Raw genomic sequence first — 72,089 nt, 5'->3', positions numbered from 1 at the left:
GTGGGTGTTAGGTCTCAGAGGAGCTCCCTGAAACCAGAAAGAGCCTATTACCACTGCCAAGTCTCTTTGACATCCTCCGTTTCTTGCCTTCAGAATCTCACATAGTTAAAACCATCTCTTTCAATCTCTATATTTTATACATCCTTTATACCTACATATGCATATACTGTAAGAATTCTATCGATCTAATCAACACTGAGAGAACAAAACAAATGTAGGCCCTGTATAGTCATGTAACGGATGATTCTTTGCATGTAACTTAAATCTAATTAATTATCAGTTTGTTTAGGAGTGATGACATCTGCCTCTGTCTTTTTATGGAGCCTTGCCCGACCTGAATTTCTAGACACAGGAGTTTGAATGATAGAAACATCTTATCTATGTCTTATTATCCAGTTTCTTATCTTTTACCTCCATCTCCTTATTTCATTGATTCCCGTAACCCTTCTTTCAACATTATTCTCCTTCCCCTTCCCTACAAGCTACCTTAATCTATCTACTTCCATTACTGTGTCTATCTCCACTGCTTTGTCGTTGCTTTTTTTTTTTTTGTCATGCATAGCCTCCCTTTCTCTGTATTCAGCGCTTGGCTTTTTTTTTTTTTTTTTTTTTTTTTTTTGGAAGAGACACAATTGTTCATTGAAGTCTTCATCAAACAGCAGTCAGAGGTGATTTATCCCGGCAGAAGTGATCTGTTTATGTGCTCTGTTTGCGTGTGTGTCTGCAGAATAGAGTGTTTTCGACTGAACTAGAAATGTGAAATGCAAAATAAATCGGAGCGAATGATGAATCCGCAGTATATGACGCCTCTCTGTTTATGGAGTCTTCCTCTAAACTTTGTTGTCTGGTTTCCTTTTCTGAGAGGTCTCCCCAGTCACATGTAAATCGAACGTCCTGAAGAAAACAGCAACGCAGCATGAATATGATAAAATGCTGCTACCTTAAAGTATTAGGCTGTAAAATCACACAGAGTGGACAGAAGGTGCAGATAATCAGGAATCCTGATTCGCGTCACGTCTGGGGTTTCTGCTCTCATGGCAGGCCGTCTGTGTCTAGTGCCTGATTAAACACAGAGAGCTGGGATTGGCTCCCCCTACCTCTGTTCTGGAGAGAGAGCGGGCAGCAAATGCATACAGGAAATACTGTATATGCACGCAATGCAGCGGAGGCTCTGACATACTAACCACAAGCCAATAAAGGGTTTGCAATGCAAATGCAAAACTACAACTACAACGTGCTTTAATTTAGCAAACTCTTCCTATTTCTGTCTGCAAGGGCTTCAAGTAAACAGGAGGAGGGCAGGGTATAGTGCCCTACCCAAACAGCTGCAACAAAACTCGCCTCCATTCAAGCGCAGTATTTACTAGAAATGAAATGATGAGTCGGTTAGTTGATCGATTGCTATTTTAGATCATTTCTAATCAACACAAAAAACACTGGTTGCAATGTGAATATTTGCTGTTTCTCTTTCGATATAGGAGTATAGTATATATGATAGTAAACTGAATATTCAAGGATTTTGGGAAGTTAATTGGACAAAACAATGTAGAGTTAGCTTAGTTTTTGAGGAATCACAATTCATCACTGTTTTCTAACAATGGGTAGGCCAAACTATTAATCTTTTTATCAGTGTGACGGATTCAGGGTAATCTATTGGTAGAAATGGAATTGGATATTAATAATCATGTTTTAACTTGAATATAATCAGCTGAAACTAAGAACCTTTTATGGGTTTTTTTTGTGTTTTTTTTTTTTAACTTAGAATGAGCCCTTCATATATTAAGCTTGGTCCTCTTCCGAGGAGCGTTTTTCTACAGTAGCCCAGAAGGGACAAACTAAACACTGACACGAGAGGGCCTTTTGCACTTTTTGCCAGCTTCGCAGCCACCATATATTCACTAACACACTTGGAAGGGGACGAGCAGTGTTCAGTTAGTTGCGGTCTCCAGCCTCACCACTAGATGCCATTGAGTCGTAAACGCTGCTCCTTTGAAAAGGAAAATCAGTTGCAGATTCATTAACAATACTTTTTAGTTGCAGGTCTAGTTAAAGCCTTCGCGTGGGTGGACCATGAGGATGTCGTGTCTTTGATAAATATATGGCATTTTAGGCCTGGTTTCCATGTATTAATGAATGAATGTATTCCATGGTTAATCCATGTATCTAAATTCACTAAAAAGAAGATGCTAGTTCGGAAAACACTATCAGCAAATTATACAGAATACTGCTGCAGAAAAAACAATAAGACATTCTTGCAGTTTTACTCTTACAGGCAGAGCATTAGAAGAGGAGGTCAGATAACAAAAAAAAAAACACGTGCAGCAGGGGAACTCGCAGTGCAAACAAGCACCTGGTATGAGAACAAACACTAAAGATTTACTGAATTCTACTTTTAGTGTGTTTTATGTCTGTGCCTTTTTGATTCCATTTATATGCATATAAATCTAACAGAGAGATACAGCTGGTGTCAAACAGTCTGGCATCAAGTGTATTTTGACACCAACCCACGCTGGCTTGCGGTTTCTCTAATATCATCCACATCTGCTATAAATAGCCCTGAGCAAGAGTCTAGTGTAGAAAAGCAAAGTCTGACGTAAACGATGTATTTTTCTTTTTTTTCGCTGATGTTTCTTATACTGTTCCAGTTTCTCCTTCTCTTCCTCTCTCCTTGTTTTTCCGTCCGTCGTTCTCCGCTGCAGGCCAATTAAATCTGAAAGCTTGATACTCTGGGGTCAAATGTTAGTTTTTGCTGAGCCTGTTTGAGACTCAAGTTGAAAACACCCAACCCTCACATCACTTAGCGGCATCATCTGTATGACCTTGGGTTGATGCACCAAGTCGAGCCGGTATATATTAATAATGGTTGAGCTGACAAAACCTTTGTGGGTCATTCTGTCTGACTGATAATGTTGGTGCTGCTTTTTACTTTGCAGCTTTACAGTAGTAGCCTTTTCTCTGTTTATATGGTGACATTTTTAAGTTAATTTATTTCTTCCTGCACGTGTTTTATAAATATTCCCCTCTTCATGTATGTTCTCTCTCCCCAGGATGACTTTCTCTTCAGTGTGTCCATAGTGAGTGGGCTCACATGTGCTGTGCTGGCTGTGGCCAAGTTCACTGGGAAGAGTGCTGACTAGTCGGGCTCTTATCACTGATGGTAGGAAATACACACACACACACACACACACACACACACACACACACACACACACACACACACACTTAGATAAATATAAATAAATGAATGACACACAATAGTCAATACACAGCATCAGTATTTGCCCTTAAATGGCTGAGAAAATGTTGTTGCTTTTGCATCTTTGGGAGTTTAGTGAGGTAAAATGAGGGTTAAAAGTTGGCCCAAAATATGTAAATGAATTTTCTTTGTCACCAACACCAGTTTCTTAATATTCATACTAACTTCATAATATTCATTAATCTGTTTTGCTTAAAATATTTCCATGTAATGTTGACATTTTCTTTACAAATAGATGTTTTTAGATACTGGTAGTAGAACTGTGTAGGATTTAGTGACATCTTGTGGTGAGGAAGAAGATTGTAACCAAGTGAACACCCCTCTGTGCCCCCTCCCCATCCAAGCATGTAAGAGACACTACAGTGGCCATACAAAACACAAAAGCCTCTCTCTAGATCCAGTGTTTGGTTCATTCCCTTCTGGGCTAATGTAGAAACATGGCGGTGCAACGTGGCAGGCTCCATGGTAGAGGACCCGCTCCCAGTGTAGATATGAAGGGCTCAATGTAAAGATCGATTCCAAGAACAACTGTTAGTATCAGGTGATTATACGCTAATGAAAATGTAAATATTGATTTTATTCCGTGTAAGCCAATATATTCCCCCTCCATCCTACACACTGAACCTTTAAGTATGAATAATATCACAATGTAAAAGCTCAGAAGTAAAATGACCTTTAAGTATCAGAAGTGAACATTTTAATTTGGCAAAATGGCCTGTCAAACTCATATTATCATACATTATGATTGGATTATTATTAATGATGCATTAACTTGCCTGAGACGTTCCGGAAAGAGCTAATATTTATTATTTTATAAGCTGCTGGGCGGTTTAATTTAGTGTGTAGCACTATTTTACCTTTTATATGCTCATTTACAGTTTTTAAAATACTAAACAATTATAAGATATAAATGTGAAGTTAAGTGAAATATTTCCATCATAAATGTTGCAGAAAAAGAAAAAAAAAAAAATCACATACAGTCAAACATAAAGGGGACGGAGCCAAAAGCAAACAGAAACTAACACCACAGAGCATTAGTATTTCTGCGTGTGTTTCAGTCTGTGAGAGTTGCTCACGCCTGAATTCAGAGGAGTTGTAGGTAATGACCCACAGCTCATAGACACATGCACAGTTGAACAGAAGTACAACACAAGCACACGCTACACACTGCTCTATCCCCAGGTCTCACGACGCACAAGGCATCAATCCAATAAACCTGAGGTTGCTGTTTTCCGAGCCCAGATTTATTTCCCATAAGACTACACTTACTGCAGGCAAGACAATAACCCACGGCGCTGGCTTTCACACAAGGAGAAATGTAATTATAAAAAAGACATCAGCAACTGTACAGGGTAACTCAAACATAGTAGATTTGGCAGTTACTTAGTCCAGAGTTGGTTACGTCTGAGCGTTTCAAGCCTTAAAAACAGTAAAGGTCTGCTCAAAGGAATGACAAGAGTTCCATCATGAACACCACCCGCATGTCTGTACAGCAGCCGCTAAGCATAGCTTAGCTTCTGATAAATGCTGAAAGGGGACAGCAGCAACCCTGACTCTTTGATTTACCTACCAGTACCTCTGAAGCTGAAGGCCTTTCAAATTTATTTGGTAAACTTTGGTAAATATTACATTTGTATGCATTTGAACACATTTCTATCCTCACACCTGACGGAGTTGCGTGGATTGCAGTAACTGGAGGCTTTTCTGGGTGCAGCCAGATAACTCGTATCTATTGATAGCATGTGAGGCATTTAGGGGATATCTACTAATTGTGACTACAAAAAGCAACTTGCGTTACACTCTCCCCCTCTAAAGTGCATGAAAACTGAACAGAAACTCTTTTTACCGTAATATGCAATATAATTTTCTGGTAATTACAATGGATTTAATGAAATTGGAATCAAAAAAAGTATTGTTCAGGAACCGGTATCGAAGGCAAGGTATTGATATCAGTATTGGAAATGTTTGAATGATACCTGGCCCTGTTTACATAAGTTCTAATGGTTGAGCTTTAGAGATGCAGGTATGTGGATTTGGTTTATTTAGAGTGTGTCTGTCTGTGGTCCCTTGCTTTTATATTTATGCTAAGGTATTTGGTAGATGTATCTACATTTTTACCCTGCGGACATGAGAGTGGAATCAACTTTCTCATAAAATGTCAAACTATCTCTTTAATGCCAAAGAACAATGTGCTCAGATAAACATTTTACTGTTAAATTTCAAATCTATGTACCATTTTTCATATCATCCATGTAAATCCTTGATGGGTCATTATTAGGGTTTGTAAAGCACATTTCCCAAAAGTTTGGGCATCTAAAAATGCTTGAATAAGGTTAATAAAAGATCATGATCACGGCTAAAACGAACACATCTCTCTTTTTTTCTTGACTTGTTTTGACCTGTTTGTTTTTCAGGGTTTAACTCTCTGGTCGGAGCTGTCATGGGGTTTTCAATTCTGATCAGCGCCGAAGTCTTCAAGCACGATACTGACGTGTGGTTTCTGGATGGCACCATGGGAGTTCTGATTGGACTCATCATTTTGGCATACGGGGTCAAGTAAGACATAAACCAGCAGCAGTCTCCGATTTGAAACATTTCATCTTTTCTTGTAGGGAATTTAGGCACTCTCTATATTCTACCAATGCCAGATTCACATGTCAACCTGACAGCTCTGTGTCGGCCGTGTTGAGACGCCCAGCAGAAGCCGTGAATTTCTGCACATCTACATATTTTCCAATAAATGCCATGCTTGTGTTCCCGCAGGCTCCTGAAGGACATGGTGCCCCGTGTGAGACAGACGAGGAACTACGAGCGCTTTGAGTGAGACGTGTGTGTTGACCAGACAAGCAGGTTCAGACACACACTCCGACACCCACACACACCTGGGTGCCTCCTGCCCTCTTCTCTCTCGTCTTTCATCCACATCTTGAACATTCACAGGGATGGTGCACACTCATGTTCCCATACGTACATATATGTGAATATATACACATATATATATACACATATGCTGCATACTGTAACTTAGTGCATTCATATGTGCGACATGTATCACGCACATACACACACACACACACACACACACACACACACACACACACACACACACGCACACGCACACACGAGAGACTTTGAGAGAAAAGGACATGACTGAAGACCATCTCCTGGAAAGAAAGCAGTTCAGTTAAAGTTTTTCTTTCTTCTCTTCTTCATGTTTTGCCCAATAAGGTACCAATTTAAAAAGTACATCCAGAATGAGGATGAGATGCGAAGGAAATGCTCGAGAACTGCTTTGGATTTGTTCAAACTGGACACACATTAATTGCTGCTAAGATGACATCGCTCACGCCATCGCAGTATTTTTCGACTCAAATTCAAAATCTGTCAAACAGTGTAGGTTTTACTGAAGTGAGGCCTCTTCAAAAAACTAAAGTATTTTTACCCCATGTCATTTAGTAATGAGGAAAATATAAAAGGAGCTTTTTAACAGGGTTGGGGTTTTTTTTCCAGACTGAACACCGAAACTGAGGTCTGCCCACTAATTTATTTACTTATTTATTTTTATCTCTAGTTATTATAAACACGTGTTTCAGAGGAGTTCCCATGAAAACCTCAGCAGCCTCCTCACATCAGTGCAGCCTCTACCTCTTCGTTTGTATCTGACAGGGAGAGAGGAAGTAGAAAGCAGTGAGATAAAAGAGACCCGGACAGGGAGCATATGAGCAGCGCTGAGTCAGCAAACGCTGCTTCTTCGGAAACAGCATCAGCGAACTCAGTGAGGCTAGTCCTGATCTAGAAACTCTAGTGAACCAGAAATAAAGAGGACAAGAGGCCCTGAGATCAAGTTTAGACACATAATGGTTCTAAACCTAAGTGCACAAATCTGAACTGATTTGCTCGATTTGTGTTACATTTAATAACCGGGTCTGCTTTATGTGACGTTTCCAAGCACAAATTAGCAAACATTCACTCATATACTGATATTTGTTTATTACAGTTTATAACACAGCCCATTTTAACACAAAGAATAATTAAGGAATGATTTCAGGGTATTTAACCTGCTTTGTCTTAACTGCTGTGTCGAATTATAGTGTACATTTCTTTTGATTTGTTTGCAACAGACATACCTTAGTCACTGAAACTCATTCAGTAACTTTTGTTTATTACTTGAAACTTACAAAGTGACAAAGTAGAATTATACCTGGCAATAGCTAACAAATGAAGAATAGTAATAAAGTTTTTATAAAGGTTATATTTTAATATCATTTGCCATATTCATGTTGTTTATCATTTTCTTCATGGACTGTTGTACTGAATCCACCTAGGGTATTAGTTTTAATAATATGATTTTATTAGTATTTGCTTCATTTTCTTTCCCCTCATTTTGACTGTGAAATTAAAAAACTTAATCTGAGATGAATCTAAGCACAAAGATAAAGCAGCCTGTGGGAATATCATTTGCAGACAGTGTTTTCCCTCTGTCTGCTTATTCACCCATTTTTCTGCATGTTTCCATTGTTATCATTCATCAATATGTGCAGTGAACAGAATGTAAATACAAGGCACACCAGTCTGTAAATATGTTTATAACACTGTTTGGGTGCATCAGTAACAAAAGTCACAATTAGTCATAGTGCTCTATGGCCGACGTGGGAGTAGACAGCGTATAGTTAAAAGTGCAGACTGATCAATGTTGCATATAGGTAAACATGTTTACTCTGTAGTGAGCATAGACTGTAAATGTTGTTTTACATATTACTGTATATTACTGGTGAAATTAAAAGTCTTACTGTAAGTTTTTTTGCACTGTAAGTGAAAATATCTAATTGGATGTAGGTGTGATCTGATAGCGCTGTCCAAGGCTTAGCTGTGATTTATGAGTCGCCCTGACATTGCTAATTAAAAGCTGTTTAATTTATTGCCAAGCAAATTATTCTTTAAGGCACAGAAATGGGAGATAGAGCTAATCCGAGCCACAAATTACCTGCTGGCACACACCAGTGTTATTTTACTGACACTTTTTATGTCACGTGACCTCCCAGAATATCCTTTAAGAAACACAGAAGATTTAAAAGTCATGAATTAAGACAAACACCTGCTTGTAATCTTCTCGGACGACACCTTCGTCTGCATCAAACCGAGTAATCTGAATCCATTTTCCATTTTTATATACATGCATACATTCATTCAGATGAATTCAAGTCAGAACACACTGATTTAAATCATGCGTAAAAGCTGTGTTATGCACAAACCGATTTCCCTTTGACAAAAAAGTTTCACTATCTCAAGTGAAGCAAACTGAAAACAAGAAGTCCCTTTTCATGGCCTGGTTTCTCTCCATGAATGTGGCTCCATAATGCGCGTGAGCCCCCTTGTGGATGGTAGCATCATGACATCATTGTGAATTAATGTAAAGCTGTCTTGATCCAAAGGGAGAGAGTCTAAATTTATCCCCCAACTGTAGACCGTTACAAAGCCTTGGGCAGTGACTCTGAAGAGGCCTACATCCTCTCTACACTGTAATTACCAGCTCTGAGTCGGCATACTGGACAAAAATTCTTGGTATTATCTTTTAGTTCCATTGTATGAAGAATATGGTTAGCTATAAGATGCAGGTGTGAATCAGCTCACGCCTCTTCAACTCACCAACAGCACACTGATTTGTAATGTTTCCTCCCCTCCCCTCCCCCCCACCCCCAGCCCTCCCTCCCCCTCTTTAATGCATAGAAGACAATCTTTACAATGACTTTTACTAGCAAAGCACAGTGTTTACATGCTGAAACCACAACACATGGCAGAGAACAAAAACTCATGATAACTCTTAGTAACCGTACGCTTTACTGTAGCTCTGTTGCTCGTACGGTAAACTGTTGTGTTGGATAAACCGGAGACTATTCTGATCTTGGCAACAAAAATCCTTTCTACCTCTCTTCTTTGCACTTTGTTTTATTTCCGCGTCACTTCTCTCATGCACATTCATGCCCGGTGCTCTGATTGTTCCCCCTTATTGTGCTACGTAGTGATGGATAATGTATGAAGCTGTTGCATTCACAGGGTAGGTGCATTGGCTTAATGCAAAAAAAAAAAAAAAAAATATATATATATATATATATATATATATATATATATATATATATATATATATATGTGTGTTAATGTGACTCCGATCCCTCGATCCACCACAGTCGGGGTGTCCTGTCCAAAGTTTGCGAGAAAGGACCCTTGAACATGTATTTCTTTGATTTTATGTCACACAAACATCAAACCTGTCATCAAGTAACAAGCAGTTAAACATCTAAATTCCTTTCATTATTTCATTTGAAACAGAAACATGTCCAGTTCTTTAGCTTGTTGAACTGTGCCAAATCACTGAGACCATTTGTCAGCTTGTCATCATTCAGGTGTGCTTGTAATGATGAATGGACCTAACATTACCCAGAAAACACATCCAACCATTCTACCAGATTTCACCAAATTATGATAGCAATACTAACCACTTCCCTTGTTGCTAGAGGCTTTGCATGGGCTTGTAAAAACCCTTACATTTCAGTGGTTACAAACGCATCGCAGCCACACACACACACAGATGGAAATATGTAACTGAATTTACAATAAATCTGACCATATAAGAGAATTATTATTTGTTTGTACAATAATGACATCAGTGGTATTACAGATGATGTAAATGCCATTTATTTATGTAAAAGAACAACAATGAGATTTCTCTTTGTCAAAGAGAAACGTTTCATTGATTAATAAAGTTTTATCCTGCTTAATCATCAGCCATGTGGAGACATTGTCTGTTTGTTTGTTTTTGTAGCCCACTCAACAACCTTCACGGACACAAATACAAACCGGGTAGGAAATGGGGCCCTATAACGGTGTAGGATGGACAAGTCACCATCCGATAATTAGAACAAGCACTAAATCCCTTCTAGCACCAATTCCAGTTGCACTAGCTCCAAGTCAGTTCATCCAAAAGAACTTACTCTGTAAAGTATTGCATCTGTCCAATCGCATCATCTCTGTCAACCTGAAAAATCAGCTGCTGTATCCATGATAAATGAAAAGTAAAGCGATGGAAAAAATATACATAAATTCAAAGAACACATAAATAAATGGTTATTAATTACATGCACTGTTCTCAACATGTTACAGATTTTTTTCAGGAAGTAGGTGTCAGACTTTTTTTTATTTATTATTTTTTTGTTATCTTTTCTCTTGTAAAACTATGTAATGGAATAGTTGAGAAATTATTTAAAGAAAAAGTTCAGCAATGGTTTAAAATGTGTGAAAGAAGTTGTTGGTGTGAGCTCAATGAAAAGATTGACGGCACTCTCTAAACTACTGCCAGCAGCAGGTTAGCTTCACGCAAATCAAAGACTAGGAACGGCGGGAAACAAAATCCACCTAACAGCACCTCAACCGGCAATAAACTTCAGTCAAGTTCAATGAAGAAAACAGATGTGATAAAAAAAAAAAAAAAAATATGTTGAGCAGCTGAGCGCTTTGAAGTGTAGGAAGGTTTTCAAGGTCTGAGGATCAATGTAAAAGCTTGAGGTTACTCTTAGTGCATGACGATGCATTAGCAGTTAAAACCGTCAGTCGTTGTACAAAACACTTTGCAATTGAAGAATTATTCAATTTTGAGTACCGTAATATAATGTTGCTTTAAACTGAAATCCAGAGTCTTAACAATCTGGGATGAAGCCCTCAAACAGCCAATAATGAGACTGACCTGATGAAAGTTTTAACTTTGGACATCTTTTATCTTTTTTATTCAAACTCCAGACAGCACTGTACATGAAGAACAGTGGCTGGATATCAAGACCAAGTGTGATGCTCATATATCTTTTCATCTTTTTGTTAAAGTATATTCTAAAGAGATGGTACAAGGACTAATGCATTTCAGAATAAAAAAAAGTCGTGTTTTCTCACCTCCTCAGGTGAAATTTCACACTTTTGCATCATCATCTCGGGCCTGCACTCTCCCTCCTTTGCCAAGACAATGCACGTCAAGTAAACCACAACGAGATCACGGGAACATGGGAATGTATTCTTTGTATCTGCTTTCTGCTGTTCGGGTTTATAGCACACTGTGAATCAAACTGGTTATTTCACAATATTAAGAGATAGACGTTGTCTGAATTCTTATGTCTGAAATAAAGCTCCACGACCTAATGCACACTGCCATTAAGCTGATAGATAAAGTGTCAAGGAGGACTAAATTAGTGCCTAAGGGCTGCTGCATGCAACCAGTGCAGCTGAATTTGTTCCGTCCTCTTCGTTTACTGTGAAGTCGGCCGGCTAGTCTAATTAAAAGGACATCTTTTATCGGCATAGTAAAAAGCAAAAACCCCAGTAATACCAGAGTGCATCAAACCAGTCAGAAAACCGCAGTTTATTTTAATGTAAAGGACAACATACTAGGTATCATTAAATATATTCTGTATCAGAAATAGTGACACCTGAAATAGAAATGTGGTTTGAAATGTGTAAACTGTCGTTTCAATGCCGGTGTGTGGCCAGCTGTAAAGAGGTAAAAATAATTACAAAGGAAACACTTGTTGCCCAAGTGGTGACCTGTCGTTCATATCCAGCCCGGTTTCTCTCTCTCTCCCCCCCCCCCCCCCCCCCCCCAAAAAAAAAAAAAAAAAAAAAAAAAAAAAAAAAGTAATACACCCATTAGTCCACTAGAGGATGCTGTGTCAGTGTCACCTCGCCTCAGCGTGAAAAGCACACACATGGTTAATGCTTTATGTGCTCAACTTACTTATGTTACTTCAATATATGTGCATAAGTATGTTAAGCACATATCGTAACGCCTTGCATAATATAATTTATGTTATGTAACTTGCAAGACATACGTAAAGTTAAAGTAGAATTGCTTGTTTTAATCCAAATGATGGTCTTTTCTAACTCTCATCAAGTCGTTTTTGTGCCTAAACTCAGACAAAATTACACCCCTTAAACGCGCCCCATATTTCCAGGACTCGCACTCGAAATTAAGCATTCATGTCACATTTAACTCAAACCATGATCTTTTAATAAAATGATTTCTGGTGCCTGAACCTAAAGCATCTCACTTTTCACGCCTCGGTGAGGCAAACCGTGACGCTGACACGGCCATCCTCTAGCCGACTGATGTGTATATTACACACTTTGTTGGGTTGCTATATCAGGTCTTATACACTCCTTCTGTGAACAGGAGTAAATCTCAACAGTATCTCCAACTAATGCCGTTGTATAAATCCGGGATGTTACCGTATCCAGGTAAGACATGATGCCATGACAACAGCTGTTTGTTTTGTTTTTTAACATTATTTCATGTAACCTTCCCTTTACTTTCTTGTCCTACAGTGCAGATGCCAGAAACCTCACCCTAAATCACTGAGAGAACAGTTTGTGAGCTCTTATTCTAGATGTTCAGAGTCCAAAATTCAAACCTGGAGACCTCCTGCTGCTGAACCAGCTGGAAAAAGCTATATTGACATGAGGTGCTGCTTTACTTTGATCTAGAATTGACCTTTGTGCACGATGTCATACAGTACACAGGCTTTGATCGTCTGACCATCAGTTAGATACAAGCCTTGCATAAGGCTATCTGGTCCTTAATGTAGTCCCTACAGGGGCAGATGCGAATCAGGGACCGGTCCGATCTCACGCTGTAGAGCAGGGGATCGGGCTGGAACAGATCGTGTTTGCTGGCGGTGTTGTAGGCTGGAAGCACCACATGACTGTTAGACAACTATGATGTTTGGCAATCTACACTGTAGCTGTAAAGAAAAACAAAAAGTAGAGGAAACCATCAGCAACTGGAGTACGTACGCAATCATGAAGCCATTCCATTAGTAACGGAGAATTCCAGCAACACAATCAGATATGGAAGTAGACATGAATGAACTGCATATAACAGAGACTTACAATCAGAATTAGGTCTGTAAAGCTTCTGGTTGTGTAACACCTTTAGGAAGCTCCACCACTAAAATCATTTGTGGAATTTGCATGATCTCCCTGTGCCTGCATGGGTTTTCTCTATTTAACCTGGTTTCTGTCAAACGGTCCAAACAAATTTCAGGTGAAGGCTACACGCTAAATTACCCATCAGTGTAAATGTGACCATGAATGGTTGTGTCTACATTTCAGCTCAGTGATTGACTGGTAAACTCTCCAGGGAGCACCCTGCCTCTCGTCTAAATGATGACTAGAGGGATCAACATATTTAGGTTAGGATTTATGTCAGTGCAGAGTTCAGGTCTGTCAGCTCAAGCACTGAATGCCAACATAAATCTTTAAAGACTCAAGGGCGAAAGCTCGAGGCTGTTTTTTTTTTAGCTTGAAACATTTGTTTTTGTTAATGTTCTGTTTGTTGCTCTTTTCCTTTTTTTTTCCACCTGAAAGTCAGACACCGACACAAGCTACTAAAACTGCCTCAGTGTTTTCTTTTAACCAAAACATAAAAGGTAACTTTTACAGCTTATTTCATATTTTTGCATAAATTCACTGAAAAAGAGAAATCTGTACAAAGTGATTAAAAGGTTCCCTGCGTAGGTGTTAAGAATTAGATGACTATTTTAGTCTGTTTTTAATTGCTTCTAATTTTATCTGTAACATGTTGGATTTAGAAGAATAACCTGGCTTTTGCCTGCTCGCTGTTATTTAATATAAGACTGGTCAGTGATGTGTTTTCAGTACAGATGAGATAAAGATACCGTGCTGTGATACAATACTTCCAAATCTTAGAAAAGGTGGAGTCAGAAAATGCTGTATGGTGCTAATTGCCCAACTTTGATTCAATACCTTATAATACCCTAATTCCCAAGGTGAGAAACAACAGTTTAGAGCATTTTATTTGTTAAATACAATCATACTCGGAGGTGAGTGGTGAACTAATGTACCTCTGTACTATCACCACGTGGTGTCAGCCAACACCAGTTCAGCAAATAATGAATTTTAGATGCGGCTCTCCTCCTGAAGTTGCTGCTTTCTTTTTGAGAATATCTTTCACTTTCCTCACAAACACAGACACATACTTGACATTATTTCATCATCTTGATAGTTCTTTATTAAAATCTTTTTTTTTTTTTTTTTTTTAAGGGTTGCTTATAAACCTAATTTTCGACTGATACATGTTTCAAAAGTTCACTATAAATAATAATGATACACTACATTTGTTTGGGATCAATGAATGGTGTTGACAGTATTTTAAAGGCAGCACCAGCTTAGAAAAATCACACATTTGAATATATTATTAATTGTTTATAAATTGTTTTGTTTTTTCTTTTTCTCCCATTTAGCTGACGGCGCAACAGCTGCTCTTCCCAGAAGAAAGGATGATTTACTATGTGTATATATATATTAAAAATGTGGTAGACTTGTGCTGCTCAGCCTCCTCTGAGCTCAGCTGGCGCTGCACCACAAAGCCCAAGAATGTGTTGTCTGGTGTATGAGCTGCTCCAAATAAGATAACAGATATCTATTACAACAGTACAAACAATGATGATAGTAACATAGAAAAAAACTAAAAACCCAATTTTCAAAGGTTACAATATGGTCAATTTTTTGTTTCAAACGGTCAGAAACTAACAGAAATGATCAATGGAATGTGAAGAAGTTGCAGTTTTGACGTTATGTCGAAGACGTCAATGTATTTTGTTGCACAGATATACTCAATAAGTCCCATCTTGTAATACAGTTCAAATGTATCTTTAGTGCAGATGACAACACAAACTGGTGTCAATGTACAGTTTTGCTTTGGCTGTTTTCTTGTTCAAGCTATAATGTAGGCTTAAGCGATTGACTCTTTTTCAGTCAAATAAATACTGGGTCCATACAGCCTAACTTTACTTTATAGCCAAAGGGAAATAAAAGCCACCTACTAACTCGGGGAAGGTCTAGAATACACTAAATTCCACCAAACTGCTCAAACTGAGACTGAGGGCAGACTGCTCATTATTGCCTCTTATGGTAGGAAGTGATATTACCAGGCAGTTCTTTAATATATATTGCACATATTGCACTTTTAATAAAAAAAAATTATTAAAGCTTTAACGTATCCATTTTTGTTCTTTGCTAACAAAAAAAACCAAACATCTGTAAATCACCAGATTAGCTGTTATAGAAGAAAAGTGAGACAGATACATACGGAACATAGTGTAGAACTGCATAGGGATCAAGTTGAGGCCGCCAAATGGACTGTTATGGTTGTGCTTTTGGGCCCAAGCTTCATGATTGAAGTCGGGCTCAGTGCCAAAAGAGTCCAACACACGAATCATGCACCTGATAGACACACACATATGATTTGCTAAAGTTACAAAACCAAGTACTATTTTATTACATACACATGCAACTACTTACTAATAAAACACTGACACTTTGTATAATGCTTTAAACTAACTTACTAAAGTGCACTTAAATAAAAGCCTCCAGAAACACGAGAGGGCTGAAAGTATGTGGATAATATTTCTGTTTGCATTCACACCACGTGCATCGGACTCAATCTGACTGAGTACCTAGAGACACTACGCCCACCCACCTATCGTGAAGACCTGATTGCCCTACAGGCCTGTCAATCAAACCAGCCTCCAAACAATCTGATAAGATGGAGTGACTTTAGCAAATTACACTATAATGACTTGAGGGGAAAAAATGAATCGACTTCACATTTCATGTGAGAAGTTGAATGGGAGTCTATGGAGCCAGAGCCTTTTTTGGAGCCAACCTCCAGTGGCTCTCGGTGGTATTGCAGCTTTAAGTCACTTCCGCGTTTGCTTCACTTTTCCGGGCCAAATGCAATGTCCGCTTTTATGTACAGTCTGTGGTTAAAACACCCCCAAAGTCACACAATATTACAATTTACCTCGAGGCGGCGGTAGGCCAGCAATTCTCATGTTCTGCGAGGTAAATTAACTTTACAAATTGTAAAGGGGCTACCTGCACAAACGGATCTTAAAACTACGCGAATAAGTTCCCTTGGTCCGAAAGCTTTGCGCATCAGTCAGGTTTGGCACCATTGTTGGTCAGTAAGTCCTGACCCACATTTAGAGTTTCAATTCCTCCATAAGGAGGTGGATGAAGATCAGATCTGTCGAATTCTTTCAATTAAACTCAGTAAAACACATCTTTGTGGAACTGGCTTTGTAGCCTACAAGAGGACAAAGACATTTTGAAACAGGAAATGGCCCCAACACAAAGCTGTAAACACAAGAAACTGTAGAACACAAGAAACTCAGTATTGACATTTACCTTGTGTTAGGTAAGGCTTTTACAGTACTACTTTACTGTAAAGGCTACATGCATTTAGCCGTAGTGTCACATTATCTTTCATTTGCCAGTACGGGGAAGATATGGGGGTACCATGGCAACTATCTACCTGCTCTAATTCTAATCAAAAGTGAAAATTGTATTTACAGAGGAGCCAGGTTGATGTCAGCATCCGTATGCTGGAATATTCACAAAGCACAACGTCCCTGCTGCACACTTTCTCAGGTGAAAAACAGGTATTCACAAACATATATTCATCCATCAGGATCCATGTTGGTGCGACTCCATACTGTTCTCTGCCTTAAAATTACTTGTTTGACAGTAAACTGACTTCCAGCAATGGAACATGCAAATGTATTTAACCTGTAAAATTTTTTGTGAATCTGTAATGTACTTTCTGTTTGCCATAATTTTTTTATTTAAGGATGACACGTACCTTGTAAATTTGAAAAGTTAGAATCGAAACTTTAATTTTGCACCATCCATTTAAAGTTTCTTAAATTGGATATTATCTTCCGTTTATTCATCCTCACATCCTGTGATCTTTCTGTCCAGTCTTTTTTTTCTGTCCTTTCCCTTCAACATGACAAGAATGAATTTTTGGGGGGGCTTTTCTTTCCCTCGGCTCCTTTTGGTTCATAGCCAGATCGCTCATCACCATCTTAGATACCTGCTTTTGTGTCTGCAGACATCTCTAGTCGAATCCGCCTTTTATGGTCTCCAGGTTATTAATATTCTCTTCTATTCTATATTTATATTCTAATTCCTCCCAGCAGACATTTTCTTATAAAATGTAATGATACCCAACAGCTTTCCATCACATCACAATTTTACATCAGAATCTTGCTCAGATTGCCATACATTCTAAATTTCTCAGCTCACCTTCTCTCTTGACCTTTTTTTTTTCCACCCAATCTTCATCCATCCCCACACTATTTTCTATCTTTTTACCTCCATATGTATTTCTTGAACCTATATGTACAGGTATGGGTACAATTTTTAACATCAAACCTGTACATCTGTGAAACGAGCATGGGTTTGTGATTTATTCAATGCTTTGATTTGTTTTACTCTAACAATGACACCTCGATAGAAAGAAACCTGCAACAAAAGCATGCACTTACTTTTTTAGGTCGGTCGCAGAGGTGAAGGTGGTGACCCAGGATGTAAAGTGTCGAGATTAGATCACTCCACTGAACGAGTTCCCCAAGGGGGCCCCCACTGAAAGCAGTCTCTGCTATTTTAAGAGCTGATTCATCTGTCACCACACCGGGGTGTACCAGGATCTGGGAGATAAGGGGCAGAAATAAATCCATAGACAGAGGACAACCCCAAATGTGCTTGAAACTCCCATGTTTCTGTTGTTTTTGTTTTTAAGACAGAATTTAAAAGCCCTCTGGCAGCTTGGACAGGGTCTGCATATGATGACTCATTTCCCACATAGACAATGATAATTCCCCTAACAGTGTCATTCTAATGTGTATTTTTCTCTGATGAAAATATCTCCCATTAAGTTTACATCTAAGTCATTTTGTGGTTTCACTGTTACTGCAAACAAAAACAAAAATCATTTTGAAGAGGAGAGGGAGGCAGCCAGCTATAAAAGCATCCTCCAACACAAAATTTGAAACATGTCCATTACATGTTCCTCATTGTAAAACTGCATGTCACTTTTACGTAAATGATATGAGTGCAATGGAAATTAGCTCTGAGCTAAATCTGGAACAAACAAATGGCCTGATCCATTACTAGTATTGAATATATGGTTCCTAGCGAGACTTCTGCATCAGTCTGAGGAGTTGGTGGCACATAATATAATATCATATATACTGCCCAGTATGTTATCATTATTAGTTCCAAAGTTGGCAAAAGTAAACTTTGACTAATTTAACTTGCGTAGGCTTTGCGAGTTAACTTGTGTAACTTATGTATTTAACTTATGTCACGCATATAACGTTTATTAAGTCACAAAGTTACTTTAACTCAAACCATCTTTTTGATCTTTTACTTAACCTGTTCAATTAGTTTCGGTGCCTAAACGTAATAAAACTGCAACCATTTTACAACATTAACCACGTGATTATTATTGTTACCATGACAACAGATGACTGATACGTCAGTCACTGGTACTGTCGAGCAGTTATACATGTCATTTTGACAAATTAACTCATCCATGATTTAAGGTATCGTGACGCTGTCTGTTGGTCCTATAGGGGGTGCTAAAATTCCTCACATGTCTTTTGAGGGATCATTGGAATTAGACCTGTTTTGTTGTTTCATTATGAAAACGTGTTGTATTTAGAGGTTAAGGGTATACCGAGGCTGTTATTTATTCAAACAATTAATATTCATTACCTGTTTGGCTTTCCGCTCCGTGAGGTTGTATTTGGCTGAAAGAGAGTGTCCGGCCTCGACCCAGATCTCCTTCATAGTGTGAATTCTTTGGTGGATCCAATGGAACTGGATTTTGATTTCCAGAGATGAGTATAGACATTTTAGAGTTGTCCGTACCACTGCGTATTCAGACTCCGGCTGAAAAAAGGAACAAAACGTATATTCTTCAGCTACTATTGACTGTTTTGTTCTGGACATCTAACACTATTTGCACTGATTCATGAAAACTTCGCTCTTTCCAAGTAGGCAGAATCATCGCCAATGTCACTACTCCAATTTGAGCCAATTAAGCTGCTTTCGACTCCCAATCAAAATCAGCATTCAGTTTGAAAATTCAAAATAAGAATTTGCGAATTAAAATCTGTTGCTTTTTGGACAATGATGGATTTTTTTTCAGTACATGTAGTAACGAGCTGTTTAATGTAGACAGATAATGTAGAAAATACACTCAAGAGACTATAAAAAAAAAGTGAAAGAATTCGAATGTGCAGTTCCTGAGTGATAAAAGCTATAAACAAAAATTAAAACTGCAAGCAGTGATATGCGGGCCCTCGCACGGTGCACGTCGGGACACCGGCGGTTCGGGTCTAGGAATAATTAAATTATCATAATTAAATTGTTTTATTTGAATTTCATAATTTGTTTAATTGATTCAACTTATTTTATTTAAGTTAATTCAATTCAAATTTTTTTTTATTTTTTTTTATTTTTTTTTTTTTAATTGTTTCACCTTATTTTATTTAACTTAAACATCAACTTCATGTGTCACGGAGAGACATCAAACGTTGCCTCATCGCTATGGCGACTCCCTTTGACAAAGTCACACGAACTTCTCAATATATCATCAACATGTTTAGGCTATTCTGACCCAAATTTAGATTCATGTCATCAATCAGTTTGACATAGCATATGGAAGTACAAAAAGTGTCATTTCCTATTGCAGCAGAGGGCGCTATGACATGAGGGAATATTTCCATACCGGTGTCTTCAGGGCAGCACTGTTATCACACATGTAATGTTTGGAGATGGTCATTCCATGTACATAAGATTTACAGCAATTTGTAGTTTTATGGCGAGACGCTCAAAATGGCCTCCACGCTACGGGCACGCCCATCGACAAAAACAAATTATTTTGAAAACTTTGAATCCCTAACAAGTTAGGAGGAGTTCGTGAAAGTACAACATGTGCGAATCGCCAAAAATGGCAACAAAATTCAAAATGGCGGTCTTCCTGTTGAGTTGAGGTCATGATGCCAAGAGACTTTTATGTACATCTAAGTGTGATACACATGTCCACCGAATTTCGTGCATATAGGTAAATGTAGCCGCCGGGGCTGCAATTTAGGGGGTACTAGCCAGTCAATTGGCCGGCTACTACAATACTTACATTTTTGCCATGACTGACGCGTGTTCCAAGTTTCATGAGTTTTTGAGTATGTTAAAGCCGCTAAAAAGGCGATTAATCTTAAGGAACTATAATAATAATAATAGGGAAGAATAATTCCTTGAAAAACAATAGGGCTTTCGCACCATCGGTGTTCGGGCCCAATAACAATAGGGCTTTCACACCATCGGTGCTCGGCCCCTAAAAATACACTTTCTGGTACAGCAGGTCTATAAAGGTTATACACATACTGTACCTCCTCTACCCCACACTCCAATAGGCATCATATATACAGTGTAACATTCAGTCTGGCATTTTTTTGGCCTTTGCCTTTACCTTTGACTTTTCCACCGCAGCTGAGGGGACCACTTGGCCTGAAAGCACAGGACACCACGACTCTATCTTAACACAACACACACAGAAAAAAAATAGAAGCGGTTACGTAGATGTGCATTTCCAAAACTGATGGCTTTACTGTATGTGCTGGGGAGTACCTCACTGAGGTAGATGACAGAGACCCATTCACCCCATATCTGCTGTAGCAAAGGTCTGTCTTCCACATCTGCATCAATCACTGGAGCCATAACAAAAAGACCAGTATAATCATCATCGATACAATACTTAACACACCAAAAATTAAACAGGAAACATAAGATAAGGCATAGGAGACAACTTAAAAATAATCCCTGAGGACCCACCAACTTTATTAAGAAAGTTGCTGCACATTCATGTGTATATATTTATACTTTTTTTTAAAGTTGTTTTTCTGGTTCAACAGAATAATGACAAACCTGTTGAAATATTTAAACAATCAAAATGTTCAAATGTGTTCATAGGATACATCATATTTCAATGATTGGTTGCCATTCAAATACAATTTGTTACCTTCAATTTCCCCATACACTGTGGGTATCTATCTATTGGTGGCAGCGGGCAATTTTCATCCTCTTTGATTTCATGATCTAAAAAACACAAAAAGCAACAGAACATTTCTTGGTTCAGACTTTCTATGCCTTTATATGTCCTAACAATGAAAGACATTTCATATTTATAAATACAGGTTGCAGATATCTTTTTTTAAACTGTTTGTATGAACGAAGAGTACGAACACATTCGTACTCTTGTATGTATGAATGTACATATTATTAGAAACAGCATTAGTCATCAGTCATGTTTTCGCCAACTGCTTGAGTGAGCAGTTTTACCAAGTTCTCGTTGGATAAATAATAAAGGTTCATCCATTATATATGTAATATCATATAATATATACAGTAGGTTTCGCTCATTAACATTCTGTAAAATCGTCTGGAATATATTTTTGATTTTGATTTCATAAACTGGCCCTTCCATATTGCCAGGCCAAGTATAATAAACTACAGGTTTACGAGGTGCGACCAAAGACTTTTAAAACTGTTCCTGTTGCACACGAACGGAGCGCAGCACAGGAATGCGCACGGAGCAGGGGGAAGCGATAACTTTAGTGAGTAAGCATTTTATGTTACATCGCTATATCAACATCAGCACCTGAGTTACACGTGTTAATGGGACCACTAGCTCATGAGCATTGGTGTTTTTACTATGGACACGAGCAGAGTCAAATCTTGTGTCAAACTCATCACTGAGACTGAAGTCAGGAACGCAACCAGTCGCAGGGTTAGTGACTTGTCCCCAGTGTGTGAGCACGGAGTTTAATTATGAAGTAATGAGACGGCGGAGGTAAAACATTTAGAATAAACGACCAGAACTGTGGTGTCATGGCACCTGGGGTTCTCTAAACACGACAATGTACCCACTCACCACGCGCCAACAATTACACAACCGTTGCCCGCCACAACTTATATTTGCCTCCCTGTGACTTCTCTCTGTGCCCGAGAATGTGCGCTCTCTGCTCAAGTTTTAGGTTCATGGTGAAATTGTAAATGCACACGTACCAGTGGTCACAAAAATGTGTGTTACTCAGGAGCTGATGCTGATCAAGTGACGTAATATGGAAGAAAAATGTAAAGTGACATTATCTAATGGTTCCCCTGCAAAGAAGACAATTGTGACAAAATATAAAATAAGCCCCACCATCACACTGGAAGATGTGTTCTGTAATGTGTTTTGCCTTACTGCCTTGCTAAACTCATACGATAATTTTTGTATTTTATCTACAGGTAGAAACTGTTCTTATAACTCAGATTTGGGCATCATTTACCAAAACTACTGTTTGGAAAAGTTACTAAACCATTTTTTTAAGACAAGATTCTACAATTTGACTTATTTTTAAAGATATGTCTGAAATTTGTCAGTGGGAACCAGTTACTTTGAAGGGCTTCATGCAGGGTGGGGAGGTCACAAAGCAATTCATTAAGTAGATTTTCAAAAGGAAAAGAAAGAAAAAATGTCAGCCTCACAGAGCACATTTTTTGTGTATAAAGTGCTTTTATCCAAGGTTTTTATTTTATAGTTTTTCATATCAAAACACGACCTGCTAACTCATCTGAATTCACCACTTTAAATTTAATTTCTTTAAACTGCATCCTCGTAAAGATTCCACATGTTAAAACCGGGCACTGTGTGAATAGTCAGTCAAGTGCATTTAATTTGATCGAGATCAATTTGACCAGATTTTACTTGTTGAATTTTCTTGTCTTGAAAACACCTGTTGCTGTAGATTTAGTTTATCCGAACGCAGCTCTTTAATCATCTCATCCTTAATTTGTCCTTTTTCTTTCTCTGCCTCCATTTTTATCTTTAGTACCTGTAATTCCTCTTTGTAGTTCCTCAGATGAGGCATGGGAGAAGCTGATAGAGAAAAAGAGTGGTGGAGAGGTTTTAATTTGACATAATATGCTGCTTTGAACCTATTGTCACAATCTGAAAAGAGATGTTGAAGCAATCAGCCACATTATGAGATTCAAAGAATATTCATGAAGCAAATGTAGAGGTAATACTACTTTTCCAGAAATCTTTAGATAAATAAGCTGTATGAGATCAATCTTTGACAGGAGTGTGTATTTTACATTACATTTCATTTAGCTGACGCTTTTATCTAAAGTGACTTACAACACACCGATGGTACACCATCGGGAGCAATTTTAGGGTTCAGTGTCTTGCTCAAGGACGCTTAAGCATGTGAACAGGAGGAGCTGGGGATCACACCACCAACCTTCCAATTAGTGTGCAACCCACTGAGCCACAGCCGACTGAGCCACAGCTACACTATTTAAAATACTGTCTTAAAGAATATGCTATATATATATATATATATATATATATATATGCAAATGCTACAGTGTTCAGGAGATCATCCACAAACTTGACAAAAATCTTCCATTATGTCTGAAATGAAAGGTGGAAAACAGCGTTAAAAGAGGAAGAAGATATGTTTTAGTTAGGTGGGGGAGGGTTGAAGAATTTTCCTGAAAAAGCAGATGTCCTTGGTAAAACCTGTTCTTCTGCACAATAAGCACTTGAACTGCCTTAATTATTTTCTATCCAAATGAGTGCCACTTATATGAATGGTGCTAACATCCTATGAACCTCCTGGAACCACCAAGGTTAAAGAACTATTTCCACACTAGCTCTACTCTTTCATGTCTGTGGGATTTGCTGATATGTATCTAAGATTGCATTATGGCCAGGCATAATACCTAGGGAATACTCCTGCTTCGCCATCATGACCTTCCACTTCCACCCACCACGCCGCTTTTTTTCCACTCCCGCCTCATCTCGTTATCTCTGTGCTCTTTTCTCACCTTCGGCCTTGCTCGATTCCATCCAGCCTTGGCCATTCCATCTCAGTCCGTCGTCAGTGATGCCCTCCTCCTCAAACTTTGTCTGAAACCAGTTTAGACTGACAAGAAGAATTATTCTCATACTTTACTAAAGTAAAGTAAAAAAAAAATAAAGTGATTGTGTTATTTTATTATAGTACAGAAATATTAGTACTAATGCATTCATACGTAAGCAGCATATCGATGTAGTAGCCAGCTTTTGATGAAGAACATTTTACCCATTTTAGGGTGGTTTAATTTACTGTCTAACAAACCAGACCGGTATCACACCGAAGGCCACTAGAGGAAACCGTGTCAGTGTGACATTTTACCTCATGTAGGCGTGAAAAGTACACGCATGCGTCATACACGGGTCAAAAGAGATAGCCATTTGCTCATTGATGTAATACAAAGGATGATAAAGTTGGAGTAGGGAGAATGTTGGAGTGGTTGATTGGAACAAACATTAGATTTCCATCCGGTTAATCGGTGTTCGTGTGAAGGTACATTTCTTTCAGGTAACGTGACTTACATCACCTAAAAATACAGATTTGAACCCAAACCATGATCTTTTCCTAAACCTAACAGTAGTTTTGCTTCTTAACCCAAACCAATTACTTTTAAAACATAACCCCAACCAACCTTCAGCGGTGTCACATCAAACCCAAACCATGATCTTTGCCCACACCTTTGGCACCTTGCTTTTAGGCAAAACATGACACTGTATCACCTAGTGGACTGACAGTTGTATTACATGCTTTGGTGTGATAGTAGATTGAAAGAAATGCATCATATATTTTATGCATGTTTACATTTTTAATTTGCAAAGTAACTAGTAACAGTACCAGATAACCAGATTACAACATTTTGATGCGTTAAATGCTTCTTCTAAATGTAATTATTTAAGTCTAAATTCACTAAGAAAGAGTGTTAATCAAAATAAAAACCCTCAGGGTTCCTAGCAGGAAAAATAAAGATTAGCACTTATCAACCTCGGCACGTTATATATAATTTTGATCAATAGGAATATCAAGTACCAACATATGCAAAAAAAAATGCACAGTAGAGGCAGGAAGAAACTTGGAAACAGATTAACTGATTCATGACGCAGGTTCACTGAGTTAACCGAATAAGCTTGTTTAGCAATTCCCAGAACTCCTTCATATTTGGAAGTTATACAGATGTAAAAAAAAAAAAGAAAAAAAAAAAAGGCCTATTTACTTACAAAGTGACTCTGATGACTCAACAACACACACAGAAAACAGAAGGTTCAGGTATCTTAGGGACTTGGCTGTGGGTCTTACAGCCAATCACTGAGGCAGACCAGCATGTTTTCATTTATCCAGGCAACAAAGCCACCCTCCTTTGTTGTTCTAAGAGGGTAAAAAGCCTTTTACAAAGCACGGTGAGTGGCTGCAGGTGCTCGTGACGGCTACTGCTAACTCGTGTCCTGGATGTAAACACGTTATTTTGGCTCACGGCACACTGAATCACCACAAACAACCCTTTTGGTATAGGGTTCAGTCACACATTGATAATGAAAACATACTAAGGGGAGAAGGAAGCATATCAGAAGAGCACGTGTGCAGAGAAAGAGGGTTGTGGCAGAGAGCCAGTCATATAACAAAGGGAGAAAAAAAATGAAGGGTGAAGACAAACTGGACTGATTGACACAATGGTGACTTTTACAGAAGGAAAAACAACAAAGAAACAAACGCCAGATGCCACGGAAAGATAAATAAACGCAGACTGATATTTGTATCCCGTCGTTTTTATGATTGGTAGTTGTACTTTGAGGAAGCTAGGTTTCAAAATGTGAAATTGTCCAATCTCAAGCCTCTGGTAACCTTTAACCTATTTTTTGTTTAACGTGCCTTTCTCCAGTCGAAAAACGTTACATTGTTTTTGCTTAATTGAGCACAGAAAGCAGTGATTTCATGGTGAATTACGCTGAGGTGAGGTTCAGTTCAAGCGTCATTACTGTATCTTAGTCGCAACAGTTTTATATTAATGGTTCATAAATATTGTACCTCTTGGATTTTTAGCGCACAATAAGATTGTGAATGGCTGCAGACTGTGGTCAGGAACACAGGATTCTTTGGTATTTGGTTGAATGCAGCTCTGCTGTCCAATCGATGATACAATCTAAGTGGTATATCAATTGATCCGAGCCACAGGAGATGTTTTCAAGAGCATATGCAACTTCTTTGTTGTTGTCTTTTTCTCGTCACAACACACGACGTCATAGCACAGAGAGAAGCAGCTTTAATTTATTTAGCAACAGGCCCGTGTGTGATGTGACATGAGTCAGAATATAGTTCTTTTTAGTTAAGTCTGAAGAGTAAAGATATATCAAATGTTGGAGACGGGAAATGTTTAGTCAATGCAATTGACTTTTATGCAATTTAATTAAACCCACAAATGTTATTAATTTCAACAATATAAACTCTAGTTAATCCCACAACAGTATTGGTGATGTTGACCTAACTTTTTTTATTATTATTATTACATGCGATATAGACAGCATTCATGGCTAATATTTGCCAGTTATCCCTCTAAAAGTACCTTTCTTTTTTGTAATAAAATGTAACATTTGAAAAAAAAAATTTAATCATGAGACGGTGCAATCAAGTATTTTTAAGTTCAGAAAGTTATCATTATCAAAGTTTTTTTGAAAGAACAAATAAATAACGACATTTTTGCCAAAATAAAATGAAATAAAAAGAAAATCTAATGAAAACAAAAAATATGCTTGCCATCTCTATAGACCTGGGCTCTCCAACCTTTTTTACTCTGAGAGCTACTTTGTCAAAATGAAAGTGTCCGAGGGCTACTCATGTTTAATGACATTTATGAACATTGGTGAGCTCCACCCAAACCAGCTGAATACGTTTTTTTTTGTTGTTGTTTTTTAACATAAACAAATCAATGCTCAATTGGGGTGTGGGTGTATTTTCCATATCTACAATTACACAGATGTTCCCTAAATGCCTACTGCAGTTAGGGGGCGCGTTGCAGGTCGCAGTTTCTGTCCTCGGATCTCTGCGTGTCTTACTTAGGGCGGACTAAAAAAAAAAAGTCCTTAGACTGCTCCTGTTGCCCACAAATGGTGTGCTGCCCCGTCACATGCACAGAGCACAGAGAAGCTGTAACCTTCATGAGAAAGACCTCCAACTTTTGTCCCTTGATTAAAATCAGCACCTGAGTTACACATGCTTTCGTGAGCTGTCCTGGGTGCATCTGCAATTTCTCCGTGGACAAGAGAGCACTCATCAAATGTTGTGTTGATCTGTGGAAATCGGGAACGGAGACCCTTGAAATGCTTTAGAAAGCCTGGAGAGGTTTTCTGAGTGACATTCACATTTCACATGACAGCAGTTACTGTCCAAAACTGACAACGGTGGATCATTTGGTGCAACAGAACCAGTCTGAACTTTTTAACCCCCCTCCCCACCCCTATACAAGTAGTCGTGATTTTATGTTGAAAAATGATTCGAACCACTTTGAAGAACATTGACTCACATTTACATAATTTGTTACTCCTATCTTTAAATTGTATCTCATTGAGGACAGTTTATTGATTTATAGAATTTTCTGTATTTCAAGTCAACTTTGTACCTGTGATTATATTAAGAGCAAGTAAATCAATGAATAAAAGATAATGTTTTTGTTTTATGTTGTTTTATCTCATTGAAGAGTGGCCTTTTTTTTTTTTCTTGAATTGGGTCATCTCAAAAGACAAAACTGTAGTTGTCACAAACCAACACTTAAAACCTGGCCTCAAGTACCTCGCCAAATGGTTGAAACTACTCCCCTAGTTTTTCTTTTGTTCTGGTTTGTGTACAAAAGCAATTCATTAAATGTTTTTTGGAGTCTGGATGGTAGGTAAACAAGTGACGCTCACATCAGACCCATTCAGCGGCAGAATGTCAACAGGGTGTGTATTTGAGAAGCTTAGGGCTGTTCGAAAATTACAGTGAGACAGCAGTGAGACCATTTGATGGTTCGTGTGGGGACAACAGAAAAGATGTGCTGGGAAATACTGCTTCTCTTGGTGACACTTAACTGTCTGTATTGTACTGACAATTCCTGTCCAGATTACCAGAAGTCCTTTGGAGGGTCTTGCTTTGAGTTTGTGGGCCTCCAGCTTTCTTTTTTCAGAGCTCAAGCTCGGTGTGAGAAGAGTGGAGGACACCTCGCATTTATCCCTGACAAGGACACACAACATTTCCTTGAGCAACACCTGGACTCTGAGAAGGATGTGTGGCTTGGAGTGGCAACATCCGCCTCTTCACATCAACAATATTCTGTAACTGAAGGTAAGAAGGCAGACAAGTGCAAAACAGACAACTGCAATTCTAAATGGTAAAGTATGAAATTATGATCTCAAATCAACAAACATTTGCAACAAAAGGCTCCTGAGCAAATCTCTGGCAGAGGCAAATATTTTCTACCAGCAATGCGATACAGTATAACTCTGTAAAGAGTCTCTGTCATCAATGTCAAGGTCTATTGTAAGTATTATCTGAAGGCAGTTGGACTTGCTTGATGTTCTTGACGACGTTTCACCAACCTAACACACTGGTGGGTAGTCAGCCTGCGACTGACTGAATGAGGGAGACATTCAGATGAAAGGTTTAATGTCAGGCTGGCCCAGCTACCTTCAGATAACATACATTTTTATCGTGCATTGATGGTCCTCCTGTGTTTTAGTGACATCAGAAAATCAATGCTAAAACCTCAGATTAAACACCATAACGCGAGACAGGAAATCAAGAGGTCTGATAAATGATGGTACATTTATCCAAGATATCATTCTCACTCTCCTCGGTTCAATAATTATAGGCTTCTCTCTGAAGTACAGCCTTTAATTTTCCTACAGCAGTACAATGAAATACGACTTCACACAACACAGATCGATAATTTTGCACACAAAAAAACGTACATCCTAGATTTAGAAAAATTGTTTTTACACACTAGGTTTTATTTTTGCTCAACACACATTCATACAATACATATGGTGTCTCGTGGCAGACAGATTTACCCACACATCCAATACATTAAATATATTCTCCTGGTCTTACAGTGTAGTCTTGAAAAACATTTAAAGCGAATATTGTCAAGCATTTATCACACATGATAGTTTGGACTGAGGATATATTGTACTACCATTTTTCCACTTCCTTTATCTGGAGTACAGTTTGGAATGTTATTTAACTTTTCTGCGTATGATGATAGATTTATATTATTCTTGAAAACAAAACAAAAAAAGCCCTTGAGAAATGTTCTACCATAAACAGATATATGTAATGTTGTATAAGCAGTATGTTAAGCACTGGTTTGCTCCCACCTCAGCTCCTCTCTCTTGGCTCGACGGTTCACCTGTCACCTATTCAAAGTGGCTGAGCAGCCCACAGCCGGGCGCAGCTTGTGGATACATAGTGGGACCCTCAGGCTTCCAGTGGGCGGCCACGAGAGACTGCGACAAAGAACTGCGTTTCATCTGCCAGTTCGGTAAGTTTTCAGACTCAACATACTGAGTCAGCATACTGAATCACTCGGCGACGGGTTACCACCACTTTGTGTTGCTTTTGTATTCTGCTCAGAGTCCGGGAGATCCATTGTGTGTGCGGATCGTAACACCACTCTGCAGTGTGGTTTTGGTCAAGTGTTAATTTTCGACAGCGCCTTCTACGGTCGTAAGAACAACCATTACTGTCGACCGAGGCTGTCTCCACCGACATCCACACAACAGGACTGCGGCTGGGTGGATGTTACAGAATCAATTACAGGTAAAAACAAGTCAAATAGTTTCCTCTGTGCAACGGCAACAGAAATAATTTAATTGTTACTCTTATTATTGTGATATATAAATGAATTTTTATTATCCCGTGCAGACTTTTGACTCGTCTGAGCTGCACAGCCATCATAAAAGGTCCCCATTTAATTTGCTGAACACAGAAATAGGAAAAGCAAACACTCAGGCCTCATAATAGGTTCTGCATGAACAAAAAGCTCTGATGAAATTCAATCCACCTGTGATGGACCTATTTGCCAGATATCACAATGAATACATTGTCTCACTGCAGAGCTTTAAAAAGAATAATTGCCCATCAGGACATCTACAGAAGAAAAAGACACACAATAGCAGCTTAAAAGCCTAATTGCCATCATTTCGATATCCATCTTTTCAGAGTGAATATTGACTCATGCATTTAAGTGATTACAAAAGTAGACTATCCGTCCATTCATTTCAAAAAGATTGAAACAGTGCATCAAATACGTGAGAGTGAGCGATTCATTGACTCTGTAGCAGCCAACATACAAAATGAAGGTGGACAGACAGAGATTTTTACATGAGGGGCTACAAATGTCGAGCCTCCTGCCACAGACTTGGCTGACACTCTCTCCTGGATATGTCCTAATGCCACTGGACACCCCCCCCCCCCCCACACACACACACACAGCACACACAGGACAGAGCAACAACCATGGCAGCACACACCACTCCCCCTGGATTCACAGTTCACTGTGATATATATACAAAGAAGCCATGTCTTCCTATAACAAACCAATATGTCTTGCAAGAAAGGATTACTTTTCTAAGACTATTACAAAGAATCCTGGGAACTCAAGAATATTGTTCTCCACTATTGAGCTGCTGCTCAACACTAGCCCCGCCCCCCTGCAGGTCTCGCCATCGAAATGTAAAGAACTAGCGCTGTTCTTCAGAGACAAATCCACTTCAATTAGAGCCACTGTTGCTGCTGATGTAAACACAGACAAACTCCAAAAATCTTGGAACACCGATGCCACCGTGGAAAAATGTACCTCCATCACATTAACTGAGCTTTGTAAGACTGTCACTGGGTGTAACTCCTCCACTTCCTGCATTGACCCGATACCAACAGCGTTTTTTAAGCAGGTATTAAACAGCATTTCAAGTCATGCCCTCGAGATTATAAACACGTCCCTTCAAACATTAATTTTCCCAGATGCCTTCAAAACAGCTGTAGTAAAACTGTTACTAAAGAAACCCAACCTCGATGTCAACGCATTGATCAGCTGTAGGCCAATATCCAACCTTCCATTTATTAGTAAGATACTGGAAAAGATTGTTTCAGTGCAAATAAACTCCTTTCCTAAAGAAAACAACATCCTGGAGGAGTTTCAGTCAGGCTTTAGAGCACATCACAGCACTGGAACAGCACTTACTAAAATAATCAGCGACCTCCGACTAAACTCACGGAAAAAAGGTCTCAATTCTGATCCTCTTAGACCTGAGCGCAGCCTTTGATACAATTCACCGTGATATCTTGATCTATCGTCTTGAGAACTTGGTTGGTCTGTCTGACAGTGATTTAAACTGGCTCAAAACATTCATCAAAGGGAGGAAGTTTTATGTCAGCATTAGAGATCAAGTGTCAGGGAAACATGAAAGCTGCCGTGGGATTCCTCAGGGCAGCTGCATTGGTCCTTTACTGTTCTCACTCTACATGCTGCCACTGGGGAACATCATTAGAGAGCACAATATTTGTTTTCATAGTTATGTAGATGACACAACTGTACATCACCACTGAACCAAATGATGATGCAGCTATGCGCTCCATCACTGAATGTGTTTCAGCAATAAATAAATGGATGAGCAATAATTTCCTAAAATTAAACAAGGATGAAACGGAAATCCTCTTAGTCGGCCCCAAAACAAAAAGATAAATTGTAGAAAATGATCTGGGGCAACTAACTCCATGGATAAGATCAGAGGTAACAAGTCTTGGTGTAATTTTAGTTGATTCATGCCTTCATTTCTAGCCGACTGGACTACTGTAATGCACTTTTTACTGGCCTACCAAAGAAAACAACAGATAGACTTCAGCTCATTCAAAACTCTGCAGCTCGAGTATAAACCAGAACTAAGAGAAGAGAACACATCAGTACAGTTCTGGCTGCTCTGCACTGGCTAAACGCTACATCTGGGTTTGTTTACATTGTTTTTCAAGTCCCACCAGAAAATTTCCCAAACTGTCACCAAGTGAAACAAGATGCAAGTGAAACTTGGTAACAGACAAACATTGTGTAGCTATTAAATAATTAGCAGAATTGATTGTATTATTGTTAATACATTGTTGGTTTCACACACACACACACACACACACACACACACACACACACACACACACACACACACACACACACACACACACACACGCACACACACACACACACACACACACTCTAGGCTGTTGCATTACTCAGTGTACGTTAGATCGACTGTATTTATTGACTTTTAACTGGGCTGTAATACCTGAGAGATTTGAGTGCTGACAAAGATTTTACTTTTACTGCGCTGTCACTGGCCCAAAGAATTCAGATGGGGGCACAGATGGCGTTTTCTCTCATGCCTTTAGTGTTTTCTAAACCGGTCCTCAGGCTTTACTGTCATTTCATCACAACTGTGCTGTGCTGGTGGTCTACAGAAGTGTTAAGCCTTTCCCTGTTGGTGAATGATAACTTCTTTGAGGCTGAATATTAGTTGAGAAGTAGAAGCCCAAATAGCTAAGTGCAATATATAAAGCAGCAATATGAAAAAAACACTCCATAATGTCTTAATGTCATTAGTGTTATGTTATGTTTTTTCCCAGCTCACTGCCACGGCCGACATGTCTGCCAGGTTGCTGAAGTTATGAGCTCCTTTCATGACCTGTGTCCTCAGCTGAGGAGCTACCTGTCTGTAGCCTACCGCTGCCAAGATGGTAGGTCACAGAAGTTTCTGATCCCGCCTCGGGTATCATTATGTCGGGGAATCAGACTTTTTAAAACCTGGTAAAGGACGTGCACTGAGGACTGATTGTTTCCACCGATCCATTTACTTCATCCTCTGTGGAGTGGATATAACCATGGTCCAAAGATGAAGCTGTTAGAGCCCCTAAAATAAAGGCTCTTTATCTTACACCAAGATAATGAACCCCTCATGGTCTCTCAAAATATTATCAATTAATTTATTTTAAAATACATTATGGTCTCTGATCATTTAATTTCTATTACAGTTTGTTTAAAAAAGATTTGAGGGATTTTAAACTCTACTGTCAGGCGCTGTTAAACCATAAAGAACAAAAATGATAACAAAATGACATCATTAAATCATCAGTACAATCAAACCCTAAACAGCAGCAAATCATGCGCTGCAAATATTTGTTTCATGAACTCTTTTCAGGAAGATTACAGTCACTTAATTTCTCCACACAGATCTTTTCACTGTGTTTTGTCTCTTCAGATGAGCAGCAATTTAAGTGACAAACACCTCACATTTCATGATTTTTTTTTTCACTTAGACTGTTTCTCTCTTCATCACATTTTATTGTGTTTGATATATTTCCAAAATAGCCACACCTAAAAAAGTCCTTGCAATATTTGTACTTCTGTTTTCACCATACAGTTTGTGGTTTTCACTGAATTTATTTTACATGCAATTGAAAACACACAAAAAAACAACTAAAATGACCTTATTAATCTGTCTTACCTGAAAAATACTTTCCATTCAAGCACTTTTTTCATCTTGTCACTTTGTTAAATCTAATTTAATTGTGGCTCAGATGTTAGAGTGGGTTGCCCACTAATTGGAAGGTTGGCATACCATCGGTGTGTGAATGTACTCCTGATGGCGGGCACCTTGCATGGCAGCTCAGTCGCATTAGTGTGTGAATGTATGTATGAATGGAAAACCATGTAAAAGTGTTTTGAGACATATGAGGTGATAAAGCGCTATACAAGTGCACACCATTTACAATAATTTAGTATATTTGAGCCTTGAATGAACCCTGGAGGAAAAATAGGTCATGATGCTGCATAAAATCTTAGTGTAATATCTGGGGTCTCTCTGCCATCTGTCTCTCCAAGATGATGTGCTTGTTTATTTTGTGGAAGCTCAGTTGGTTACAAGTACATTGCACCATTTCTGGTCCTCCTCCCCCGCCACCAGGGATCACGCTGTCAGTGAGCACCATGGCTGCTGTTTTTGATGACGTCACCATCAGTGTGAAGTGGCTCCTACATTCGCCCCAGAGAAACCTTTACTGCCAGCTGAATGCTGGAGATGGACATGTTATTTATCTGCCCAGTCCGGAGGGGTGAGTAGCAACGCTTACAGACTGATTATGTATGACTGACTGTGTGGGTTTTAAAAACAAATCCAAACTTTAAATCAGCACTATTTTTTCCACATGAAAGTGTGTTTACAGTTCATGTGTCACAGTTCTGTGCCAAGTCCAGCCTTCTCACCCGCCTCCTCTTTTACCCCATCTGCCCACCAGATGTCATCACTCCCCCCTCAGCTCCTAGTCACCTGTCTGCACACACAACCACCTCACCTGCTGCCAATCCACCAATCAGCACACACGCATCCACCTCTATATTTAGGCTATGTTCAGACTGCAGGCAAAATCCGATTTGTTTCTAAAATCAGATCTTTTGAATAGACTGTCCGCACCGTTATTTGCAAGTGAGCGAATCAGATTTGTGTGTGTCTGGACATACTGTACATGGTAACAACATACGCGCAGCTACGCTGATGACACGGTTTTCAGATATGGAAGCTGTTGGCACGGAAGTGACAGGAGACAGTTTATTTTGCCTTCTGTTCGTGGACTTTTGTTATCATTTTCCAAAAACTCCCCACTCTCTGATGGCACTCTGCTTGTGGTAGCATACATTCTGCTCACTCTGCCACTCTGAAAATGACATTGTCACTCAGTGTTGCATTACGAGTGATGCAAGAAAACAGATCTGATTCCCTACTCCCATTGTGCAGGATTGAACTTGAGCTTTGTGCTCTTATTCAAGTGTTCATCTCTCTGTATGTGTTCTGCCCTTACAACCTTGACTCCAACCTGTTTTTTCCATGCTCTCTCTGCTTTGTCCATCTGCTTCTGCAACCTTGTAAGAAAACCTTTCTTCGTTCAACTTTTTTAGTTTTCTAGATTTAAGTGTTCTGATTTTGGGTCCTTTAATCTGGGATGTAACAGAATGTGTAATAAAGCTTCGCCTCACATTGAGTTTGAAACAGGTGGATTAATTTCCCATGACATGTTCACATTCAATTCAATCAGAATAATAAATATTAGTGCTGATAATAAGTATAAACACTAAATCCATTAAAAATTATGTTTTTGTTTTTTTTGTTTACATTTAAAGATATCAATAATTTCAGTTCCTCTCAGATCTTCTGGAGCGTAACGGCTGAAGATACCAAATGAACAATAGCAGCAATAATTTACTTCCTTTGTAATAAGAGTGATTACACTGCAAAATGATTTCATTTTAAAAGTGATTGGCATACCATTTAACTGTAATGTGTTAGTTCTACTTTTTGCCTACTCCTTTTTACTGTTTCAAGCAGTTCTGCTGAATAATATAACACATAGCTGCTTTCATTGAAGACATTTTCATTAAATGTAGTCGACATAATCAGCAACTGAATATGTTTGGGCTAATTATTTTGATGATGCTGGTTCAAAGAGCCATTTAGAGGGAGTAGTCGACACACTCAAATATTCATCTAAATTTTACAGACTTGTTGTTATCAGGAATATTAGTTTCAGTTTGCTCATATTATCCAAACTACCATGAGACTGATACTCTTAATTCATGTCAAAATGTTTTTATTTTGATTTTATTTTGAAGGACTGTTATTTGTCAGGCACATGTGATCTGAAGAACAAACTGTAATCACACGTTTTCATATCTATGTGTGCATATTCCCAGGTTGGAGAGTGATGTGGTGCACAAATATACTCACCCAAGTACGTATGTTGTGGCAGTCGAATGCACCAGCAGTGACATACACATTAAAGCCCAGAAAATAATTACAATTCAAGAGCCTGTCACAGAGATTAGTGGCATCAGGTGCTATGCTGGAAACCTGTCTTTTTATGAAACCAACTGTAAAGCCCTGTTTGGAAGAGAATTTCAAATCCAAATGCAAGTAAAAGCAGGTAAGGACCATGGTGACCGTGATATAACACAGTTCCTCCTGCTCCATTTTATATAATTTTTCCTAAATTTGTGTTTGAGTGAAATCTGTCATTCACTATGGTTTTTTATTTATTTTTAATTTTGTAGGTACAAATGTGAACTACAGAGTCCAGCGTGATGAGAAGTTGTTGTCTGGTTTATCTGTGGTCAGAGGAAATGTGCCCCAGAACATCACAGTGACTCCAGAGATGGTGAAGCCGCTCGGGCCCGGCTGCCACCACCTGACTCTTTATGCATATAACATGGTGACCTTCCCTGACGTGTCCACAGACCTGCAGGTAAATCAACAATGAATAAGTAAACATGCAGGTACTAACAAACAACATGATTCACCATTGCTTCATGTTTTTGTCCTGATTGTGAGTTTGGTGTATTAAATATGAAGTTAACATTCTAAATATTTGATTAAAGAGCTGAGTGAGAAGTTAAAGTGTTTCTAAATTATAAATTAAATTGAACCTTTCACCATTAAATCCAATCCGCCAATTAGTATCAAATCTCTAAACCCTAGAACACAGTGAATACATCACCTCTCTGAATTTTTGTGAAATTTTGTTCACCTTGTTTAAAATTCTGAGTTTCCTGGTGTCCTCCGTTAGACTCACCATTGTTGTACGTTAAAATACTGGAACATGGTGTTAAAATTAATCAATGATTGAAGAATATAAATACATTTCCCACACAACTACACTGCCTTAACTTTTGTAAACACAGGAGTCCTCCCACTCTTCTCTGCGTGACACACGTTAATGTGGCATTCACAAAAAAAGTTTGGAGATATCTTGCAGTCCATTGTTTTTTGACACTGATAATAATGGTAGATCTCTATTCCATAACGTTTTACAGACAAGGTACAGTTTTAATGTGTCAAACTTTCTCTATGCCTTCTCACAACACATCTATGAAAAAATAAAAAAATATTTTTCAATAACTACTCAATGTACATAGTTGAATTGGGAAAATTCCCATTTAGGAATGTCCCACTTCCGAGCTGTCAACGTTTAACACGGCTAAAAACTATGTAGGCTAGCCAAGTCTGCCCTCGTTATTGAGAAAACAATCAACTTTTCTGGTGGGATATTATTAGCTTGACAGGCGGTCGGATGTATCCACTTGTAGGTCAGAACGTTCCTTCAGAAAGTGCCATAAACTGTGATACCACCAAGGGCCACTAGGCGTTAGCTACAAAAAAGTTCTAGTTCTATAGACTCCTATTCAACTTCTCTCATGAAATACAAAGTCAAAACATTTTTTTCCACAAGTTATTGTGGTGTTTGTTAGCTGATGTCAATCCATCTGATCAGTGTTTTGGCAAGCCTTCTGAAAATAACTATTATATAGTTTATATTATATAGTATACTAAGATATTAGGCCTAAAAAAGTAGTATTTTGCAGTGTCTGCTTGATTGACAGGACTGTGATGCAGTCAGGTTCACGCTGTCGGTGGGAGGGGCTTAGTGTCCTCAGGTTTCCAATCAGATTGAGTCAGCTCTACGGCTAGCTCCTCCCCAGCTTGTTCAAATATGATCACTTCTGGCTCCAAAATATCAAGATGGCACCTTCCAAAACACCAAACTGCTCCAGAACTGCAGTTCCGAAACCAATGAGTGACATCATGGTTGGTTGCCACTTGTCATGAACCCACCTCAATTGACCATATTGTACAAGGCTTCTTATTTCACAATTAAAGACCGAATGAAAGTATTATGCTGAGATAAGTTTTCAAGAAAATTAAATATGAAAGGAAAATGAACGTGTTTCTCTGTTTTGTGATTATACACATGTTGCAGGTGTGTATTTTGGAGAAAATAGCCAGGCTTCATGCCTCCATATTGAGAGAGCGGGATAACTGCTCGGACTCTCCAAACATTACTCTTGGTGTTTCCCTTGAACACGGCGCTCCTGTTCTGCTTCTCTTCTCCCTGACTGGAGACAATGGCTCATTCTCTGAAACTAGTGAAATGAATACAAGGAAGAACATTTTTCACATTGGACACCCAATTGAAGGTATGGAAGACATATCAAAAATAGGCAAAATATGAGGCAAAATACCTTAGATATCTATATGTGCACATTTTACTGTTCACTCAGTGAATTACTGTGTTTGACTGCAGGATCTGTTCAAGTGAAACTCCGAGCATGGAATGCTTTCTCCTCTTTGGAAGTGGATGTGGATGTGTTTACTTCCTGTGGCAAGGATGCAGTCATTAAACCATACGACCTTATTGACCATTTGTTGAGATTTAACAAGAGAACGGTAATTATTTTTAACTAAACCGAGGTATTAGTGGTTCCCCCATCTCTAATCTTCGCCTCATTTTACAATACATACTGCAATATTTTAAAAAAAAACACCTTGTTTGCATTTTCAGAGAAAGCAGCATGTTAGAGTTGTCAGATCTAAGGAGATGATCACTGCAACACCTTCAGAATCGGTATCTCGCAGAAACGAAACCATCACGCTTTCATTCAGTAAAGAATTACAAAACGTTGATGGTACCTTACGTTATGAGTGGCAATGCAGTAAGAATCCTACTTTTCTACAAATTTTTTCAAAAAAAAAGAAATCAAATATTAAATGTTTGGTATTTTTTATTATATCATGATGTGTTGCTCTTGTCTCAATTTTTTTTCTAGGTCAACATTAGGGCTCTAAATTGCATGCAACTGTTGAGTTACTATTTCAAAATTCTTAGTAATGTTTTAAACATGTCTCTGAATTAAAGGTAGACATTTAATTTGATAGTCTGTTTATCTGATTTTTTCAAACACTTCATGAGGAAAGGTTTTTAGGATGTTCTGGTCTGTTTAAATATGTAATGCTATCTTAAGAAACACTGATGTCTTGCAAGCGCTGGCATTTGCAAACAAAGTCCATTGACGAACCCACCGCAGGCAAAATTTGCCGTGTGATTAAGCACACGATTCAATGTTTTTAGTTTGCCAAATAAGTAGCGGAGTGTCAATACCTTTCAGGTGAATCCATACATATTTAGATACAAGGTCCAGTTTTGATACAAAATTCAGTTTTTATATCCTTGCTAGATACTCAGTGGACATGTCTTTCAAAATGTTTTACAAACTGAACCTGAGTCTTAAATGTTTTATGTCAGTGGCTGTACGATAATGACTCTCCTTGTTGATTTACAGAGCAACCCTGCAATTGCCCAGGAACATACAGTACACCGACTCACACCATAACAGAATACTGCCTGCCAGAGCCATTTCAGTTCAATAGGTATTATTATCATGCAAAACTAAACGATAACAGCGTGAAATGGAGTGAATCCATATGCATCACCCTTACCCCGACAGCTCACCTACCAGACTATATAAGGTAATTGATCTTTTTGAAACTGAGGTTCTCTAATTCCTGCTTCCTCATTCTCACCTGGGTTCTTTACACCTATCTGACTATTTCATGTTTAATCTGTACAAAATGAAAAGAAAAGAATCCATCGACAACAAGAGAAGATTTTGGTACCGGAAGCTTTCTGGTTTCCATTTATGAATACTGACCAAACATAGCCACTTGGCCACCATCTGGCAGTAATTAAGCTATTTTTGGTTAAAATTTTAACTTTATCCATTTTCAGATGTCTCTTCGTAGACATTACTCCTCTCTAACATCCAATTCAATGCTCAAGTGGCTTACATACAACGAGGGGTTCCGGAACGAGGAAGTCTTTCCCCAGATATGCGTTTTCCAGGTGTCCACTGGCTTCATCGTAATCTCCAAAATATTTTTAATTTCCCCTACAGAGTATATAAAAATGGACCTAGCTTCCGGGTCTAAAAAATGAGGCAAATGCGGAAGAGCCTTGGACTGCAATACCACGGAGGGCCACTTTGGGTTGGCTCCAAAAAGGCTATGGCTCCGTAGACTCCTATTCAACTTCGGAAAATGCAAATAATTTTTTTTTTCCCACGAATCGATTTAATGTATTTACCAAAGTCACTCTTTATTAGTTTTCTGGTGGTCCATCTGAAAATATTTCCATCATTAATTACATATTAGGCCTAAAATTAAAAAAAAAGAAAGCATTTTGGGGGCATTTTTGTTTGATTGACAGGCCAGTAGTGCAGTCAGGTTTCCACTATCTGTGAGCGGGGCGTAGTATCCTCGGGTTTCCAATAGGATCAGGTTAGATCCACGCTCGCTCATCCTCAGCTTGCCCAAATATGGTCACTCCAGAATAGCAAGATGGCGATGGACAAAATCCAAACTCGAGGCTTCATAAAAACAATTCACAAACCAATGGGTGACGTCACTGTTGGTTGCTGCTTGGTTGCCCAACAGAGGCTTATTGTTTTCGCCCATAGCTGATGGGTTCTGTGATTGGGCCATAGTTACCTGTAATTTGGTTTCAGTGGAAATCTGTCAAAGTTAAGGTATTGGTGACACTACTAACTACAGGAAATTATCTTCATCATTTTGGAGCAATAATCAGTTTTTTGAAGACTGAATTTGAATTTAATTTGCCATAATTTAACAGACAAAGCAAAATAACTAAACTTGAATTGATAATCAGTCAGTCATGACGTAGATAATTTACTCGCTGTTTAACATTATACGCTTTATGGCTTAGCCAGCCTGCTTTTTGTATTAATGTAAACATTCTTGCAGTGTGTTAACCAAATTGTCTCAATGTGTTGTACCACAGTCTCACTTGTACTCAAGGCTGTAACCCAGTAAAGGAGGACAGGGATGCGAAAATTAAAATGACTTGCAAAAGAGTGCGATGTCCACATGTCGTATGGTACATTGAGGATCCAGACAAAGACACGGAATGGGTTGTAAGTCTGAGAAATAAATTCTGAGCTGTTTGGAAATGAAGGATCAGATACTGTTAAATGGTGTAAAGTAATATATATATATATTTGGCATTGGCTTAATGAATTTGCATTTTATCTTATTGACAGAAAGAAACAAAGGATTGCTACAAAAAGGCAAAACAAAGGCCACTCATCAAGAAACAGTATGGTGGCACTGAATACACTGTGAGTTACTCCAGTCTTAAACTGGCCAAGCACAATGATGTCAACGTGGTGGTAACTTCTCGTAAGTATATATTGATTAATAATCGCTCTCTGAATGGTCTTTCCAAGTTTTTTTTTTTTTAGCATGTTTGGCTTCCCAACAAATTATCAATTCCATGGTATTGTCTGAAAAATGTTGAGTTAGTAAGGTTTTCATAAGTAGTTTCTCGTTTAAATCCTTCATTAATCCTTGAATGAAAATGGTTGAACTCCTGTAATCAGTGATGTTAGCCATTTGCTGTTTCCTGATTATTTAATCAAATAAAAAACAAAACAAACAGTAAATGACACATTGTACTTTTCTCCTTTTTTCCCTCAGCGTCATGGAAGGATAACACACGTTACAAAATATTTAGCACAAAGACCGGTGATACTGGATCAGGGTCTGGAAACTCCAACGATAACACAGCCACCACTGCCGGTCCCACCCCGACATCCACTGACAGAAACAGTGCTGGAACTAGAACCAGTAATAATCCTGGTCCCATCACTACATCATCGGGCCCGGTTAGTGCCGGCACTAGCACCACTAGTGATTCTGGTCCCACCACGACATCATCGGGCCTGGTCAGTGCCGGCACTAGCACCACTAGTGATTCTGGTCCCACCACGACATCATCAGGCTCGGTCAGTGCCGGCACTAGCACCACTAGTGATTCTGGTCCCACCACGACATCATCGGGCCTGGTCAGTGCCGGCACTAGCACCACTAGTGATTCTGGTCCCACCACGACATCATCAGGCTCGGTCAGTGCCGGCACTAGCACCACTAGTGATTCTGGTCCCACCACGACATCATCGGGCTTGGTTAGTGCCGGCACTAGCACCACTAGTGATTCTGGTCCCATCACTTCATCATCGGGCTCGGTCAGTGCCGGCACTAGCACCACTAGTGATTCTGGTCCCACCACGACATCATCTGACACAAGTAGTGCCGGGACAACCATCACTTCTACTATTTTGGCTACTACTGATGTTACAACTTCAGCATCAACCACAAGCAGTACGGATAGCCTGTCATGTACCATATTGCCATCGAGTGGGACAGTCCTTGATGGTTTCAACATAACTTGTGTTGCTGAAATGCCCTGCACTAACTGTCAGTATTGTTTTAAGACTGATGGTAAGTACTTAGAGGTTGATCTCAATCTCAAGTTACTTTACTCCCTATGGCATTCATATAATACTTTTCTCTCCTCACAATGAGTATTCCTTGTTCAAAGCTAGACAGATAGCTAACAGTGCGAAGTCCTCCAAAAAACACAAGGCATAACTTTTGTTGAATTTATTGAAGATTTCTTTGTCCTCTTTTTTTTACTTCCAATGAAACTGCAACAAGGAACAAAATACAAACACAAATCGATACCGAACAATACTTATTACACTCATTACTATGGACCTAAGTAACAAAAAATGCTAAGTCACATGGCAGGGCATCTAATACTAGCTTGAAGCTATGCTGATTGTCGATTAGGCGGCTTTTAAACATAATTTGCCACAAAAAAAACCACAGAGAATGTATTATGTCACTGTTATCAAAAGAATCACTAAAACAAATACTGCCCAAATAGTGTCCAAGGCAACAACGTAGAAGATAAATTACATAAGGAGAAATGGTCACATGCGCTCTCTATCCTGCCACCTTGACTCTGAGGGAAAATTCCCAGCTCTAAAACTACTACAGCTATATAACCAAAAGGGGGCAATACCCCCAAAATGTACTCAAACAGAGGGTAGAACAATAACTGCAATCTCCCAGAAATCCAACTATAATCAAACTTATTTTCATGTCTTGTCAGGTAAGCATCTGCGTTGCAGTGAGAAAAATGAGGTAAAGTGTCTCTTCCTTCCTCTTGGAGACAGCAGTTCTGATTACAACTTGAATATAGCAGCCACTGCAGAAAAAGACAACTTTGAAGTCAGCACCACTATAACTGTAAAGGTTTGTAAAAAAAAAAAGAAAAAAAAAGGATGAATGTCCTGGCAAGAGAAGACCTGTGGAAATGCTGTAATTTCCCTCAACACCACTGTAAGATGATGGCTTTTTCTCCTCAGGTTCAGGATTGTGCAGAGGACTCAAACTCAGTAGCTGGTCTCACAGCAGCAGTGGGAAAGGCCAAAGATCAATTAAAGAACGAAGGTCTGCTGTCGGGAGAAACCATAGGCGAAATCTTCAATTCTGTGGCCAAGAAACTGAACGGACTATCCCATAAATCGGAGAAAAAAGATAGGCAAAAGGTAAATGTACGTTCAGACTGTATAGATGATTAATATTTGACTGCAAAAATGTCAGTGCATCAGGTAGGTGGTACAGTTGCTCAACAGCTTAGATTAGCATATGAGAATTAACAATTCCACTTGCTGTTTTGCGTTGGTGTAGTAGAAACAACATCCCTCGGCCAAAATGTGAAATGAATTTCTGGAACACTTAAATTTGTGACCACATCATGACACCAAAACACAGAACGAACCTGACAACACTCACAGATGTTAGTTTTACTGTTCCTTATGTCCATTTGAGATGTATGTACTTTGGAGAAGAGAAGTTGAAAAGTAGGGGTCAGTAACAAATTTTAATATTTAGTTTTTTAAGGTAGTCTAGCTACATTTAAGAATAATACTAATTTTACATAAATTAATTTAATGCTTATAAGTTTAGGGCTTTGCTGTTTTTGTTGCTGTAGCAGAAGGCTTGATATCAGGAGGGTCTCTGTGCAGACTTATTAGATGCATTAGCTTTCTATGCAGCTGGAGGTGTCAGTAGGTGGTTTGTCTCTACCAAAAATAAAGAAAATTGAGTGCTTGTTAAACCACAATGTCTTCTCATCTACCTTCAAACACAGAAGGTGTGACATGTTGGTATGTCAGTTTTCTATTTAGTAGAGGTGTCTTTGTTTTGTGTAATTTTACATAATAAGTAATGAGCGATTGATTTTCAGTTAACTTGCACAACACTGTGAAGGAGTACAGGATCGTGTCTTCATTGTTTTCCATCACTCTCACACTAAAGCAAGACTGTATAGAAGGCCCATGCCTTACAACTTCATAAGGGACAGTGTGCATTGACAATGGAAAATGAAACTCGTTTGTGCGCAGATATTTTCCTCACTGTTTAACTAAATACCGAACAAAATAGGAAAATATCTCATGAATGCTTGTTAATACTTTTGTCTTTTGAAGCTCCGTGAAAAGATGATGGGAATAATGGTTGACGTGGTCAAAGAAGTTCCCGCCAACACACCAAAGGAAGTTCAAGTGCTAGCCAGAGGGCTCGCTGCTCTTGTCCAGGAAGGCACTGAACTCAGTGTCTCTGCACAGGTACTGCCTGGAGCTATATATCTAGGAGAAAGGAAAAACAAGCCAGCATTGTATGCAATCACTGCATGCAATCCACACATTGGGGTGCACTGTGGTTCACTTATTTATGTAAATGAATCACATTTGGGTGTACAAAGCTGCCTCAGCTCTGTTGTGTAATTTGTATATTTAAGGAAAGATAATAGAGGAGAGATATTACAGTGGGGTGTTTTAATGTTCTTGACAATGAATACAAATGTTTTATTACTGGTATAGTACCACCCAAAAATATGTCTGTTATTGTAAGAGTTGTTTCCCACCTCCAGAAAGAGGCTTCATCATTGTTGGCAAACCTCAGCTCATCAATCCTTCACATGTCTGTGAGTGAAAGTGAAGAAAACAAGAAAGAAATACACTCCACAGCCACCACCATTGTGGAGGGAGTAAGCAATATCCTGGACTATTCTTCCAATGTGAGTGGTAAACTTTAAAGCCCATGCTGATGGGTTTTATTTCTCTCTCTTGAGTGATTGTGAAATGTTTTGGCGTTTTAAAGGCTCTTGTTGGTCCTTTGTGTTAAACTTGTACAGCTGCTGTTTAATGTGGATCTCTTTGGCACTTTTTGTACAAAGAGTTGTTTACTGTTATTGAGTTTATTCAGCTTGGTCTACAAAGAAAACTCAATGTGACACTAAATCGTTTTTTGAATGTGTCTATCTATTGCCAACCACCTTGGTTAAGATGTTGTCAAGAAAGAGCAGTTGACTGACCAGTATTTTGGGGAATCTTCCTTAGACTAATTCTCGCATCTGAATGTCTCTGAATTTACTGATGATAAATCTCCTAAAAACCATGAAAACAACCTATTTGCTATCTTAACTCTTGTGCGTTGTCTTGTGCAGAAAGAAATATCTGATGCCCTCCTGGATGCCCTGAAGAATATACAAAGTGCACTATTGATGTTTAAAAAGACTAGTGATAGTCCAACTATAATCCAACAAGCACATATTAGTGTGTTTGTCAAAAGGTAAGTTCCACTTCACTACACATTTGCCAAATAGCACTCTGGCATTAGTTACCATCCTCCTGACTGAACAATAAATCTGAAGCTACTGTATAGCTAACAGCCATTTAGCGTAGATTTGCATAAAGACTTGAAACGGAGAAACAGCTACCAGCTGTTGAAAAGACATGCCAACCACCACCACTGAAGCTTACTTGTCAACACGTATCTAAAAAAAACAACCTGTAGGTGCTCATCTATTTCTCAGTATTGACAGCAGTAACATCTTGGAGGCTTTGCTGGTTGCTTAGCAATCTCATTGTGATAACAACACTTAAGTTGCCTTTGCAGAGCTTAAACATGCCATGGTACATAGCTTGTTGTTTTTAGAATGAACTTGTAATATATAGTGCGCCTTAGTTGGACTAAAAGATATATCAGGGGTCTCCCATCCGTAGCTCGCAAACTACTGAAAGTCCGCGACCCGGTTCTGAGTGGATCGCAGAAGGTTCGGAAAATATGCAATGCTTCCCACACAAAGACTTACTTGGGTGGGCCAGCCAGGTATACTCATGGCTGTCCAAGTATTCTTTGGCATTTACTTTCATAATTTTTTATTCGTTTATTTTTTAAACCTGTCAGAGAGAATGACGCTATCAACTTAATCAATTGATGAGTGGACAATCTCCCTTTGGTCTCCTTCACCCGTGTCTGCTTGGCACTCTGTCAATGCAGCAGAGGTTGAGCTCCACCCCGAGTGTGACACACAGAGATCAGAGGACAGAAACTGCGACCTGTAACGCACCTGCAAAACACAGCAGAGACTCTCACACTGAGCTGGAAAGAAACGGGTGATCATATATTAGGTAAATAACATAAATACAATATTCCTGCCTGGACTGGAATAGCGGAGTTAGCGCTATAAATCGAAGGGGGGGGCAGAGCCCAAAGTTACACCGCTGGTAAGCTGACCGCCGCAACTTTTCAAATTAATAGACCCAGTTTCACACAGGGTCCAGACCCAGACATGGGTTTCTTTAAGGAGGCATACGGTGTCCCAATCGAAGGCAAAACACTGGATTTTCATAGTTAAATCTTTCATTAGAATGATTTATTGGACACTTTTTTTTTAAACCAGTTTGGCCACATCTGAGATGTGTCCACTGCAATAGGCATTGAGGGAACACCTCTGTAATTGTAGATATAGAAGATATCCATGATCTTTTCCTGAACCTAACCAAGTAGTTTTGGTGCCTAAACCTAACCACCTAACAAAAGTGCAACCATTTCACAATGTTAACCACATGTTTGATAATTGTTACCATAAGGTCTGTTGCTGGTACTGTCCAATGGTTATTTACAGAATTTTGTTTTGGCAATGAGCTCTTCTGTCAATTGTGTATGAGGACATGTTGGACCTATAGAGGGGAACAGAGAGCACAATTTGTTTAAAATTTTGGTTGGTATTGGAAATAGACCTATTTTGTCATTGTGGTTTGAGGATATGTTGGTTTTTCCATGTTTCCTGTATTATGCAAAACTCGATCAACCTCCTGGCTTTGCTGTGCAGTTACCACAGATATTACCGTGGTGTCAATCATTGCTTCTAACTGTTGACAAGAAAGTAACTCACTTCACTTTATTTTGGGATTTCTCTCCAGATGAAGTGAAATGATCAATCCAACCATGCCAGAGGACCTAACTAACTTGCATATTAAAGTTTAAAAGAAGTGTGGCTTTAATATAAGTCTAATTATCTTTTCTCACAGAGTGACACGGAAAAATGTGTACACAGAATCTATAAATATTCCCAACTGTTCCTGCTCTGCATTTTCTCTCCCGGAATTACCCTCCAACATTTTTCCTTCAGAGGAACCAGTGGATGTACGAGTAAGTCAGTATATGTTTCTATCCGTGTCTCTGTGTTGTGTACACTCGTTTTTCTGAATGTCCCTGTGTGCGTGACTTCCAGGTTTAAATTTACTTGACTCTTTAAATGCACTTACAGATGCTGAGCTTAGATAAAAACCCATTTTCTTGGAATGAGAGAGGGAACATCAGTGGCCGAATCGGTTCTCTATCCCTCACAACAAAATATGGGTCTGGTATCCCCGTGGAGAACTTAAGTGAGGATATTGAGGTTAGTGCCGGAACAATGCTTCATCTGAGGTTTGTTCAATACTGCGATCTCCTGTTGACACCATGTTCACTGTGAGGACACAGAGGGAGCTTAGTGTTAGGATCACTCCATGAGATGAAAACTAGATCTGACGAAGTGAAGTAGACCGTGTATTTATACAGTCTGTTTAATTGAGCTCTTCACAATCTTAGATTTAGTAAGTAAAAAATAAAAAAAATTGTTTGAGGCTGCATTTATGTTTCAGTAGCACTGTGGCTGCAGGAAAAGGGCACTTTATTTTCTCAGTCACCCATCTCTAATTGGAGTGTATTCACACTGTGGATTAGCAATTCACACCCAGAACTTCTCTCATGCATACCAGAATGTTAATAATTAACAGGTGATGAACACATTCATGGCAATAGGAGGTACTTTACACAGCTCTGTAAAAATGGAAGAATTTATTTTACTTTAATCTCAATTCAATTCTCTTTTCTTGGCATAGCAACACTCGTGTAAACATTGTTCCTTTTAATACTTTGGCAAAAGAAGGTCCTCTTTTTTATTTTTTAGTCTTTTTACACAATGAGGACAAAGAGGACTGAAGGACGTGATACTGACAGTGAATGTCACCAGTCCATTACACGCCCACTTGTAATGCGTGAGATAAAATTCCTACTTATCCCACTTCGTGTCCCATGTGCACATGCTTTTAGTATAAGAATACTTCAGTATGTTTTGTGTCCTCCAACCTAAGTGTTTACTGTTTGGCACCGATTAGTCATCGACAAAAATTCAACAACAACAAAAAAAATTTAAAGAATAGAGACAGGCCTGCCTGAATATGCTGTTCATCACTGTGTTGCATTTATTTGCTTACTTACTTAGAATAGTGGAATAGAAGGTATATTTTTGCTCACCTGCAATTGCAATAAGTACCACAACAATAGTAACAAACCCATACGTGCATTTATACTATACTATTTCACATTTATAAATCGCAGGATTCATTGATGTAATTTAAGTCCTGGGCAAAAAAATGATTCCATATTTAATAGTAGTAAAATATTGTAACCGAGGACACTACAAAGCAAACTGTTTGATATGATAGCCTACCTGCATTTAAAAAAAAATATTCTACTATGCTAGAAAGTGCTTAAATTATTAAGAATTGTTTTACATTTTTAATTTAAACGTCAATCGATATCTGGATCTGGCCCACAGATTCTTTTGCCAAGGCCTGTTGGAGAGCAGGTGAACACCTCTGTTCTGGACCTCGGGAACTTCAGCACGACGGTCATAGACGTGCCTTCAGCTGACACCACCCTGTTGTTAAAGGTTCACAGACTTGTTGCTGCTCAAACTGAATGTGTGATGACATTTTTAACAAGACTACAAGTTCAGTTTACTAGACTTCGAGACTGCAAATCTACAGCCAGGCCAGCGTCTCTGTGAGGCTGCTTGAGCTCAAAGCTCACGACAGCCTCAGAAAGATGATATGATGTTAAGCAGATATGTTTACCATGTTCACCACGTAACCTTTGCATGTTAGTATGATGACATTTTTCTAATTAGCATGTTCTTCTTGTATTCGTCCTCTGGATACTAATTTCCCAAATTTCATCACCAAAGTCAATCAAATTTTTCTTATCGAGAAAAAAAAATGTCCGTACAAAGTTTCACAGCTATCGATCGCTGACAGACAGACGGTCACATTCCTAGCAACAAGCCGCTGGTCTATAGGTAAAAACGTAAATAGGCACGCTAAAATCAGCTCTACTATAGCCTGCTACATACAAAAGCACATTGCATTCACATAAGAAAAAAAATTTACAGTTACAAGATGCAGATATCTTGATTATGAGAAAAGTTAAGGTTTAGTCGGTCGGCACTAACACCGGCTACAACGGTAAAGTTAGAAAGATATTGGCAGATTTGAACTTCCCGAATCAAGAACTCAATAACTAAATCTGCCAATATCGTTCTAACTTGAACGTAGTAGCCAACGTTAATGCCAAGAGGCTACACCGTAACTTTTCTCATAATTAAAAGCTCCGGATCTCGTCGTTACAGGATAAGCTGTCAATTTATTTTTCCTTACATGAATGCATTGAATTAGAAATTGACTACAACTATGTTGATATCTTTTAAAGATGGTGCCTTCAAAGGATCCTTTACCCTTCAAAGTATTCCTTGGTTACATGGACTACCCCACTGAGGCAAACTACATAGCAATGACGCAGATGCCTCAGCATGGAAATACACAAGGTAATAAAATTACCTTCACTCGGTGGTGGAGAAAAGACCTTTTTCATCTGTAATGTGTTTCAAATTAGATATGTGATGCATTGCCTGATTGTTTGTGTGTGTGTGTGTGTGTGTGTGTGTGTGTGTCACAGAGGAGCGATACACGTGGCTACTCGACCCAAAGAGTTTAAAAGGAAACACTGGAGTGCACTATCTTGTGGTGAGGCCAATAGTGGGTCCAGGTATAAAATCCATCAATGCCAGTTTATCAGTTACCCCGATCACAGCCTCGTGTAAATTTTGGGATGAATCCCGACTGGACTGGAATGATCACGGATGCAGAGTAAGTACAGTAATATTCACATTACATAACATGTTGCTCTGACTTTAGGGGCTGTAACGGATTTTTGTCTTTCAAGGTCGGAGCTAAGAGCACACACTTAGTCACCCAGTGCCTCTGCAACCACCTCACCTTCTTTGGGAGCTCTTTCTTTGTCACGCCCAACCTCGTCGACCCATCACGCACCGCTGAGCTTTTCGCAACCTTTGCTGAGAATCCTGTAGTTGTGTGCTTTGTGGGGGCGCTCTTTGTGACCTATCTCTTGGTGGTTGTTTGGGCAAGACGAAAAGACATCCAAGACACAGGCAAGGTAAAGTACCCCTCCAGCGCCAGAGTATAATTTATGATTCAAATCCAAAGGGTGGTCTGCTTCCCAGTGATGGTGGGCATCGCTCTGATTTCACACATCAAAGTTTGTTTACAAGTCTGAGGAGAGTACAACGTGACAACATATGTACAAAGCCCTTATAAAGCTCCAGGGGAAATTTGAAAATGAGTAAAATCTGGAGGTGTGTGTGCAATGTGAAGTAATGAGCTTCCAGACCTTTGTAGCCCATCCCTCGTCTCTGCTAGAGGCTAACAGCTCGAGGCTACATAAACTGCTACTCGCATGACACACCATGTCTCACTGCATTTTCTTTATTTTCTGCATTATGAACATTGAGGCCCGGCACAGCGGTGCAGTGGTTAGCATTGTCACCTCACAGCAAAAAGGTTCCTGTTTCGAATCCGGGCCTGGGCCTTTCTGTGCGGAGCTTGCATGTTCTCCCTGTGCCTGCGTGGGTTCTCTCCGGGTACTCTGTCTTCCTCCCACCATCCAAAAACATGCATCTCAGGTTAATTGGTGGTTCTACAAATTGCCCTTAGGTGTGAATGAGAGCGTGAATGGTCTTTGTTTCTGTCTGTCTATAAGTGTTGCCCCTGTGATAGACTGGCGATCTGTCCAGGGTGAACCCTGCCTTCACCCAAAGTGAGCTGGGACAGGCTCCAGCCCCCCTGTGACTCTGTTCAGGATAAAGCGGGTATAGATAATGGATGAATGAATATTGAGTTTTGATGAGGAACTTTTTTTTAAATAATACCCCTTTTTTTCAGAATTGTCTGAAATTTCCCTGAAAAAATTATTTTAAATGCTTTTTCAATATTTATTTTTGTGTGTGTTGTTTGGGACCATTGCATTTTTAGTTGGTTTTTTTTGGATTTTGTGTAAAACTCTCTCTACTCTTTAAGGGATTTTTTTTTTTAAGAATTTGCACAGTAGCAGTAGTAGTGGTATTTTTTTGGCTGGTAAACAGGTGAAGGTGACAGTGCTGGAAGACAACGACCCCTTGGACAAGTACCGCTACCTGTTAAGTGTCAGTACCGGGCATCGTATAGGAGCCTCGACTTCCTCTGAGGTAAATATAGTCCGAATCACACATGTCAAACAGTGAAAGATCTGATTTAGTGTAAAACTCTTTCTACTCTTTAAAGGAGTTTTCAAAGAATTTGCACAGCAGCCTGGATCCAGCTGAAAAATGAGCACAAATCATAGCAAAATCTACACTAGTAAATACATCATATGATTGGAGGTTAGTGTTGATGGAGCTGTGGTGACAAACAGCACTCGCTTCAGTGCATCAGCAGATAACAGTGATGACAATATAATGGTCATGGTGTGCAGTTGCCTCAATGTAAAAGGATGTTGTTGTCCCTGCAGCTGTGACTGAGCCATGTGATTGAGAAGCATAAGGTATATGAAACAGCTAACACCAACCAGCCTGCACTGCTGTCTGCATCATTTAACTTGTAAACTGAAATGCAGTAAAAGATCTTTAACAGACAAACAGATGGCTTTTTTTTTTATTATCAGCTACTCGTCTATTTGCTTCACTGCTCACAACTCGTCCTCACACGAGTATTTCTACAATTCTGCATGGTTTATGTTAGACAAACATTATGCCACCCATGCTGGTTTTCAGCAACCATTTAATTTATGTCTCACTCGCTGTTGAACACAGTGCTGCATTTAACAGCTAAAGGACAATGCATTTCTATCAGGGGTTGATGTGGAGTTTAAAATAGAACTTATAAAAATGAGTGAATGTTTTTGTAAGGAGGTGCAAAAGAGGGCTTCAGATAAATGCTATTGTTACAAACACATTAGCCACAACAACCTAGTTCATAATGCAGTATGTTCTGCTACTACTACATGTGGCCAAAGAAAACCGCTATTATTACTGTTTCTTTAAAAAAAAAATAAAAAAAAAAATACATGTATTTGGTGCTAATTTGGACAGGTTGTTCTTACTGGTAACTACTGTAAATCAAATGTGTCTTGTTCATTTAGTTTTGACACCTTTTGTAAAAGATGTTTTCATATGTGGCTTTTTTCACATTGAAAAATTGTTGTTTAACTGTGTGTGCCATTGCATCATATTGGAATTTTTAGCAATTACTCTGATTGGAAGGTTGATTATTTGTCCATACATCACATACAGTGTCTTTTACTTTGCTGCTGGCATTTCATAAAGCTAAATGTTCATTCTGTTTAAACCAGCACCCAACCTGGCCTACCATTCCCTGTATGGAACTGCTTTTGGTTCATAATTGGATTTTCCTTTTGTAACATGTAGAGTATTGAACTGTTTTGTAGGTAACAGTAACACTGCTGGGTGCAGAAGCAAACAGTGAGCCCCACCACCTGTCAGATGCAAAGAAACCTGCATTTGAGAGAGGTGCCGTGGATCTGTTCCTGCTTACAACGCCCTTCTCCTTGGGAGACCTGCAGAGCGTCAGGCTGTGGCACAACAACACGGGGAGTCATCCCAACTGGTAGGAAAACACAGAAATGTTGGAGGCAATCAAAAAGGAAAGAAAATGAATGTATTTTGTTCCTCAGAAACATATTGTAGTTAAGATCTAGAGACCACAGCAAGTGACCAGGGTATGGGTGCAGTACGAATTGGCTCACAGTCAGCGATGATTAGTCAGCGATGATTACCTTTGTTCTTTTCAGGAGAACGTTGCTGTCAGTATCAATTTAGTTATCAGTGTCTTGGCTGACTTTTTGTTCGGTCAAATGGGATTCATCTTCAGGACTTTCTGACGTGAATTAAAGTCTTTTTAGTTATACATGGGTCATTTTAAATCTCACATATATATTATCTGCTTTTCCTCAGGTATGTAGGCAATATCATGGTGCAAGATTTAGAGACGGAACAGAAATGGCATTTTCTATGCAATTCCTGGCTGGCAATAGACATGGATGATTGCTCCCTTGATCAAGTTTTTCCTGTTTCAACCGAGGTGGAGCTGAAGAGATTCAGGTAAAGTCAAAGTATTGCGGTACTTTAAGTGGCAAAATTACACACACAAGCATGATGTTTAAGTGTAAAGGCTGAATGTGAAACCCAGGCTGTGGATTTTCATTTGAATTTGAATGACGAGAGCACAGATTAAATGCAAATGAGATGAAATCGCTAGTTTGGATTTCAGTTTGGAGAATGTATAGTTTACTGATACCAAATTAAACTTGATTTTTGAATCATAACATTTAAAAAAAACAAACAGAGCAGGCAGGATGTTTTCAACCCTCCCAGCTACAGGTGTAAAAAATTTCCCCTCGGGGATTAATAAAGTATATACCTACATACCTACCTAAAACTGGCAGCTTTTGAAAAATAGAAAACTTATGCATTCCTTCTCATGACAATAGACAAAATGAGAATTAAATGAAGTATGATTTAAAAGTATACCAGAATTAAGAAACCTTAATGCAGGCTGCCTAAAATGTATTTTACATATTTATTGTCAAGGACAAAAATGAAATAGAAACACTGACAAGGAGCAACACTTAAGCTAGAAGGTGTATTTTCCTCTTTTTTAGCCAGATTTCCAGAAGACAATCTAAAATTTAAATTCAAACGTGTTACTAGAAAATGCAAAATAAATACTGAGCTAAGCGGCTACAGTAGTGTTTTATATCTGGTTACAGACCAATTTATAATTTATCTAAATCCAACTGAATTTCAGAAGTGAAGGGAAATTGAAACAAATGCTTTCAGTTGAGTGTTTGGCCTGCACACTGAGTTTTATAAAAAACTGTGTTACTGAGGATTTATGGCTTTTTTTTAAAACTCTCAAATGTGAAACAGCTACGGAGCTACACTTAAACTTTACAGAAATAAAAATATGATCTTAATCCATAACTAGTTATCAGTTTATGCAGGTTTTAAGATGTTTTTATTTCACAGTGTTGCTTTAATCTTCCAGTAATTTGTTCTTCATGAAGACAGCAAAGGATTTCAGTGACGGACACCTCTGGTTCTCCGTGATCAGTCGACCACCGAGCAGCACCTTTACCTGCGTTCAAAGAGTGTCCTGCTGTTTCTCCCTGCTGCTCTGCACCATGCTGACTAGCATCATGTTTTACGGGATCCCCACGGACCCCTCCGAGCAGACCTTGGACCTGGGTAACACCACCTTTTCATTACACTTTTCGTTACACTTCAATTTACTCTTAAAAACAAAAACAAAAAAAGGATAGTTCTTATTAATTGCACCCTGTCTCTGTTTTCAGGTCACTTTGAGTTCACGTGGCAGCAGTTCATGATTGGAGTTCAGAGTTCCCTTATTATGATCCCAGTGAATATCCTCATAGTTAGTATCTTTAGAAACACTCGTCCTCGAAAAATGTCCTGCTGCCAGCATAAAATAAAAAAAAGAAATACAATCGAACAGCAGAGAACTTTGCAAACCGTTTCCTCGCAGACTGTTTCCTCGCAGACGGCTACCACCAACATGAATGTCAATGCCACTTTGGACATTATCATTCAGGTAGGCGCTAGATGTTGTTGGTACCAATTTAAGAGTTGCACTGAATACTGAATACTGGAGGGGTTAGGATTTAAGTATACACTAAAGTTTGACGGAGTACCAAACTCCTTATATATATTGAGAAAAGTGATGGATAAGCAAATAATCAATCTGAAATTCATATGCTGCATGTTACAATTTTATATATTGTATTTTGACAAACACTTTTGTGTTTGAACATTTTCTCTAACAGGATATCACACGAATTGCCCGTTCACTCTCTAAGACTGTACAAAGCAACATCCCGTGCACAGAGTCTGAGTTCGGTTCTGGACAACAAATTGATATCAACGCCATGCTCTCTGTGGTGGAAGACTTCATCAAACAGAATCACAAAACCAGTGACAGCGTCCAGACAAAAACTCCAGCTCAGCTTTCAGGTGGGTTCTGCTGTCGATAACTTTATCTTCTGTCTGAATACACCACAACATGTGACTTAATTCTTAAGAACCGCCACTGATAACAAATTGGACCTGCATCCACAGTGCAGGGGATTCAAAAGAAGAGCAACAAAACCCAGTATCTGTACAGGCAGCTGTGTGACATTGACAAAGAGTTAAATCTGCTGGAGCCGTCCTGCTTCCCCACCCCGTACAGCTACTGCCGGGCTCTGCAGCAAGTCCGGGGGATGAAGGGCTATCTGGAAGATCAGCTGCTCACATCCAGCTGTGTCAACCAAGATGAACTCACCAACACAAAGTACAAGAATCACTCATTAAAACTCACCACAGTGCTGGATTTGTATGTTATATAAAAAGTGGGTGTATCTGTTTTGGGTCTCAGAGTATGTTAAAGCGGTGGAAGTTATTTGATAATCCTTTGAAGAATGAATTTCTGATAGGTTTATCTTTTTCCTTGTATATATTTATTTTTCTCTCTTTATTTGTTAGTTACACACGTTACCATAATGTTTGTGGCTGTTAGTTTTAGCGCACTTTGACTTTTAAGATAAGAACGCAGCTGCCAATAGTCGTTGTTTGTGACTTCAATGGTCTTTGCCCACAACTTTAATTGACATTGTAAATTTGACACTAGTTTCCAAATTTTCGTTCTGAGATTATGTTTTATTACATTTAGTGTCAAGTCATTGCGAATTGGTTTCATTTGTGCACTAAAATGACTGGCAGTCATTTTAAAAGAATATTTGACATTTTTAAAAATTTCACTCTAAAATTACATTTTAAATGCCATTTAGATTCATAATTTTCAAATAAAATATAGTAATTGTACTTTTCTTTTCTTCTTTTTTGTCTTGTTTCACTTCACATTACAGGTCAAGTCCTGCAGACTGCACTGATAATAAGGAAAGTCAGAAAAAAAGGGTGTGCTGTCACGGAGGGCTTCCCTGGTGGTTCATTTTTTTTGGCTGGCTGCTCGTGATCGCGACCAGTTGTGTGTCGGGATATTACACGATGCTTTATGGGTTGAAATTTGGGAAGGAACGCTCCATAAGCTGGTTGGTATCCATGATTGTCTCCTTCTTTCAGAGTGTCCTCCTCATTCAGCCATTGAAGGTGAGGAGAAGAACAATTTCCCTCCACCCACATACCTTTACAGTGACCTCCTATATCTCACCTGTGCCTTAGGACTTCCAGCATAGCCATTGTATGTTCTAAATAGCTCAGTTTTATAGTTTTCTCATAATTTAAACTTTCTTATAGATATAATTCTTCATGAGCATGTGCTAGATATTTACTTGAACTGTTTGTGTTCACTTGTGTGAATGCCTCTCGATACAGGTGCTCGGTCTTGCAGTCTTCTTTGCACTTGTTTTAAAGAAAGTCGACGAGGAAGATTTAAGAAATGTGGAATTTCAAGGAAATGAGAAAAATATGGGTAAAGAATAAATTACTCAGAAATACCCTTTCTTTCTCAAATAATAGGAAAAGTTCAAACTAATAACTTCTCCCATAGGAGATTGTAAGGACCAACAAATAATGAGACGTGACGGAAGTCTCTACAAGCCACCTCCTCCTGCAGACATCAAGAAGATGAGACGGAATATGATTATGGAGCAGAAAGCCTTTGCACTACTCAAAGAGATTTTGAGTGAGTGGGCTCACTTTTTTGATATAACCGGTCATTTCAGAAAGGACTCGTATTAATAACAGTGCGAGGAAAATTCGCAATAAGTATGAGATTTACAGAAAAGAGTCTGATTCGGTATTTTCATGTGAGACATAAACAGGTGCAAGTTGACAAATTCTAAAGTCTGACCTGACTCTGTATGACAAACCCTTATTTTTCTATTGAATTGTTCTTTTTCCATTGTTACTGCACTGTTAAATTATGAGCGCTATAACGGATATGTTTGTATTGTTGGTGTGTGTTTCAGCCTACATAGGGTTCATGTGGATGTTGCTGCTGGTGGCGTACGGCCAGAGAGATCCCAATGCTTTTCTCCTGAACCAACACATCAGGGAAAGCTTCAGTGGGCAGATTGCAAACAGCATGAGCCTCGGCGATGTGTTCACTTGGGCCAACACATCTCTGCTCAGTAACCTCTTTGGAGTTTATCCAGGTAAAAGTGCATCCCTGAAAATATTCTTTCTTTTAGATAAGACAGGACCTCTGGCGCACACTTGACCTGATGTTTCAAGGAACCAAAACAAAACACAATTTAAGGTAAATGTAGAAATGCTCATCAGCCTCATCTCTATTTAATTTATAGACCCAATATACTACACATTTTGTACTACTCACACAGGTGGAAACATTTTGCCAAAATCTCTTTGTTCCTCATTGTTAGCGCATTTACAATTGATGAGTTGCTTTATTTAGTGAAGCAGAACACTTAAGTAGATTTAAAGAGCTTTGTGTCAAAGCAACTTTGATATTGTTTTTGTGCCAAAAGTTTGTTGGTATAAAAGCTGTTTCAAACCTTGCTGTCCAGAAAAGCAGACTTTTCACTCTTTTGCTGTGGAATTAAACAGCACTTGACTTCACAGCTGGGGAGCAGAGCACTTTTGTCATCTCTTGTGCCTTTTTTTTAGGATCGTTTTAGGATCTCACAAGGATTTCGATTTGTGCCGATTTTGTGAATTGCCTTCATGTTGGCTCATGCATTTAAACTTAGTAGCATAACTGTATTTACACACAGACATAATGATTTTACACACACACATTTGTACAGCTATCTTTGTGGGGAAATTAACTGAAATAATGCATTCCCTAGTCTATTACTCTCACCCCGCCCACTACAAATAAGTGACTAACCTCAACCCTTAACCACACCCTAATCCATAATTAACCCTAAAAAAAAGAAGTCGCCCTCAGAAAGCCCTTTGAAAGTAAGGACCAGCCAATACGTCCACAATGTTAAAATGTCCACACTCCAATGGTCTAAAACTAAAACTGGTCCTGACAAAGATAGGTAGGCAAGTACACGTACAGACACAAACACAAGTCAACTTTGTGGGCAATTTATGTTTTCAGATTACTTTTATGGAATGTTGTGAACTCTTACAATCTACTAAAACTTTTGAAAACATACTTGTTAAATGATTGTGTAGACTTTGCAGCTTTAAATGTCTACAGACAGGCTGATGCTGCTCATATTAAGCTTGATTTTAACATGGAAATGGTCACAATTTGTTCAAGTTTAATTTAATTGTCATTCCAACCATATTCATATTAATACACAAAAAAGTGAAACAAGATGGCGTTTCTCAGGACCAGGCTGAAAAGTAATAAATATAAGACATAAAAAACAGTGACCAGTGTGAAAACAGTCACCAGTATAACAGTATTTGACGGGGGTCACATCAAATATGGATTATTCAGGCCTGACAGAAATTGTGGTCGCTGTCTGAGCATCTCCATAGTTTGATATCCTTGTGGCGGCTGTCAAACCCATCATAAACTGTTTCGGGCTTGTTTTAATGTTATTGCAGAAGTATTTTACAGAAGTATATTTACAACTTGTGGCTTTAGCTAAACTTTATTGCAGAAAAGAAAAAGAACAAGTGACTTTGTTTTTTTCTTCATCATCACAAAGGACATGCCGTTTTGTTTGAATTAACTTTATTGGAGTTTTCAGTGGACAAAACAGAGCAGAGATTCCTTGTTCCTTAACTAATTTCTAGTACCAGGTACTTTTCTGAATTAAATTTTCCACTGCAGATAGTTCCCTCTCCATGTTGCTGGTCGTCCACACGTCACCACCGGAAACTACCGTCACATCATCTTCAACGTGCCACACGCAATTGCTTTATCCTTTCATCGGCAACCAATCAGGGGATTGAGTAGTCCAGTGATCAAAGAGTAGCTTAGCTATCAAAGACAAATATGTGCAGGATGTCCCATGCAACAATGACACATTGACCCAATGTCTCAGTGATATTTCAGTGATCGTTCTCTCTAAACAATCAGTGTCCTACAGTCTTTTCACCATTTAATATCAGCTCAGCTCACTTGGAACCTTGATGGAAGTGGTATTATGAAAAAAGTACCAAGTGATATCCTCAACTTTTACCTGATTGAAAACCAAAAAAAATGCAACTAGAGTCGAGATGAGCCATACCGCGCGATAGAAAAGTGTCATTTGAGCTGTACAGTGTGACAATAACAGTCACGGGTTGTGGCTCCAGAGAAAAGTTAACATGGCAAGACAGTTAAGAAATGTATGCGGAACACATAGTCTACTATTACAAAAAAAGTATAGCGTCTGTAAAAATGCTTTCACCTTAAAATGCTGTGTTCAAGGATTTATCACGGATGGAAACTCCAAGCTGGTGGGTAACGCCCGTCTCCGTCAGCTGAGAGTGCAGAAGAACTCCTGTCAGATCGCCGGCTCCATGCTCAAGCTGGTGCCAGACTGTCATGCTCCATACTCATGGGAGATGGAGGACATGGGCTCCTACGAACCCAGCTGGAACCACTCTGCGGGGGATAATGTCTCTACCTCCAGTCCGTGGAGGTACCAGACGCAGGCTCAGCTCAGGGCTTATCCTTTCTGGGGTAAAATGGTGCTCTATAGGGGAGGAGGCTTTGTCGTGGAGCTCGGCCCGAACTTACAGAATGCGAGCAGGTATGTTTGTGAGCAAACTGGAATGAATGTTTCAGTATAAGGACCAAATTTATTCTGTCATCTGAGAGTTCAAATTATTCTCAGTGGGCTAAGTTGTTTAATTTTTCCTTCAATTTATAGAAGCCATGAAAATATCCAGAATTTACATAAGTGTAACAATTAAAAGAAAAAAACAGACATCACAGCCCTACAGTTAAAATATTCCTCTGTTCTTCATCTGCAGCAACCTGGAGTATCTGTTCAGGAATAAATGGCTGGATGTGTACACGAGGGCCATCTTTGTCGAGTTCACCGTTTATAATGCAAATGTGAACCTCTTCTGTATTGTCACACTCCTGTTGGAGACTACAGCTGTAGGTGAGGAGTGCTTCCCCTGATGATTTTAATCAGAATCCACTTACAGATTTGTAAACAATAGTTTTCTGCCGGATATAGTGACATCAGATTTTGTGACTTTTTATTACCTTCAAACTGAATCCGTTTTATGAATGTGATCATGCCAGACTCTGTGTTTTTAAATACAATTTTCTTTTGGATTTTACAGGAGCATTTCAGTTCCACAGTGAGCTGCAGAGTATTCGTCTTTACCAGTCAACTGGGGGTCTCTACATCTTTGTTATGGCTGCTGAGATAATTTATTTGCTTTTCATCCTCTATTACATGTTCCTGCAGGTAAACACTACTGTGACTACCACAGAATGTAAGTAAAGGCTCATCGATTGCTTGGTTCTTTTCAGTCCAGACATCCGTTTCATTTCCTTCATTAAATGAAAGGTTTCTGGATTCAAGGAGGTCCTCACGACATCAGAGTCACGTTACGAGCGTGGCAGGGCTGGTTATATTCACTTTTGGTTTCCTGAACAAGTTTTCCCAGAACATGATCTTATGACCAGGAATCAATCGAACAAGTGGATTATTAACATCAAAAGGTTGCCTGGAGATTTTAATAGCTGATGGAGTCCGTAGGTTTAGCAAATCAAACTTTCACCAACAAATTTGTCTGTAAATATAAAAGAAATTTACAGCTGACTCAGAGCAGCTTTCACACCATGTTCATCTCCACTCTTTTATTATTTTTCAAAAGGAAAGGTCAAGTGGTCGTGTCTTAAAGACAATGTTGAAGTTGTTCGATCTAATAACATTAATCTTCTGTCATTTGTAGTTTCCTTCCATGCTTTCTTTTTTTCTTTTTTGGTGCAGCGCTGACTCATATCTTAATGTTATTCCACTCTTAAGGGTCATTTTGGTTTATGATCCTATGTGGCCTCCATTAACTATAATTTCTGAGGCAATTAGGTGCCTTTGTGTGTCCTTCCTTGTCGCACATTAAGGCTGTTTTGGTGATATACCTGAGGTGCTAGTAAGGGCTATTTTAAACAAAAATACAATTTGATACTCGCACGTAACCATGAGAAGGAGACTCACTCAAGCTGTAAGCTCTGGCTCAACAAATGCCATCAAACTTTGACGCTGAAGCTGATGAGAAACATGTCATTAGCTATCGTCTTTGGGATGTAGGCCGTTGTGTGTTCTGAACATCCAACCTCAAACTTACCTCTGCAAAGCTAACCATTGATTGTTGCTCTGTGGATGGACCATTTGCTAGGTGTTTCACTTTCAAATGTGCGTAGCTGTGGTAGACTTGTGATATGCAGGCTTTCCCTGGCAGAGTTTGCGCTGCATCTCATTTTTGTTTATTTATTCCACACGGGGAACCGTTTGACTGTTGTTGTAGTCTTTGCATGTTTCTGCTCTTTGTACCGTAGCATATAATCTCACAATGCCACAAACATTTTCCTTATTGACTCGATATAAAATTTGACTCCTCCTCAGGTTTGAAAAATGAGGCCAATGTGAAAGTGTCTTAAAGTGCAATACCACCGAGGGCCGCTAGGGGCTGGATCCTCTCGCTTACAAGATCACAAGTCATTATGTAGTCATTAGCTAAATTCACTCCTGCTGATTTACTCCTTTTCCGGTGGTCCTTCTGAAAATAATCCCATCGTTAATTACACATTAGTCCTAAAAAAGATTGTTTGGGGCCGTGTCTGGCCATGCTAGAGGTGCAGTCATGTTTCCTTTACACGTGGGCGGGAATGTGGTCCTCACATTCTCACTCAGATCGAATCAGATTCATCCCTCACTGATAAAAACGTTGTGTTCATCTCTTCCTTTTATAGTTTAATGTCAGCTGGCAAACAGCTTTTAGGTGCTTTATCGCCACCTTCTGGTGATGGCAATGCAAGTAAATACTATAATAGTAAATAATACGATAAGACAAAAGACACAAACTATTTTATATTTAATTTTCAAATGGCTATTCAAAAATTTGAAAAATCATAACACATCCCCGGTAGTTACACTTGAATAAACAAATCTTATATCCACTACCTGACAAGCTGTAAGAGAGGAAATGTTTTTAAATATATGTGCACCTCTTTGAATTTCACCTGGAATCATCAAAATTATAGTCTCAATGAGTCACACATAAATGCTGCTTGTTAAATTACACTACATAAATGCACATTTCAGTGAGCGCTACAAGCATTTAACAAGGTGACTCTTTCACACGTAAAAAGCTTGGAAATGGACTTTCTAAGTAGAAACCAAAAATGTCAGGGTTTCATAAAAAATAGATCTGCAAAATTCTCACGTAATAACACTGCCTTTTAATTATATATTTTGAAATTCGAGAAATTATCATTTAAAATATTTTTGCTTATTAACAAAACATGGGTTAATATTGGATGCTGTCATCCATACTTTTATGTTATAATTTAACCTTTTAGGAACAAAAAGAACCCAAAATGTTTCTAATAACTGCTCAAACCTCAACAAATCCATGCATATGCATGTAGTGGATTAGATTCATATTTCGGGGCACCATTTTTTGTCTAGCAGAAAGAATCAAGATTTAATCTTAATAGGCTGTATAAGCCTATATACAAGTGATCAGTCATAGTGTGAACATAGTATGAACTGTGACTTCTGTATTTAGGGATTTCTTTCAATATCTTACAGGAAATACACAAAGACAAGTGTTTGGTCTATAAGGATATTTATTGAACAACCTTTACACCAAGGATAAACTATATTAGTGCATATTTTAGTGTATGGATCATGGATGTGATGAACAGGATTTCTAAAATATAGTGACGGTGGGAACGAATGATAGTTAAGTTATTAAAAAACGGAGCTAGTTTCTGACGTAATTGGATAAATCAGCTATCAGACATCAACCCAATGGATCAAAGTACTCAGATGGATTCTGCCTACTGGAGGGTGGTCCCATCTCTACTGGAGGTGGTCCCATCTTTAGTGGAGGGAGGTCCCAGTCGTTCAGACAAGCCTCTTTCCTGCGGACCTCCGTGCAGATGTCAGGGCCCTGGAGTTTGGTGTCGTGCTGTGGGTGTTCACTCCCATAGCTGGCGTCCCGTCCAGGCTTCTTCTGCTGGTACTGTTGGGTCTTGTTTAGGACCGATGACCAGGGTGCAGTGATGCAACAGCTGTCAGCTTTGGCAAAAAGGATCTTCTGAGTTTTGTCCGGATTGAGAGATGACTGGATTTATCCTGACTAGATTATCAAAAATACTTTTTATGAGAGAAAGAACAAAACAACGGCGTTGTCGGTTGGAGGCGATAATTAAACTCAATTAGTCGCAATTAAAAGTATGCGTTCTTCACTTGTTTTAAAGTTTACTTGGGGTTAATAAAAATATAGTGCGTGGTAACTCTAATATGATCGGAAAGTGTGAGATTAATTTAAATAAAGAGCGACTAATGATAAATATTACGTTTAATCAGAAGAAGAGAAAAAGCCCGCGGTTCAGCCTGAGGTTTACAGTTTTTATGAATGTCTGGGCCAGAGGAGGGGTCAAGTGTCAGATGACCACTCACTGAGCCCGCTCTGAAAACAGGGACAATTTGTTCTTTAAGAATAGGGCTAATTATTCATTTTGATACAGCTAAGAATATAAATTAATTATTTGTCCATCATGACTAAAGTTGAACACTTGTTGATATCGGTTACACAGATACTTATTCAAGTTTATATTGTTAGACAACATGAGTAACTAAAGAAAGGCAGAGAGTATGCAGATGAACTATATAAGCAAGGCGTATACATCAATGATATGTACAAGTGTTATTAATTTGCATGAGAAACAAATTTCCAGACGACCTGATTCTCTATGTGCTGAAGAGGATGTCTTGCTACATGCGCATAAACTGGCTCTTGTTGCGTTACAGTTTTCTCTCATTTCTTTTCCTGGAAAGGGCAAATTAATGAAGCAGCAGCGGTGGGTTTACTTCAAGAACAAGTGGAACCTCCTGGAACTGATTATCATCCTCCTGAGCTGGAGCGCTGTGGCTGTCTTTATCAGGAGGACTCTGCTCAGTAACCGTGATATAACCAACTACCAAAACCACAAAGACCAGTAAGACTTTGTTTTATCTACAGCATTTAATTGAAAGCTTTTATATATATATATATATATATATATATATATATATATATATATGTATATATATATATATATATATATATATTCTCCTTCTGTAATCGTAGTAGTTTTGTTTGGAGGTACTTTTTCTACTTATGATAACACATCTTTATTGTCTTTGTAGATTTGCCAGTTTTTACGAGACAGCCACAGCCGACTCAACGCTTCAGTATCTAATTGCTTTCCTAGTCCTGCTGGCAACTGTCAAACTGTGGCACCTGTTCAGACTAAACCCCAAGATGAACATGATCATAGCCACCCTGCAGCGGGCCTGGACAGACATTTTCAGTTTTCTTGTGATCATTGTGATCATGCTGGTGGCGTATTCCATTGCTGTGAGTGTTTTGCCCTTATATCAAGACCTTCACCTTATTATCTAGGAATATTCAGTCAAATCACTGCTATTTCCTGAGTTATCGTAACTTAAATAGTACAATAATGGGGGATATTTTCTTTTTAAAAGGTAACTGAGCCTTAAAACACAACTATGGATTTAATTGAATTGAATTATAATTAATATTAAGCCAAGGAATACTCAGAGATAATAATTTTTTTTAAATGTAATTGTTAGAGCTATGTACAACTGCTTCAGAAAGTATTCAAACCCCTTACATTTTTGCACACTATTTTCAGTTATAGATTTAATTTTAAATGTGAAAAAAATACTTTTTTTTTTTTGCAATAATTAACATTCAGTAACCCATGACAAAATAGGTTTTTAGAATATTTTCTACCTCTTTGAACACCTGGACTTGGGCACTTTATCCCATTCTTCCCAGCAGAACCTCTTTATCCATTTAAAATTATATTTACAGCACTTAACAGTGTGAAAAGTCTGAATCTTCTTTATTTTAAAGATCAATATATTTTCAAACCCGATCTACAAAATATATTATAAATTTGATTAAATATCAACATTTAGTTTAAACTCAGTGCTTCTCTTTTCACTGCAAAAAAACACCAATAAAACTGATCTTAATTGTTTCTTGAGTATATTGGGGTTAAATAATGGGGCAGCAGTGATGTGGTTAGCACTGTCGCCCCACGGTGAAAATGTTCAGGGTTCGATCTCAGGCCTGGGCCTTTCTATGTGGAGTTTGCATGTTCTCCCCGTGCCTGCATGGGTTCTCTCCGGGTACTCTGGCTTCCTCCCACCATCCAAAGAGATGCATGTCAGGTTCATTGGTGATTCTAAAAAAATTCCCTTAGTGGTCTTTGTTTCTGTCTGTCTATGTGTGTGCCCTGTGATAGACTGGTGACCTGTCCAGGGTGTACCCTGCCTTTTCCCAAAGTGAGCTGGGATAGGCCCCATCCCCCCGTGACCCTGTTCAGGATAAAAGCGGGTATAGATAATGGATGGATGGGTTATTGCACCATGATGATCACCATTCTGCTGGGAGGTTGTCTGTAATATAGTCATGAATTTTAATCTTCTAATTTAATCTATTACAGTATGTATTCTCAGTGGTTTAAATGGCATATACTAATGAAGTGCATTTAATACTAAGGAAGCAACCTCAGTCCATTATGTCCAAAATGATAAGTTTGATCAAAGCTGAAAGATGTGATAGACAGAAATGATTTCAGTGGTTCCCCTACTGATTCATGTGTATAACGTTTCTAGTGCAACGTGATTTATGGCTGGAAGATATCGTCTTATAGAACTTTAATGGATGCTCTCCTGACCATCATCAGCTTGCAGATAGGCATCTTTAACTATGCTGAGGTGAGTGATATGTTCCCCTGCTCAAAGATTCAAGTTTTTGTAATATATAATGTTAATAATGCAGTCCAGATTTTTCTGTTGTGATATAAGGGGCATACTAGTACTGACACATTTGCTATTTTCTAGGTCCTGGACAACACCCCTCTGCTTGGGGGACTCCTCTTTGGTTCCTGCATTGTGTTCATGACATTTGTGGTGCTCAATCTCCTCATTTCAGTGATCCTCGTGGCTTTCAACGAGGAGCAATTATACCACAAGGTAATATTTTTCACAAATCATCACTTTTAGAAAATAATCAAATTCAGTCTTGTCTTTTCTTTCTTTTGTTTTAATAAAAAAAAAAAAAGTTAAGTTAACTGTTTACAACATACACATACTGTGCAGTGTAGTATGTAAACTTGCAATATACTGTACAAAGATGGATCAGAAAGTTCAGAGACTGCTTCTGTTGCACACCAAGGGTGTGCAGCACCGTGACATTCACAGAGCACAGAAGCTATAACCGTTGGGTGTAAGTACTCCACCGTGAATTTGACCCTTGTATAGTTGCATTGTTTTTTACTTAATTATGACAAATATGATGATGAATGGTAAAGAATGGTATTCTGAAATGCTTGTACCAGCTTCAGAGATTTTCCCCGGGTTGAATCGCAAACTGTAATTGTGCCCTCTAAGCATTTGCTCCTGGTGCCCGAGGTAGAAACCTGACATTTTCCACCCAAAAAGCTTCAGTTTCACAGTGTAAATAATCTGAGCCACTGATTTTGTGTCTTTCAATTACCTCTGTTAGTTTTTTCCACCAAAAGCGTTGAGCTGCTCGGTCGCGATGCATCTCTGTCATGAGCAATTACGGCTGACACAATAACAACCCAGCTTACATTTTAATTTATGTTATCATAAATCTTACATGTGTTTATTTTTTTCTGTAAAGTTATTCTGAAAAAGAACCCCTATATTTGAAACTATTAGGATTCACCACTGGTTCATCACTGAGGAGGACAAAAAAAAGCCAACATAAAAGCTGCGCAATGTCAACACTGTCGGTCTGTCCTTGGCAAATTTATTTTTCTACTCCCGCTTATCTGTATTTTCTGTTGTGTGGCAGCTGCTGTTAACTTTGGAGGAGGCCGACCATCAGATAAAAAAAAAATCTTTAGGGAATTTCAGACAATGAGCAGCTGCCACTTTCAGTCTTTCAATGAAAGAAGAACAAAGCGGTTTCTTACTATCTGGCTATGGACCTTCGAATGGATATGGTATATTTTAACTATTTTGAGTTTCAAATGTTGGTTTTGCATACCTTTCAGGCCACAATAGTGCAGGTAGTACTTATATATCATTCGGGTGTCAAGTGAATATAAATCAGGCTCCATTATCCTCCTATAGGATTAAGCTGTAGGCCACAGAAATGCTACATGTTTATTGTTTTGAAAGTAACTCAAATGCATGTGGTGTCGTGGCAGTAAAGTTAAGACACACAAAGTGTTGCAATGCTGCACCAGAGAGAGTTTGTAAGACTAAGGTTGTAATAATTTCTAATTCATTGCTGGCAGTTATACAATATAAAGACAGAGAAGGCGAAAGCTTTTGTCATGCCGGCCTACAGAGTGCGAGAACATGAAAGCTATCATATTCTTACGTATATCGAATTTACAAAAGTCTCCATAGAAACGATTTGTTTATTTTCAGCAGCACTACTATGACTGCCGCCTTCATCATTGATAACAAGTATCAAAATTCCCTGAATTAGACCATGGTGCACATGCTGATGGGATTGAATGTAGCGTTGATGCTGTCAGGAAACAGCCATCTGAAAGCACCTATGCTGCCGAAATTGTCATTTCGTAAATTTGTTTTTGCAACAACATTGCCCCTGTCAAGAGGGTCCGTATGCGTTCTGAATCCACAAGCTATTCCTTCAGCAAAGGGTCAGGGGTAAGTAAGCCGGGAGGCAGCAGAGAGGCATTTTAATTAATGACATGCAAATGTAATATCAGCCAGGAATGTGATAGTGAGCATTTACATTTTTACAACACAACATTTTTTCCACCGTGACATTTCATATGTTCTGTAAGGATAAATGCATGTGTCCTTTTTCGGGCAGGGAGGAATGATTGACATTTCATTGAGGAAAAGGAAAACTTCTTAGAATTCTTGTCTTCAGTTAAAGTGTGTGGTAAAACTAATACAAGCAGCAGCGTAGGGAATTGGCTCGGCTGAGTAATGATGACAATAAAAGTACAAGGTATTTGAAGCTCAGTTGATTGACAGTTTGTGCAGTGATGTTAGCCGGATAGCTCCTCCTCACCTTTAGACCCTGACCATGTAACTCCCGTTAGTTTTGTTGCTCCTGTCTAAAACACTTTTGTTACCTTTGTCATTTTTTGTAAATGCAGTGAGTTTACTCTGTAATCTGGCAGTTTAATTTAAAACACTTTTGAGGGTTTGCAGAGCTTTAAATCACAGTTGAAAGATACTTGGTGCTGTTTAACTGCCGTAGTTTTGGATGAATACTTATTTTGCACCAAAGGTGTTTTGCAAACAGGGCCATGATTCCTCTCACGCACATTCAATAACACAGCAGAATAACAATTAGCAGAATCAGACACACAACACAATGGTCACCATGGAGGACAGCCGTCAGAGTAGCACGGCACTCCAGTTATCTGCAGTTATTGAGCTGCACTGCTAGAGTTTTACATGTCTGTTTCACATTGCCTCGGAGATAAGTATGTGGTAAATGAGATGAATGTCCTTAGAAGTGTCAAAAGCATCTCTCACATATTTCTTGTCTCTTAAACTGATTTTGAATCTCTCCTCTCTTAGCCCTCAGAGGATGAGGAGATTGTTGATCTGATGCTGAAGAAAATCTGCGGTCTTTTTGGGATCAAGTATAAAAACACAGAAGACACCCCGGGGTCTGATGTGAATGGCGGCTTGGTCCTCAATAACAGCTGAGATATCTCTGACACTTCTCCAGTTGATGTCAACACCATTCGGACATTTGAAGACTCCGTAAAGCTGTAGTGGCACAACTTTATTTTGTATTGTGTCAAATTTGACTGTTTTTGTATTCAATATCATTCACAAGTTCATTTGTTTATTCTCATTCTTCTCTGCTCTGCACTGCTCTGGGAATTTGTTGGGATAAATTTCACATTGAGAATTCTACTGTTTGTTGAGGTGAATAAGTCTAAGAGAATTATTTATTTACAAATCTAATGTTTTGCTCCCAAAGATGTTACTCAGAATGCACAAAAAGAAAATTCCCTTCAAAGTGTATACATTAAATCATAATATTTGCATAGAGGGTCACAACAAAAATGTTCTGGTAAATTATCAATGGATATGAGCTGATAAAACCTCCATGAGTAGGAAAATTGAGACCTAAAAAGTTGGATACAAAACAAAATACTTATATAACACCCTGAGAATTACTTGTCATAAAATGTTTTACACATCAACCGCTTTACCTAAAAGTAGATGTGGTATGTGTAAATTTTAAGCATTTTGTAAAATAAAAGCATAAACAGTAGAAATAGACATAGGTTTGTTATGATGCATGCTATTATGAACAAATGCATCTATGTAAAGTATCTGTGTAAATAAATACATGTAAAGTGATGAGGGTGACTCTTTATTTGTAATAAAAATATATGAGGTGTGCAACGTGTTGCCCGAAGCCTGTCATCTAAAAGCTTACTGTTACTGCTTGTTCTCTTTCTGCTTTTGCCTCGCAAAATTACAGATGATCCATTGTTGACAAAGTGCTGAAGTTGAACTGAAATAGAATTTCTGAGAAATAACCACGATCAATGCAACAACAGTGACAAACGTGATGTCTGTTTGGTTTCTGCTTCACAAAAATAAAAGCATGCCACCAGTTGAACACTTTTAATGTAAAGTAGGATCATTGGTTGTTCTACTTATTCAGCAGTGTCTTAATACAGCTCTGATTTGGTGTAAAGAAAATGAACAGTAAAAAAATCAAGATAAAGCAACTGCTGTGTCTGAAATCACCCCCTTCACTCATTCACTACTAACTGTATATTGGACACACAACAGTGATCAGTATATTGAGATTCACTGCCTTGGTATTATTGGCCTATTTTCTAAAGTCTTTTGATGCTACTATTTTCATGTTATTGCTGGATTTATTTATTTTATTTTATTTTTTTATTTTTTTTATTTTTTTTTAGTGCACTATATGACGGATGATAATGACAGTTTGGACACTCAAACAAAATGTCAGACAGGACATGAAGTGCACTGTGTAGTAAATACAGAATGATTATGGACATAGACATCGCTCTCCTGTGAATCCCTCATCCTACCCAGCACAGGAATATGAGACTCAACCATTAAAGTTGTAAACCATACTGTATGGTATAGAAATACAATAACCAAACTAAAAAAAAAAAAAAAAAAAAAAGGAATCTCACCTGCATGGAAACTCATTAATTATAACTTTTACCGTCATGGCTGATTTGATGCATTTTTTACCATTTGAAAACTAATGTCATATGAGTGCATGAATGTAAAATGTAACTGACACCTCCTTGTTGCGGCATGGTTAACCTTATCCAGGCAGTTTTTCTCTTCATGATACCATCTCATAGGTACATTTGTGATACTCAACGTTGTTCATGTAATATCCCCAAAGCAGACACGGCTTTTAAATTGTATTTGTCATACTGTGCAGGTTATGTTTACTGAGTAAGCTCCTATGTTTCGGGAGAGCCATATGTTTAATGTATAAGGTTACTTTTCACAGGCTTAATGAACAGATTGTTTACACTGAAATAAATGCAGTTATCATTGCAGTCATCATGGCAGATGGCAGATATGTCACTCTGAAATCAAGGCTCTTAATCTGCTGCAATTACAGGCTCCGCTCCACTAGTATGAAGCTCATCCACAAGCACACCACAGAGGTGAGATAAACCGCAGACAGCCGGCTTATATATTCATGTGCGTATTGGACAGGGTTGAGGTCAGGGCTCTGTGCAGTACAATCACGTTCCTCTACAGACCAAAGCCTGACAGCCATTTCTTTCTTGATGGATATTGTGTGTGTGTGTGCGTGTGTGTGTGTGTGTGCGTGTGTGTGTGTGTGTGTGTGTGTGTGTGTGTGTGTGTGTGTGTGTGTGTGTGGCGGCGAAGTAATGTTGAAACAGAAAAGAGCCCTTCCCAAACTGCTACAAAAGTTGGAAGCACAAATAGACCTTTATGCTACTATACAATGAGATACATATTATTATTGTAAATATCCCCCAAAGGACACTGTCCAAACTAAACAAAACAACCCTCTCCGCAAAACATTACTGTTGTGACTGCTCTTCTCTGCTCCTAACGAACAGTCCCTGAACAGTGCTAATGATGCATGCTTCAGCACTCGACAGTCCTCTTCTGGGTGTTTATGTGGTCTGCTGCTTGCAGGTTAACCCCCACTTAACATTTGCAAAACTTACTGTTAACTGGAGCACTTGTGGCGGGGAAAAAAGTTTGATGTGAACTTTTTGGGGAAGATGCCATCCAATGACAGAACCACTTTAAAAGTCACTGAGAGCTTATTATATTGTGCAAGTCTGCTCAACTTGTTTTTATTTGCTTGCTAAAAAATAGGAGTGACTCACGTAGCCAAATCCACTAATTAAAAGTATCCACATAGTTTTACTTCAAGCTAATCACATTCTCTCTTGTTTTCTCTCTCAGATGTTTTAGGAGAGGAATGGCATGTGATACCTGGGTCGGCTGTCTCGCTAATGGCAGGAGAAGATCTTTCCCTCATTGAGCAGAAGAATTAACACAAATAAAAGGTCGCATTTAATTTGCCAAGTGGAA

At 38.8% G+C, this 72,089-nt stretch overlaps 2 protein-coding genes and 1 pseudogene across 2 annotated transcripts in view; 2 read left to right on the top strand and 1 right to left on the bottom strand.

Annotated features, from left to right (window-relative positions):
* Positions 1–10,038, top strand: part of tmem163a (transmembrane protein 163a) — a 62,708-nt gene extending 52,670 nt beyond the window's left edge. Inside the window, 4 exon segments of the mRNA XM_069154768.1 lie at positions 3,048–3,115; positions 3,117–3,157; positions 5,671–5,812; positions 6,020–10,038. Coding sequence (XP_069010869.1) covers positions 3,048–3,115; positions 3,117–3,157; positions 5,671–5,812; positions 6,020–6,080 — 312 coding nt within the window. The 3' untranslated portion in view covers positions 6,081–10,038.
* Positions 10,039–12,787: 2,749 nt separating this feature from the next.
* LOC138201658 (alpha-1,6-mannosylglycoprotein 6-beta-N-acetylglucosaminyltransferase A-like) lies at positions 12,788–24,392 on the bottom strand (annotated as a pseudogene).
* A 2,476-nt stretch (positions 24,393–26,868) lies between these two features.
* Positions 26,869–69,291, top strand: LOC138201657 (polycystin-1-like protein 2). The gene is made up of 43 exons (XM_069155273.1): positions 26,869–26,917; positions 28,153–28,374; positions 29,411–29,569; positions 29,662–29,847; positions 32,698–32,808; positions 34,035–34,182; positions 35,816–35,853; positions 36,173–36,363; positions 37,876–38,092; positions 38,200–38,342; positions 39,682–39,813; positions 41,009–41,147; positions 41,445–42,053; positions 42,925–43,067; positions 43,181–43,363; positions 44,306–44,443; positions 44,749–44,902; positions 45,329–45,449; positions 47,195–47,315; positions 47,434–47,565; positions 48,769–48,882; positions 49,698–49,812; positions 49,944–50,134; positions 50,211–50,441; positions 51,427–51,528; positions 52,767–52,945; positions 53,293–53,439; positions 54,386–54,585; positions 54,693–54,949; positions 55,182–55,368; positions 55,474–55,687; positions 56,262–56,502; positions 56,728–56,824; positions 56,903–57,037; positions 57,324–57,509; positions 59,693–60,017; positions 60,241–60,374; positions 60,562–60,689; positions 64,293–64,453; positions 64,644–64,854; positions 66,144–66,245; positions 66,372–66,503; positions 69,072–69,291. The coding sequence occupies exons 1-43, from the start codon at positions 26,869–26,871 to the stop codon at positions 69,201–69,203; spliced, it is 7,257 nt and encodes a 2,418-aa protein (XP_069011374.1). The 3' UTR covers positions 69,204–69,291.
* The last annotated feature ends 2,798 nt before the right edge of the window (positions 69,292–72,089 follow it).

Source organism: Embiotoca jacksoni, unplaced genomic scaffold, assembly GCF_022577435.1.
Source record: "Embiotoca jacksoni isolate LCO1_2020_lvr unplaced genomic scaffold, fEmbJac1.0.p SCAF_2, whole genome shotgun sequence".
NCBI lineage: Eukaryota > Metazoa > Chordata > Actinopteri > Embiotocidae > Embiotoca > Embiotoca jacksoni.
The sequence above is the reverse complement of the archived record's forward strand: the minus strand, read 5'-3'. Positions and strand labels throughout refer to the sequence as shown.

Excerpts from the sequence above, each read along its gene's own strand:
- LOC138201657 (XM_069155273.1), top strand. The coding sequence starts at position 26,869 with ATGAAAGTGTCCGAGGGCTACTCATGTTTAATGACATTTATGAACATT. Across the intron at positions 29,848-32,697 it reads TGTTACAGAATCAATTACAG|CTCACTGCCACGGCCGACAT; the intron begins GTAAAAACAAGT and ends GTTTTTTCCCAG. Across the intron at positions 38,343-39,681 it reads TGAGATTTAACAAGAGAACG|ATGTCTCTTCGTAGACATTA; the intron begins GTAATTATTTTT and ends ATCCATTTTCAG.